This window comes from Pyrgilauda ruficollis, unplaced genomic scaffold (genome assembly GCF_017590135.1).
Source record: "Pyrgilauda ruficollis isolate IOZ18807 unplaced genomic scaffold, ASM1759013v1 scaffold10, whole genome shotgun sequence".
NCBI classification, from domain to species: domain Eukaryota; kingdom Metazoa; phylum Chordata; class Aves; order Passeriformes; family Passeridae; genus Pyrgilauda; species Pyrgilauda ruficollis.
The window spans coordinates 591,129-660,726 of record NW_024508101.1 but is presented as its reverse complement, the minus strand read 5'-3'; the positions used below and the strand labels follow the sequence as shown (position 1 = coordinate 660,726).

Below are 69,598 nucleotides of genomic sequence, written 5' to 3'. Positions count from 1 at the left end.
CTCCGGTGTCTGTCTGTCCATCCAGAGCCAGCTCGGATGTCTGTCTGCCAATCCAGAGCCAGGTCCGGTGTCTGTCTGTCCATCCAGAGGGAGCCCCGGTGTCTGTCTGTCCATCCAGAGGGAGCTCGGGTGTCTGTCTGTCCACCCAGAGGGAGCCCCAGTGTCTGTCTGTCCACCCAGAGCCAGCTCCGGTGTCTGTCTGTCCACCCAGAGGGAGCTCGGGTGTCTGTCTGTCCATCCAGAGCCAGCTCGGGTGTCTGTCTGTCCATCCAGAGGGAGCTCGGGTGTCTGTCTGTCCATCCAGAGCCAGCTCCGGTGTCTGTCTGTCTGTCCCCTGAGCTGCAGCGTCTCCATGATCTGTGGATTAATTAAATTTTCTTTCCGGTGAGCTCAAGGCTTCTCCGGAGGTGGGGCTGCACAGCAGTTGGTTGATGTCCTCAGTTCCCTTGGCTGATACCTTCAGTTTCTTCTGCCACACAAAATAAAAGGGAAATTCTCATCTCAAGTGCGGGTTAAGAGACAAGGCTTTCGTGCAGACCCTTCCTGGAGCTGCCTGGAACTCTGTGCTTCGGCGCTGAAGATCTGTGGCACGTCTGCACGTTCCAAAGGAGCAATAAAGAGATTTACACTCAGGCAATTCAGTTAAAAATTCTGAGTATCTGTGTGCTACAAGTGTTTGTGTACTATAAGAGGAGGTAAGTGGTAAGTATGAATAAAACGAACAAAAACCAAAACCCTAATTGTACAAAGATTTTAAGCTATTTCAATGTTTAAAATCCTGCATTTTGTGCCTGTGCAAGGAGCAAGGCTGTGTTGTGAGCAGGGAGGTGAAACACCTCCAGCTTCAGGCTGTAAATCAACCCCTAATTGTGGTTAAGACTATGGAGGGAGTTTATGTAGAGATTAGTTTAGGTTTAATTCTCTGGGAGTTCTCTCATTGATCTAAAAAGGACTCAGGTCATTGCTCCAGGGTTTCCTCCATGAAACATCCGTGATCACAGCTGGATAAAGAATAAAGAATTAATTTAGATAATGCCTAAGAGGAGGCATTGAAATGCGAGCAGCAAATAAGAACCAACAGAGTCTGTCCTCAAGGTCCCCATTATTAGCATTTAACATGTAGTGAGAATAAATAAATACAAAATGTGACATAAACAAGTCCTGCCTGTGAGGGGCTGCAGTCTGACAGGGAGAGCAATAACGAATGCAAAGCCAAAATCCTCACTCAGGTGTGCTGGGACCCCGGCCCAGGGGCATTCCAGAGCCTGGGGGAGGCAGAGAGCACCCACAGGGACCCCAAATCCCAAATGCCAAATCCCAAATGCCAAATCCCAAATCCCAAATCCCAAATGCCAAATCCCAAATGCCATATCCCAAATCCCAAATGGCAAATCCCAAGTCCCAAATGCCAAATCCCAAATCCCAAATGCCATATCCCATATCCCAAATGGCAAATCCCAAATCCCAAATGCCAAAACCCCAAATCCCAAATCCCAAATCCCAAATGCCAAATCCCAAATCCCAAATGGCAAATCCCAAATGCCAAATGGCAAATCCCAAATCCCAAAACCCCAAATGCCAAATCCCAAATCCCAAATCCCAAATCCCAAATCCCAAATCCCAAATCCCAAATCCCAAATCCCAAATGCCAAATCCCAAATCCCAAATGGCAAATCCCAAATGCCATATCCCAAATCCCAAGTCCCAAATCCCAAATGCCAAACCCCAAATCCCAAATGCCAAACCCCAAATCCCAAACCCCAAATCCCAAATCCTGCCCGTGGTGCGAGGGCAGAGCCCAGCCAAGCAGGAACAGGCTCTGCCCTCCCTCCTGAGCCCCTGGTGGGTCTCACAGCGCTCAGAACTGCTCAGGGAGAGAGCGGCTCCTGTCCAGGTAAATTATTAATGGATAAATTCAACAGAGTTTTAATAAAAGATCAGATGAACTCTGCCCAGGTGCTCCAAACACAGATGCCACCTCCCCACGAGCCTGTCTGGCTCTCCATCCCCTCCGTGGTGTCCGTGGTTACAAATCTGAGCAATCCATCCCCTTCACTGCTGCCTCCCTCCCGCTGCTGGACATCAGGGTCTGGGGAAGGGACAGCTCTGGGGACAGCACTGCGTGGCTCTGTCCCTGCTCCTGCTCCTGGAGCCTTCTCTGGGAAGTGGAATGCTGCAGGCTGCAGCCTCAGAGCGGGATCCACGTGCCCGGAGTGAAGTGACACAAAGATGTCACCAATCGTTCTGTTCATCTGCAGGGAAAGGCCAAAAACCCCACAGATCCCAGAATGGCTGATGCCACATTCTGTTACCTTTCCATGTGGCAAAAAATAACAGAAGTAAATGTGTTTGCTGTTCAAAGGAACATAGGTAAAGGTTCAGTGTCAGATCCTCCCTCCATCCCATCCTTCCTTCCTTCCTTCCTCCCTTCCTTCCTTCCTTCCTTCCTTCCTTCCTTCCTTCCTCCCTTCCTCCCTTCCTTCCTTCCCTTAAATGTTTCAAGCTCTAAATTTGTTCAGCAACTCGGAGAATATTTGTAAATATTCACCTGTATTTTAATATTTAAATATTCTCCTATATTTTAATATTTCTCTGTATATTTTAATATTTGCAGCTGTAAAGTGGAGGGAGGACAGCCTCCTTCTCCTTCCCCAAAATTAACTTCTAATTCCAGAGACATGGGGTTTTTTAAATAACTCCATGTTCTTGATCAGGGATTATTGATTCTGATTTTGAACCAAAAACATGTGAAGAGGGTTCAATACAGAAGCAGAGCTGCTCATTAACTCTGTGTTTAACACAGAGAGGGCAGCGTCTCTGACAGAACAGCCTAAAACATCAATGCAGGCAAGATTTAATGAGAAATCACAGATAAAGCATTTAACTGTGAGTCTGCTAAGAGATAATGTGTGGCCCAGAATGTTCTGGGGACAGAGGGAGGAGGGATCCCTGGCTGCATCTGAGCTGGATTTGTCCAAAGGGACCCTGCAGGCTGAGCAGGGAGCAGGAGCCTCGTGTGGACACAGCAAGGGCACCACAGACTCACAAACCCACACAAAGGGCCAGAAATGCAGCCCCAAAATCTCCAGTTGTTTTCACATTTGCTCAGGTGTGTTTTATGCCCAGTGCTCATGAATATTTAGCAATTTACTTGGACATTCTTTTGTAAATCAATTTTAACCTAGTGGGGAATATGTTCATAAACCCTATTTCAGATTGCAGATGTGAGTGCTCATGCTGGAAGCCTCATTAGAAGCATTACCAGTAATACGCCATTAATGTGTCCAACAAAAAGAAATTAATTCTGAAGATGAACTACAAATGAACTTCAGATCAAGAATTGTCTGCCAAAATTACTTTGTGATGAACTGAATAGTGAATACTGGCAATTTGTGACAAGAAAATGAGGCAGGATGTATTCAGTAGATTTCTCGAGGTATTGCTGGGCTGGGGCTGGAGCTGAGCTCTGCACAGGAACGAGCTCCCTGCTTTCATACCCTCACCTGGCATTTCCAGTGATCATAGAACCAGAGAATGGTTAAATCCCACCCAGTGCCACCCTGCCATGGCAGGGACACCTCCCACTGTCCCAGGCTGCTCCAAACCCTGTCCAGCCTGGCCTTGGGCACTGCCAGGGATCCAGGGCAGCCCCAGCTGCTCTGGGCACCTGTGCCAGGGCTGCCCACCCTGCCAGGGAACAATGCCTAATGCCCAATATCCCATGATGGTTTCTTTTTCAAGATGGTAAGAAATGGACGGAGCTGGATGGAGAAGAAGGCAAGATGAGGTTAAACAGAGCCAGCAGCGGGGAGGTTTCTGTGGCAGGAGGGATGGCTGGCTCAGGAGGGATGGATGCCATCCTCGGGCTGGGCTGCCAGCACAGAGATGGGGTTGCCCTGTGGGAGGTGCAGGAGCACAGGAAAGCTTAAAACAGGTGTGGAACACCTGCAGGGAGCTGGGAAGGGGCTCAGCCTGGAGAAAAGGGGCTCGGGGAGACCTTGTGGCTCTGCACAGCTCCAGCCGGAGGGTCGGGCTCTGCTCCAGGGAACAGGGACAGGAGCAGAGGAACAGCTCAGGCTGGGCCAGGGCAGCTCAGGGTGGGCACAGCAGGAATTTCCCCATGGAAAGGGGGATCAGGCCTTGGCACTGCCCAGGGAGCTTTGGAGTGCCCATCCCTGCAGGTGTCCCCTGGAGGTGGCACTCAGGGCTCCGGGCTGGGGACAAGGTGGGCACGGGGCACAGCTGGCACTGCCTGGGCTGGGAGGGCTGTGCCAGCCTCAGGGACCCTGGGATGCTGTGCCTGGGGAGGAAATGTCCCTTCCCGGGCGGGACCGGGCTGCCCCTGCATTTCCCGAGCGGCTCCGTAGGTGGCGAGTGCCGCCTGCCCTAAACCGGCCCGGCCCGCGCGGCTCGGAGCCCCTGGAACCGGGCTGGGACCGGGCTAGGAACGGGGCTGGGACCGGGAGGGGAACGGGCTGGGAACGGGCTGGGACCGGGCTAGGAACGGGGCTGGGACCGGGAGGGGAACGGGCTGGGAACGATAGGGGACCCGGCTGGGACCGGGCTGGGAACGGGCTGGGACCGGGCTGGGACCGGGCTGGGACCGGGCTGGGAATGGGACAGGGAACGGGCTGGGAACGGGACAGGGAACGGGCTGGGACCGGGCTGGGACCGGGCTGGGAACGGGCTGGGAACGGGACAGGGAACGGGCTGGGACCGGGCTGAGAACGGGCTGGGATCGGGAGGGGAACGGATTGGGAACGGGGCTGGGACCGGGCTGGGAACGTGTTAGGAGTGCTGGAGGTGCTGTAGGGCTGGGCACAGGCTGGGCACGGGGCTGGTTCATTGTAGGGCTGGGCACAGGCTGGGCACGGGGCTGGTTCCCCTGTAGGGCTGGGCACAGGCTGGGCACGGGGCTGGTTCCCCTGTAGGGCTGGGCACGGTGCCGGGGGTGCCCCCTCTGCCAGACCCCACAGCCCCCCCGGGCCCTCAGGGCAGCACTGCCGGGGACCCAGAGCTCTCCAGACCTGGAGCACCGCCAGGGATTTCAGGAAGATGCAATTTCCATATTCTGAACATCTGCCCCACCTCTGTTTTGTCCGGATTTGCAGACCCCTAGAAATGCTGAAATATGAAAAGAAAGCCAGTGAGAGGCTCCCAACAGCCCAGAAACCAAATCATGGAAGGCAGGACCAGAGTTTGGTCCAACCTGCACTTTGCTGACCATTTCAGCAGAATTCTCCAGGGAGGAGTGAGCCCCACACCATGGCTGGACTCGCAGATTTACAGCGGATGGCTCCCAGTGATGGAGCAGTGCTGGGGCACAGGGAGACGTGTGGCACTTCTGGGAATTTCTCTGCATCAACAGGAATGAACTGTCTGGGATTTGATGAACAGCATCTCCTTGTACTGTCTCCTTTCACGTGGCATCACACAGACATATCTGTGACCTTCACAGATGGCACATCAATAAAGGAAAAGGTTCCGTTTGAAAAATGAACGTGGCAGATCCAGAGCTGGAGTAAATCCGTGCGGCTGCAGCAGAGTCAGCAGAGAGAGGCTGATTTACAGACACTGCTCCACCATTACAAATAGTTTAAGTGAATTGTTACTGCTGTGCCAGGTCAGGGATCTGGTGATTAGACAAGAAAAGGCGTGTGATTCATTGCAATACGGGAGCTTTCCCAGCATGGGGAAGTGCAGTGCCTGGAAACGGGCAGGAGAGCTAAAGAACATTTTTATGTGCTTTAAAAGTGGAACGTGGAGATGTGCACTTAATCCTGTCCAATTAAAGGCACTCAAAGATCGCCAAGTAACAAACTAATACCTGCCCTGCTCCCCACCCTCTGAAGTGCTGTAATGCCCAGGAATTCACCTTTCTGCACTCAAACTGAGGGCCAGCTGCCCTCCTGCAGAGCTCAGCAGCACACCGCAGCCTGGGGCTGGGCTTGGGCACATCGGGGACATTGTCACCAGCAATTAGGCACCAGGGAAGCAGGACATGGTCGAGAGGGGTTTTTTCAATCTTTCTGCTTTTCCTGAAAGACAATCTCAGCCTGGGTTTTCCTGACTGCAAATACAGCCTGGGGCTTATGAACGAACAAGGCTGAGCTCACGTGTGAGCTTCTCCTGTGGTTCTGGGTGCAGCCTGTGCTGGGCTCTCTCCCTGAACCACAGAATCATTTGGGTGGGGAAAGCCCTCTAGGATCATTGGGCCCAACCAGCCAATCTTTCTTTCATGGAATCCTGGGATGGTTTGGGTTGGAAAGGACCTTAAGGACCACCCAGTTCCAATCCCTGCCGTGGGCAGGGACACCTTCCACTAGACCAGGCTGTTCTCTGAGGGATTCGACTTTGGGAGCTGCTGCTCTTCTCCTCAGCCCATAAAATACTTAAAAGATAATAACTCAATAAGCAGTTTAAGATTATGGACCATCTTTGTGTTTCTTATCTCTGAGTTTACTTAGCACTAAGATAACCATAATAAATCCATTCATTATGCCTGGGATGTTTATTGGCTCTAATTGCTGCCAGGAGGAAAGGGGGATGAGCAGTGCCAGGGCGAGCTCAGCACATTTCACACCCCTGAGAACTCGGGGTGCATTTCCTGAGCACAGCAAGGACTCCTGGCATGGATTTGGGATAGAACAGATACTGGTGGCTGGAAAATAACGGGAAATATTTATGGCCTGAGACTTCCTTTCTCACTGAGCTGTGCCGAGGGCCGTGGTGTCCAGCCTGACCCTGCAGACCTTCCCCACCCCTCACAGGCAGTGTGTCTTTACCTCCCCACCGTGGGGACGTGCACAAGGATGGAAATGGCCACGGCACAATCTCCCCCCAAATGATGACCCTGAAGGGCAGCATGAGTTCAGTTGTGCTCTATTAATAATCCCAAGGCATGCATGAGTTCCGTTTTATTCCATTAAATCCCCAGCAGAAGTGATGAAATATCGGATGTAGCAGTGCAGTTCTCTGAGGCAGAGAGGGAGCTTTATAAAATGCATTTTCTGTTGCTGTTCAGTGTGTGACTCTCAGGGGACTGAAAGCAGCAGCCAGTGAAGCTGTGCAGCATCACCAGAGCCCACACTGAGCACGGGGCTGGGTTTCCTTCCCGCAGCCCCTGCTCCCTTCCAGAGGGGCTGGGAATGCTGCTGCTGCTGCTGCTGGGTGAAAGGAACTGCCCCCAGGCGACCCAGCTCTGCTCTCCTGCCTGCTGCCAGCCCTGGAGCCTTCTTCTTTGCTCTTTTGTTTTTAATGGAGTTCTTTTCCTTACCTCCACCAAGAGTTCTGAACCTTACACAGCTCCACATCCGAGTTTTAATTAAGATCAGCAGAGGACTTTGAACCCCTCAGATAAAAGCAGGCTAAAAATGCAACAAATTCCATTTCCGAGAGGCGTCGGGCGAGATAAGGAAAGTTCCAATCCCCATATTTGCATTTTAAGGAAATTTGAAGAATCTGGGACCTAAGTATATTCTCGGCTATTTTTAGACCTGGGCATTTCAGTTTTGTTATTCAGGTCAAAACAACCCTCTACGCCCTTCACCTCAGAGGCATTTGGTCTCTGCTTTTGGGCTCCAGCTTTCCCATCTGTTCTATAATTGTAGCAGTTATTTGGGTGGGGGTAGGTGTGAATCCACGTGTATAGATGTTTTTAGGTCTAGTGTGACTTTAAAAATAAAGTTTCTGACGCTACAAACACTTCCACATACCCTGAACCAGACGTAATTAATACCATGGAGATTACTGAAGGAAAATAAAACGCATTCCTGGGGACGATGGGACCATTCCCTTACATCACCCAAGCTAGATTAACTGGAGATGCTTGCCATGTAAATGCTTAGCTGAGAAATTCCCAAGAAAGTAAACTCAGAACAAAAGTTGCTCTTTTTCCCAGTGTCCATTTTGTTTTCAGCGCAGGATTGTTTATGGGTTTTTCAGAGTCATTCTGGAACTCTCTGAGGCAGGGGGTGAAGTCAGCGGGACGGAATAAACTCGGGCCCTGCGATTCCGGTGTCAAAACTATTTTGGGGTGAAACTCTGTAAATCTGGGGAGGCCAAAGGGCCACACGTGCCAAGGGCCTCGAGGGGCTGCCAGAGCTGCGAGCGCTCGGTGTCTGCCACCAGGAGCATTAACACTGCTGTGATTTATCTGCTGCACACCGAGCTGCTCTCTGGGCTGCAGAATGCATCTGGACCAGCCTAATGAGCACATTCTTCACCATTAGAGAGGCTGTGGAGGGCTTCAAATATTTTAGACATGATTCACAGAGCCAAAAGGTCTTGTTTACTGATATGCTATTTATACCTAGCTCAATTAAACCACTTTGGAAAGAAAAAAATTCGAGGATGCCAACACTGGCAGTGCTGTTGGAAGTGAGCATCTCCTCGTTAAAAAGGTTAGAAAAACACCATTAATAATTGTGATAGGCTCTGTTTACGCCCCAGTGTCTGCCCAGTGCACCCAGTGTCCTGCACGGTGTGGTTCTGGCAGCAGGAGAGCCCAGGCGGGGTCTGGCCATGTCCTGGTCCAGGTGCCACATCCCTGGGGATGAGCTTTGCCACCAGCCCCGCCTCGCCCTGCCCTGGCAGCAGCTGGGGGACAGCAGAACGAGGGAAATTGCCAGGAGGTGCCGTGGTCAGAGAGAAGAAGATGCCTGCTCCAAGGAGAAAGCCAAGGGACAGCAGCAGGATCTCAGCTCCTTGGAGATGCAGGGCTTTTGAACCGAAGGGAGGGAAGAATCTGGGCATGGACATCCATGAATGTGGATAAAGTTCAGAGTGCTGCGGGGTGCTGCTCCCTGGAGGGCTGAGCAGCTCCCTGGCTCCTCCTGGGACGTGGGGCAGCCAGGGCTCCCTGTCCGAGGCACAAACCCCAGCCCAGCCCGGCCCAGAGCAGGGAGCCTGGGGACAAGGAGGAGAGTTCCTGGGGCAGGAGCTCCGGGAGCGCCGCCGTGGCTCAGTGAGGCGTAAATCAGTGCTGGGAAGGAAGCACAACCGCTTTTATGTAACACTCCAGAGCCGTGTTCTCACTAAATAACAAAGGGTTCTTTCCCTTAATACGTTATTAACAAATTCCAAACCATCGTGTCTTTAAAAAATTGTCCTCCAGTCGGGTGGAAAGTGAACTGATGTGGGCTTAGGAAGAGGTTGGGAGTGCAACAAATTATAAATGCTTTCTACTTTATCAGCATTACAGAGTACTATTAATTTTAAAAATAGCTTCTAAAAACATACATGGCATACCATAATGGAGATGGCTGGGTTTCAATACATCATCCTGATGACTCTTTCCACAGCAGTGAGTTATGCAGACACTGCTTTGCAAATATGGTATGTACGGGCTGTGGGGAACGTTGAAAAAGCAGCTTTGTCTTTGGATTCAGGATGGGGCTGGGCTGGGATTCCCAACAGGAGCACTCGTGGATGGGCTCTGTGTGATGGGACACTGCTTCCCTGCAGGAAATCCATCCTCCCAAGGAGCTGGGGTTGGCCCTCACAGCCATTCTGAATGGTTAAAAATAAAGATGCTAATGGCAAGTGCTCTGTGAGGGAGCAGCTCCTCTGAAGGGCCCTCACAGCCATTCTGAATGGTTAAAAATAAAGATGCTAATGGCAAGTGCTCTGTGAGGGAGCAGCTCCTCTGCAGGGCTTTGTGTGTCCAAGGTTTGGGGCTAATTGGCACCAGCATCCTCTGAAGGGCTCCCTGGCTCTCTGAGTGGTGAGGGAGGCAGTTTCCATGGCAGGGGCTGTTTTTATTGGCTGCTTGGAGGAAGGAGACACATAAAACCCAAACTGGGGCCAGAAATGCGCTAGAAAAATCCCTGGGTGGCTCTGACTTCCACTGGAGCTTGTTTGCTTGCCTTTTCTCCATCCCTCAGGCTGCACAGCTCTTTGGTGCTCCTGATGCAGCAATTACAAGCACGGGGCAGGTCAGTGAGCCCCTGTCAGCCCCAGGATGGGGCAGCTCTGCTCTGCCTCTGGAAGGGCAGCCCAGAGCCCCAGATCACCCCGGGACTGATCCCCAGCAGCTCCAGCTCAGCTCTGTGCCCCTCTGCAGCCCCTCAGCCCCGCTCCCAGCAGGGATTCCTCAGCTGATTGCCATTCCAGCTGGATTCCCCAGAGCCCCCAGAGCTGCTGTGGGCAGCGCTGACCCAGGCTTTGTGCCACTGCTCGGGAATTTCCCTGGGAATTGCCCCTTCCACCTGCCCTGCAGCACCAGCTCCTGCCCAGCAGTCCCTCCAGCTGGGACATCCCCAAATCCTCCTCCCCACTGTTTACAGAGCTGTGTTGTTCCTTCCCTGCAGGTGAGAATATTCCTTACAGAGCACAGAGCGTGGGCTGCCTCCGTGGCTTCCCTGGCCCCATGTTCTCCTATTTATTACTTAGGGCTATCCTTAATTTAATCACCATTTACTGGTTCCCTAATTTAACCCAAAAGACCAGAATTCATTCAAAGGTGGAAGATTCATTCTCTAAAAGAATTAGAATAATGGTCAAGCTGTAGTGGTAAGGTTGGCAAAGTCACTTATTTTACTGCTTTCTCTCCTCTGAAAAATAAGTGTTCCTTCCTAGAAAAGGCAGACTCCACTTGCCTGTGTCCTGTTGAACACCCCTCCTTTGGGCACTCCCTCATCTGCTCCCAGCCAGCTCTGCTGGGCTGGTGAGCTCTTGCTGCCTGCTGGGGAAGGTGGCAAATGAACCCATGTGAGCTGTGCCACGTCCAGGGACAGGGCCTTTGTCCTGTTCTCACACACAAACCCACCACAGCCCTTACATAACACTGTTTCCTCTCTTGTTGGTGTGATTGTAGAGATAAACAATTCTGCTGGAGCAGTGCTGTGTGAAATCTTTACAATGACAGGTACAAGGAAATTCCTTTGCCCAGATTTACCTCCACATGCTGCTCTGGAGCTCAGGGCTGTAAATCTGCTCCATCTGAGGCCAAGAGCCACATTCCAAACCCATGTTGTGAGTGTGTGAGGGTGTCAGGCTGTGATGGATGGGCACACACACCGTGGGCACACACAGCCAGTGCCAGCCTGTCTTCTTTCTTTCTTTCTTTCTTTCTGCCCTGCCCTGCCCTGCCCTGTGTCCTGTCCTGTCCTCTCCTCTCCTTTTCTGTCCTGTCCTGCCCTGTCCTGCCCTGCCCTGTGTCCTCTCCTGCCCTGTGTCCTGCCCTGTCCTGCCCTGTGTCCTGCCCTGTCCTGTGTCCTGTCCTGTGTCCTGCCCTGTCCTGTGTCCTGCCCTGCCCTGTGTCCTGTCCTGCCCTGTGTCCTGCCCTGTGTCCTGTCCTGCCCTGTGTCCTGTCCTGCCCTGTGTCCTGCCCTGCCCTGTGTCCTGTCCTGCTGGCGGGCCCAGAGGGGCTGCAGGACCCCAGGGAGCAGTCCTGCTCCCCAGAACCTGGCACTGCCGTGCTGCCCCAGCGGGCAGTGCCCTTCCTGCAGAGCCCGGGGTGAGCTCTGGGAGGGAATCCCCCAAAAGTGCCTGGGACAGCCTGGCTGCAGGGAAACAAGAGTGCCCAAGGGCCACCAAGGGTTAAAACAAGGGCATCAGAGCCAGACCCTGGCCTGTGAGCATCCCCAAATTGACTGAATGACCAAAAGATGAGGGCCCTTGTTGGGAAGTGCCATTTCTCCCTTCCTCCCTCCCTCCCCAGTTTTTCCCAGCACTCCCTAAGTTCAGGATCCAGCAGTCCCTTCTCCAGCTCCTAGCCCAGGAGCTGTTATGTGGGCAGTGACTGAAGTGTGTCTCTCACTGGTATGGATTTCCAGGAGATGTTCCAGAGACCCACTCAGAGAACAGAAATAACTTCATCCTTTCAAACCATGACACTTGTGCTGCCTTATTCCCAGCTCCAGGTTTCCCTCAGGGATCACCCAGGACCCCAGCCCATATCAGTCTTTCCATGCCCCCCTGCCAGCAGCCCTGGCCATCTCTGCCAGCCCCCTTGCCATTTCCCAGCTCAGCAGTCCCACCCCTCCTTTTTGTGGCTTTCCAGCCCCTTCCTGGTGCTTTGGGGACACAGGAGAGAGGGCACTTGGGCACTGGGGTGCAGGCTGGGCAGTCTGGAGCAGGACTGCTGGGAAAGCACCTGCTCTGCTCTGCTCCACACTGCTCTGCTCTGCTCAGCTCTGTGCTGCTCTGTTCTACACTGCTCTGCTCTGTTCTACACTGCTCTGCTCTGCTCTGCTCTGCTCTGCTGTGTTCTACACTGCTCTGTTCTACACTGTTCTGTTCTGTTCTGTTCTGCTCTGCTCTGCTCTGCCCTGCCCTGTCCTGTCCTGTCCTGTGTCCTGTCCTCTCCTGTCCTGTCCTCTCCTGTCCGCTCCTGTCCTCTCCTGTCCTCTCCTTTTCTGTCTTGTCCTCTCCTTTTCTGCCCTGTGTCCTGCCCTGCCCTGTCCTGTGCCCTGTCCTGTCCTGTCCTGTCCTGCCCTGTGCCCTGCCCTGCCCTGCCCTGTGTCCTGTCCTGTCCTCTCCTCTCCTTTTCTGTCCTGTCCTGCCCTGTCCTGCCCTGCCCTGTGTCCTCTCCTGCCCTGTGTCCTGCCCTGTCCTGCCCTGTGTCCTGCCCTGTCCTGTGTCCTGCCCTGCCCTGTGTCCTGTCCTGCCCTGTGTCCTGCCCTGTGTCCTGTCCTGCTGGCGGGCCCAGAGGGGCTGCAGGACCCCAGGGAGCAGTCCTGCTCCCCAGAACCTGGCACTGCCGTGCTGCCCCAGCGGGCAGTGCCCTTCCTGCAGAGCCCGGGGTGAGCTCTGGGAGGGAATCCCCCAAAAGTGCCTGGGACAGCCTGGCTGCAGGGAAACAAGAGTGCCCAAGGGCCACCAAGGGTTAAAACAAGGGCATCAGAGCCAGACCCTGGCCTGTGAGCATCCCCAAATTGACTGAATGACCAAAAGATGAGGGCCCTTGTTGGGAAGTGCCATTTTCGGGTGTCAGGCCCTCTGGACAGAGGGGCCACAGCCCCTCCATCCCAGAGCAGACCCAGGGCAGAGCTCCTGGGCAGGGAGAATCCCCCGGCAGGGCAGAGTTACAGCCCTTAAACCAGAGCAGTGGCAGCATCTGAGCAGGAGCCTGGGCAGACGAGAGCGGGAGCTGCCAGGGAGCGAGGGCGAGGAGATGAGCAGGATTAACAGGAGCGGGTGCAGGGGTGGGGACACACAGGGACACGGGCAGGTGATGCCAGCCGGGGGCCACGTCCCAGGCAGGCACTGCTAACTCCCACCCACTGAATGTCAGCCACAAACCCAGAACTCCCAGAGGTGAGCGGGGAAGAAAGGGAATCCACGGCTCACGGCGGGAAGAGTGCTGGCCACGCTGCTCCAGCTGCTGACCAGCTGTGGAAGCCCCCCAGCCCCCGAGGATGCAGGCAGGGCAGGCTTTGTGCTCACACTGGGGCACAGGAGCTCATCTCAGGGTGAAATCCTGCAGAGCCCTTGCCACCGTTTGAGCAGGTGATGGAAGTGTCCCTGGTGCTGCCACTGTCACTGCTGGCACAGCCCCTGGCACCTGCATCCCCACGTGCTCTTTCAGCTTGCCAGAACATTTGATAAACTGTAGCTAAACTATAGGGAAATAAATGCTTTCTCTTAAATCCATAGTTGTTTTTTGAACTTGCAAGCAGCCAGTTAAGCTGGATGGATTTAGAGAGGCCCTACAGTGTTTTTCTGTTGAAATACCAGATGATAAACACAATTTTTCTTGTGTCCCTGCAGAAACAAGACAGCCTGGGGTAACATGAAATGTTCCTTTACTTCCTTCTGACAATGGCCCATTTCTTCTTTTGGAGAATGATTAATATTTATTACTACAGTAGATGGCAATTTAAATATATGGTGCAGCCCTGCAGTGTATCATTAATTTAAGGAAACAGGACACCTCCTATCAAGCCACAAAGGGTCCTTCTGCAGTGAATAATGGGGGTGATCTGGCAGCCTTTTCAAGGAGCTCCTGAACCCTGGATTGCTCCAATGGCCCTGGCAGCACACGGGCAAGCCCCAGGTGAGGCACCTTTGTTCCACACTGCAGGCAGCTGCAAAATGGGCAGAAAGTGGGAAAAGAGCCCCAACATGAACATCCATGTTCTCCTCATAAAGGCTAAGGGGAGAAGTCCTCCATCCTGGTCCATCCTGGCCCATCCTGGTCTATCCTGGTCTATCCTGGTCTATCCTGGTCTATCCTGGTCCATCCTGGTATATCCTGGTCTATCCTGGGCCATCCTGTCCATCCTGGCCCATTCTGGCCCATCCTGGTCCATCCTGGTCCATCCTGGTCTATCCTGGTCCATCCTGGTCCATCCTGGTATATCCTGGTCTATCCTGGGCCATCCTGTCCATCCTGGCCCATTCTGGCCCATCCTGGTCCATCCTGGTCCATCCTGGTCCATCCTGTCCATCCTGGTCTATCCTGGTCTATCCTGGGCCATCCTATCCATCCTGACCCATTCTGGCCCATCCTGGTCCATTCTGGGCCATCCTGTCCATCCTGGTCCATCCTGGCCCATCCTGGTCCATCCTGGTCCATCCTGGTCTATCCTGGCCCATCCTGGCCCATCCCAGGGCCGTGGTGGGGGCAGCAGGACTGCCTGTTTGTAAAAGGCCACTCGTCATTTCTTCCAAAAGAGGGTCTGCAGCTGGGAGACAGGCCTTGGTGGCCAAGTTTCAATGAAGAAGAGACTTTGCAGAGGAGGAATCTTTGTTTTCAACTCTTTTTCTCTTTGAGATTCCTGAGCTGTTTTCAGATGTGCCTTTTGGAAAGTTAAAAGAGGGCTCTTAGTGTCAAAATGAAAAACAGTCCAATCCATAAAACTACACGCCAGATCCTGAAGAGGAGCATCAGATAAGGTTAGTCCTCCTTTGCTAATGGTTCTATTTTTTAACTGCAATGATCTGCAAAATTACTTTTGTTACTTTTGCATTCTTGCATTTCTGAGATTTCTCCCTGGTAGTAAAACTCCTAATGTCACAACATTTCAGTCTTCAAAGACAACGGCAAGGCCCTGGCACAGACACGCAGAGTGTCACGGACACGCAGAGGTGTCACAGACACGCAGAGTGTCACGGACACGCAGAGTGTCACGGACACCTGGCCATGGCTGTGCTGACCTGGGCTTGCAGTGCCCGGCGGGGCACGAGGGTGCTGGCTCTGCAGCCCCAGATGGACCAGGATGGACCAGGAAGGATGGACCAGAATAGACCAGGATGGGCTGAAGGACTGGCAGCCCCAGAACAAACCAGAACAAACCCTGCTGCTCCAGCAGAGCTGGGCCCGTGCTCCTGTCTGCAGCAGCTCGTCCTGGTCTGCCCTGCCAGCCTCCTCATCCTCCTACCTACCCTCCTCATCCCTCTGCCCCCAGCATTCCAGCACCTCAATCCTACTCCACCTTCATCACCACCATCACCCTCCTCATCCCCAGCACCTCCAGCCGTGCACTGGCCCGTGCCCCCCAGCAGCACCTGCTGCCTTTGGCAGCCCAGGGGCTGGAGCAGCCCCTCGCCCTGAAACGCCCTTCTGGCCCCTCTCTCCTTTTCTCTGCACACCCACGGCTTTCCCGAGAGGTTTGGCGTCCTCCAGATTCATCCTCCTCCCCTCCCAGGTTTGCCCTCCTGGCGGTGAGGCCGGCAGGACAGAGGATGTGATGGAGATGGCACGTGACACATGGCAGCCCTGTCACCCCTGACAGCGGGCAAGGGCAGTGCCAGGCACAGAGCTCTGCCCATCCCAGAGCAGGATGGCCCACAGCAGCCTGGGCATGGATGGTCCCACAGCATTCTGGGGATGGTTCCACAGCAGCCTGGGCATGGTCCCACAGCCCCCAGCAGCCTGGGGATGGTTCCACAGCCCCACAGCAGCCTGGGCATGAATAGTTCCACAGCAGCCTGGGGATGGTCCCACAGCAGACTGGGCATGGTCCCACAGCCCCCAGCAGCCTGGGGATGGTTCCACAGCGTTCTGGGGATGGTCCCACGGCCCCCAGCAGCCTGGGCATGGATGGTTCCACAGCCCCACAGCAGCCTGGGCATGGTTCCACAGCAGCCTGGGCATGAATAGTTCCACAGCAGCCTGGGGATGGTTCCACAGCATTCTGGGGATGGTCCCACAGCCCCAGCAGCCCCCAGCTGGATTTGGGCAGCGCAGGCTGGCCACCCCAGGCTCCCACGTGCCTCAGCACAGGGGCTGGCCGTGCCAGGCAGCAGCTGCCCCTGAGCAGCACAGCGCAGGCTGAAGCAAAGGAAGCCCTTGACTGGAAATAAAAGATTACCAAAAAGGTAATCCATTTTCTGCATGAGCGTTGTATGTCATTTCTCACTTTACAGACAGGCTCACAGAGTCCCCAGCCTCTGACTGATCCGTGATTTCAAGCGCTTTACTCACGGCAAAAAATCTTTTGATGATGAAACCAACTGAATAAACTTTGGAAGAAAGACCCTGCACGAATATAGCCAAATTAGGAAAGCCCTCCCGTAACAGCTGTGTTCAAAACCACACGTATTGCTGGTTTATTTTTTAATCTACATTACTGAATCTATTTTTGACTACAAACGGGATGACTCATTTGATCACGACCAGTGAAAAAACAGCGTGTGTGTGTCGCCACAAAATATTTCTTAGAGTTGATGCAGTATTTTCTTTCCTTCCTACTTCAATCCTGTATCTCTGTAAATCAGCCACAGGCAAAAGCAGCCCATACAAAAATTTAGGTTATCTTATTCAATATTTAATAGAAAAGGAGCTGCCTGGATTTAACTGGCCTTTGTCTGCCTTTTTGATTAGTTTCTTCCATTCATTTTCCTGTCATTTCCCTTTGATTGCTCCGCTCCAACTGGGGATCCAGGAGATGACAATTTCTTCCAAAATATTTCAACCGAATCTGTAGCTTTACTACTACGTTCACGGAAGGGGGGAAACACTTAACTGAAAGCAGCTGCAGAGCCGTATTTTCTACTTCATTTATCCCTTTATGTTTGTACAAAAGAGAAAAATTGAAAATTAGCCAAGAATGTAATACCACAGATTCCCTGCTAGAAAACACGGCAGAGTTTGCAGTAATCCCTTTAACCAGAGCTCCAGCCCCTCTTCTCCAGCTCTCAGATGCTCAGAGGGGCCAGCCCTGTCCCTGGGGTGCTGCTGGGCTGGTCCCTGCTGGCACCTCAGGCTGTGCCACTCACCGACCCACAGCAGCAGAAATATCCATCAGTGCTGCCCATTTCTGATGTCTGTGAGCCAGATTTCCACGTGGGTCAATCGAGGAGCCGTGCAGGCAGCCCTTTGAAAGGGACACTCCTGGAAGCACCAGGGCTCCGTGGGCTCTTCAGCTCCAGACTCCTGGGGAGCAGCAAGCCTGCCTCCAGCTGCCAGCCCTCATCCCCTTTTATTCTTCACAGCAAAGCAGGGCAGCCTCGATTCCAGGCAGAGGTTTGGCCCTTCCTGCACGTGGGATTCCTGAGGAAATCACAAAATCCTTAAGAATCTCTTTCAGTGCCCCCCACTCTGTCTGTCCTCCGGGCTCCCCAGCCTGCTGCCCCAGAGCCTCGCCGGTGCCAGCCAGGGGAGCCCAGTGCCAGCCTGGCCAGGAGACACCTGGGGCTCCAGGAGCTGAGAACCGCGGCCCTGGGGCTGCCGGGTGACCCCTCAGCTCCTTCCCTCCCTGTCCCGGGGTCTCCACGACCCCCCGAGCCCGAGGGCCCGGCAGAGAGCTCAGGGGAGCAGGGCAGCCTGCCGCACCCCGGTATCACCCAGCAGCACCGGGCATCACCGCTGCTGTGCCAGCAGAAACCGGCCAGGCTGCTGCCCCCAGAGCCCGGCACAGCCCGGGCACCTGAGCGGTGTGGCACGTGGTGGCACAGCGGTGACACGTCTGCCGGGACAGCTTTGTGCTGATGGAAGTGAACCAGCGGGAAGCTAAATCCCGGTTCTGGTAAGTGAGCATCCTCGCCCGTCGGGGGCGGCTCCCGCAGGGCTCGGCTGTGTTTAGTCACAGGATGATTCTGTCTCTTCCTAGCACTGAGCTAAGTATAGCCCAGCCTGCCCACAGCAGTGATCCCCTGCTGGCGGCCAGCCCGGCCCGGCCCGGCTGCTCTGGAGCCGCCCGCAGCGCACCTTTCCTGCCCTGCACCTTTCCTGGAGTGCACCTTTCCTGGAGTGCACCTTGGCTGTGGCTCCATCCCAGAGAGCCCCAGCAGGTTCTGCACGGGGGGCTGACCTGCCCTGGTGCCCTTCTCACTCTGCTCTGTGCCACTGTCAGTGCCCATGATTTCTTTGTGCTAGCATCCATTACAGCTGCTCCAGGTGTATTTTTATTGCACAAGGAAGCATCCAGAAGGGTTTAACTCTTGTTGTGGTGCTGGGTTTGTGCTGCTGGAAAGCCTCGGCTGCACAGGGAGTGCCCAGTCCTGCTCAGCACCCGGAGCTTTGCAACTGCTGCTTGAAACAAAAACAACCACAAATGCCCACCCAAAGCTGTCACTGTCACCTCTAACACCTCCCTGCTAGGTGGATCCCCCCACACACGGAACACGCTCCCTCCACGCCTGTCCGAGCGTGAGCTGGGTTCCCTGTGAGGCTGGCAGAGCGAGGGGAGCCGTGCCGGGGTCCCTGGGGTGCTGGCAGCCCGGCAGTGCCGCTGCTCCTGTCAGCTGTGCCTGGGCCCCTGCAGTCCCGGGGGAGTGCTTTCCTCTGTCCACGTGCGTGTGTGCCCTGGGAAAGGGAGATCGTGTCACCCCATTGCCATGCCAAACCTTTCCCGCGGCTGCCAAGCCCTTCATGAGGGCTGAAAAACAATATCCCTGTGCTGTTTGTTCTCTGTGCTCACTCCCAAAACGCCTCTGGAAGGTCAGGTTCAAACGCCCTCCCTGCAGGGACTTTATCCCTCCAGAATTCCTCTTCTGCCATCGCTGTTCTACCCAGAATTTTGTGCGGATGTTCAAATACCTCTTGTAGCAGTGTTCAGACATTCACCCAGGGCACATTCCTGCTGTGCAGAGGGGCTGCCAGCCCCAGGGCCTTTGGCCTTTCTGCTGCTCCCAGCCAGTGCCGCCTCCCGTGCTCCTTCCCCTTCCCTCCTGAAGGGGACAAACCCTGCTCCCAGGGCTGGATGTGGGGGGACAGAGGGATCCTGGGGGGACAGAGGGATCCCGGGGGGACAGAGGGAACCTGGAGGGACAGACGGATCCCAGAGGGACAGAGGGATCCCGGATGGACAGAGGGATCCTGGAGGGACAGACAGATCCCGGAGGGACAGAGGGAACCCAGAGGGACAGATGGATCCCAGAGGGACAGACCGATCCTGGCGGGACAGAGGGATCCTGGATGGACAGAGGGAACCTGGAGGGACAGACAGATCCTGGAGGCACTATGAGATCCCAGAGGTACTGCTGGATCCCAGAGGCACAGCCAGATTCTGGAGGGACAGCCAGATCCCAGAGGCACTGTGGGATCCTGGGGGCACTGTGGGATCCCGGGGGCACTGTGGGATCCTGGAGGCACTGTGGGATCCCGGGGGCACTGTGGGATCCCGGGGGCACTGTGGGATCCCGGAGGCACTGTGGGATCCCGGGGGCACTGTGGGATCCCGGGGGCACTGTGGGATCCCAGAGGCACTGTGGAATCCTGGGGGCACTGTGGGATCCTGGGTCGGTACTGCTGGATCCCAGAGGCACAGCCAGATTCTGGAGGGACAGCCAGATCCCAGAGGCACTGTGGGATCCTGGGGGCACTGTGGGATCCTGGAGGGACAGAGGGAACCTGGAGGGACAGACAGATCCCAGAGGGACAGAGGGATCCTGGAGGGACAGAGGGATCCTGGGGGGACAGAGGGAACCTGGAGGGATGGAGGGAACCCAGAGGGACAGACGGATCCCAGAGGGACAGAGGGATCCCGGATGGACAGAGGGATCCTGGAGGGACAGACAGATCCCGGAGGGACAGAGGGAACCCAGAGGGACAGATGGATCCCAGAGGGACAGACCGATCCTGGCGGGACAGAGGGATCCTGGATGGACAGAGGGAACCTGGAGGGACAGACAGATCCTGGAGGCACTATGAGATCCCAGAGGTACTGCTGGATCCCAGAGGCACAGCCAGATTCTGGAGGGACAGCCAGATCCCAGAGGCACTGTGGGATCCCGGGGGCACTGTGGGATCCTGGAGGCACTGCCTGCTCCATCCCGTGCCCCGTGCCCGAGGGGAGCCGTGGGATGGTGGCACTGCTGTCCCCAGGGGATCCCGAGGCTGAGTGGCGAGCTCACTGACCCAGCTGGCCCTGCAAGGACCCAGGCCCCGCAGCAGAGCTGGAGCAGCAGCAAGCCCTGCTCTTCTGCTGGCAGCAGAGCGTGCCTGGGCACGGGCTCAGCACCCCAGGGCTGCTCCCCTCTCCTGCCAGTGCGCTGCTGCCTTTTGCTGCTGGGCACTCATTTCCCTTCCACAGGGCTGCTGGGAGCTCTGCTCCTAGAGGCACTGTGGAATCCTGGGGGCACTGTGGGATCCTGGGGGCACTGTGGAATCCCAGATGCACTGCCCGCTCCATCCCGTGCCCTGTGCCCAAGGGGAGCCCCCAGCAGTGCCCGAGGGGAGCCGTGGGATGGTGGCACTGCTGTCCCCAGGGGATCCCGAGGCTGAGTGGCGAGCTCACTGACCCAGCTGGCCCTGCAAGGACCCAGGCCCCGCAGCAGAGCTGCAGCAGCAGCAAGCCCTGCTCTTCTGCTGGCAGCAGAGCGTGCCTGGGCACGGGCTCAGCACCCCAGGGCTGCTCCCCTCTCCTGCCAGTGCGCTGCTGCCTTTTGCTGCTGGGCACTCATTTCCCTTCCACAGGGCTGCTGGGAGCTCTGCTCCTTCATTTGGAAAAGCATCTCCAGCTCCAAATGACCCTGGGATGTCGGTCTCCCTGTCCCCCTTCTCTGCAGGAATGCTCTGAGAAGTTTCAGAAAAAATGTACCAGCAAGGGAGAAATTAAACCGACAAGGGAGAAATTAAACCAGCAAGGGAGAAATTAAACCAACGAGAGTTCAGGATTTTTGTTTCAGATTGCAGCTCTGAGGAGCCAGCTCGGCTCCGAGCTGGGCTTGTGCTCCTGGGTCACAGACCACAGCAGGCAGCTGGATCCTGGTTTCTGTTGTTTCAGGGTTTTCCTGGAGTCAGGCACACTGAAGAAGGAGAACGGCTGGGGTCAGTGGAGCTGGGGAGCCAGGGGAGGAGCTGGGAGCACGTGGAGCCCTGGCTCCCTCACCTGCACAAAGGGGCTTTGTGCTGGACCTCCTGGCCTCAGCAGGGGCAGGCAGGAATGTTTGTTGGAGCAGGCAGGAATGTTTGTTGGAGCAGGCAGGAATGTTTGCTGAAGCAGTAAAGACCTCACCAGCCCATGTTTAAAAAAAAAAAAACAAAATACAAAAGGCAATAGATTGTCATTCAGTTCTCAACATCCATTGAAATAAAAAGAGAAACATGGCTTTGGACAGTTTCTTCTGCTAAAAACATTCCGTGGCTGTCTGCTGTGATAAACTGCCCCTGCACATTCCTGTCTGATTTGGAAATCCATTTCCCTGAGCTCCGTGTCGGCCATGCCTGGGGTGGGAGGAGGTGGAACAGAGGGACAGAGGGACTGCAGGACAGAGGGACAGAGGGACTGCAGGGCAGAGGGACAGAGGGACAGAGGGACTGTGGGACAGAGGGACTGCGGGAGAGAGGGACAGAGGGACTGTGGGACAGAGGGACAGAGGGACAGAGGGACAGAGGGACAGAGGGACTGAGGGACTGCGGGACAGAGGGACTGAGGGACTGAGGGACAGAGGGACTGCGGGACAGAGGGACTGAGCAGCGCCATCCCTGCTCACACCCCTGTCTGGCACTGCTGCTTTGGGGCAGGAACGTTTACCAATTCCATCCTTTTTTGCCCTCTTTTTCACACCCCAGGGACTGTGCTGTCGAGCACAGAATCCCAGAATGGTTTGATTATTGAAAAGGATGACCTTTACTCAGTGCCATCCTCCCTGGCGTGGGCAGGGACACCTTCCACTATCCCAGCTTATTCCAAGCCCTGTCCAGCCTGGCCTTGGGCACTGCCAGGGATCCAGGGGCAGCCCCAGCTGCTCTGGGCACCTGTGCCAGGGCTGCCCACCCTGCCAGGGAACAATTCCTCTGCAGTGTCCCATCTCCCTGTGGCCACGTTTAGGCCATTTTCCCTGTCCCTGTCCCTGTCCCTGTCCCCGTCCCCGTCCCTCTCGTCCCGGTCCCGCTTTCCCCGCCGCGGGCACGCCCCCCCCGCGCGCTCCCCCGCGCGCCATTGGCCAGGAAAGTTTCGAGGCGGTGTCGGATTGGCTGAGAGCGGCGCGCGGCCGCCGCGCGCGCCAATGAAAGGCGGCGCTCGGGCAGCGCGAGCGGTGGCGGCGGCGGCGCGAGCGGAGCGGAGGTGAGTGAGGGGAGACAGCGTGAGGGACGGCCCCGGGAACCATCCCGATCCCCGCGCCGGGACGGCCCCGGGACAGCGGGAACGATCTCCGTGCCGGGAGAGCGAGAATGATCCCGATCCGTGTCCCGGGACAGCCCGGGCACAGCGGAGGATCCCGATCCCTGTTCCGGGACAGTCCGGGCACAGCGGAGGATCCCGATCTGTGTCCCGGAACAGCCCGGGGGACACCGGCAATGATCCCGATCCCTGTCCCGGGACAGCCCGGGCACGGCGGAGCGATCCCGATCCGTGTCCCGGGACAGCCCGGGCACGGCGGAGCGATCCCCGTGCCCGGCGGTGCCCCGGACAGAGCGGGTGTGCCCGGGCAGCGCACGGCTCCGGGGGCCGGGGCTCTTTTCCCGGTGTCCCTCATCTCCAGGGGTGAGGCCGGGCAGAGTGCGGGCTCAGACCCCGTGGCTCCCGGTCTGCCCTCCTCCCTGCCCTTCCAGGGACACCTGAGCCGTGCCCGCCGCCCCCAGAGCCGCTCTGTGCCCGCTTGGTGCTTATTTCAGGGCAAAAATCAGCCCAGCGAAGCTTCTGCTGGCAAAGCCGCTGTTTGCTGCCTCAATGAACTCGAGTGCGGCACTGCTGTGCTGAGCTGCTCTCGGAAGGAGGGAGGGAGTCGCTTGTCCCCTTCCAGACCCTCTGGAGAGTGTTTGCTCCAAGAAATGCCGGCCCTTCCCGCAGTGTCCTGCTGCCATGGCACTGGGCTCTAGGAAGGCATTCTGGCTGCCCGATCAAAGCGTGTGGAATGGCAGCAGCTGGGAATGGCACGGGAATGGCACCCGTGACCTTCCTCTGTGCACCTTTGTCCCCGCGTGGTTCGGGGATGAGTTCAGCAGCCCGTGTCGGCCTGGTGTGATCCCATCTCCCGGGGGCACTCAGACCCTGCCCTGCCGGGGTTGCTTCCCCCTGCCACGGAGCTCCTTGGCAGTGCTGGCCCCGGGGATGGGCAGGGCAGCCTGGCTGCTGCCGACGTGTAGCACCTTCTGTCCCGCTGGGTTTGAGCTGAGCCACTGCTGGATGCCAGGGAAAGCTCTACCCGGTTTTACTGGGAACTGGCTGTTCTGCGAGGGTATCTGGGCACAGGCTGGTGTTGGCAGCAGGAGCTGCTGTCTGGGTGACCCACAGATGCTGGGCTGTGCTCCTCAGCGTGCCCCTGCCCTGCTCTCCTCAGACACACGGTGCTTTGAGGGGGGACTGAGGCACTCAGGATTCTTCCTTCCCTGTGTGCTGACCCCGTTGGCTGCCCACCCTGGGGACAATCAGTGATGGCTGACAGGAGCAGGACCCCTGGTGTGGCACCACAGGGTGGCCCTGTCCCGGCAGGAGTGGTCAGGGTTTGGTGGGACCTCCTGGTGTGCCATCCCCAGAGACTCAGAGCAATGTCCTCTCCCAGCAGGTCCTGCTGCTGGCACCTCAGGAGTGTCCTTGGGGTCCTGGCTGCAGTGGGGAGGGCACCTTGGGGGGGCAGCTGGAGCCCTCAGGAAGCTCTTGCCAGGCACTGTGTGGGGATGGATCCACAGGAGTGAAAACAGAGCCTTTTTCTGGAGGCTGTGTGCTGGTGCGGGGCTGTGGTCAGGCTGGCCCTGGCGCAGCAGCTCAGTCCCTCCTTGTCTGGGGAAGGGGGCTCTGAGCCGGGTCAGAAGGGGGCTCTGAGCTCTGCCAGCAGCCCCAGGCTGGGGGTGCCTCGGGGGGAGCGCAGGAGCAGGGCTGGATTTGGACAGCAGGGAGGGCTGAGAGAATCCCTGCTGTGGGATGAGCCCTGGAGAAGCTGTTTCTGCACTGGAGCCATCTCCCAGGAGCTCCTCCAGCATCACCTGCAGGGGACGCAGCAGGGAGGGCTCACAGTGCACCCCAAAAAGGCTTGTGAATGCAGAAAGCATCAGAGACTTCCCAAAATGTGTGGCTGGACGCTCAGCTCCCATTGTGGGAAGGGACAAGGACAGGATGTCACCTTTAGTGTCACTTAAATCAGAGGCAGTAGCACAGACTGCAGTGAGGGTGCAGTTCTGCTGGGACCCTCCCAGGGCTGCCGTGGGCAGGGGCATGCCCAGGCTCTGCACAGCTCTGCTGCCCAGCTGCCTGTCTCCTGTCACCTGAACACTGCAGGATGAAAAAAGACATGCCAGCTAGTTTGTACTTCAAAAGGGACACGAAATGACATAATGAAAACAAGGACAAAGAATAACACAGACGCTGTATCAGTGTCTGAATAATCGACATCCCAACATAAATGGGTGTCTCTGCAGTAGACGGCTGTTTAATTTCCTGAATCCTAAGACGGGCACTTTTTCTGGGCATGGTGTGGAATACTGTCAAATTTTAATTTAGCTTGGCAGTGTCACACAGCCAGTCTGAGCAAGTCGGGGAAGGCGAGTCTGGAACTCATTAGAGCTTGTTGCGAGGCCCCGAAAATTTGATTTTCAATCACTGTTGGGTTTAATTATTGTTGATGTCTTGCCTAGAGTATTCTGGGATTCTTTCTGAGGAAATTAAAGCAGCATGAGTGGGACAGCATTCTGTTTGGCACAGGGCTTGTTTAGATTAAATTCTGAGTGGAGAGTTAAAGCTCAGAGCAGGGAGAAGGCGATGGCTGGCACGGCGCGAGCGCTGGAGCGGGCCCAGCTGGCCAGGCAGGCTCTGGGCTTGTGTACTGTTCTCACCAAACCCTGTCCCTTCTTGTCAGAGCAAAATAACCCACGAAGCTAAAAGCACTCCTCAAAGCCAAGGTAAAGTTTACTCAGTTAATACAAATTTGGGTTCTTTAACTTTTTCTTCCTTCGGTTCTTCAGCATGGGACTTGCAAACATCCAAAGCATCCTGCAGGACAGCAGGGAAGTGCTGCTGTTGCAGGGGTAAATGGGCTCCAGGGAATGGTCTGGGGGTGCCTCAGGGAGAGGCAGGAGCTCCCTCTTCATCAGCAAATACTGGATGCTTGAAGAGCCCTCTGCAGGGAGTGCTGGTTGGGACTGGCAGCTTGCATTGGTAAAATCCAAAACCTGGGAGCTTTTCAAAGCTTTTCATCCCAGTTGGAAACTCAGCTTTGTCACTCATGGTTTCATATCCTGGGCGCCTTGGTCAGGGTGTGCAGGGTGCCTGGGCTGAGCCCCAAGCTGTTCCCACAGCCTGGCTCTGTGGGAAGGATGCTCAGCTCACAGATAGGGGTTCTGCCCAGAGACTTCTGTGGGACACATCTGAGAAGCCTCTGTCGTGTCCCAGAGCTCTGTGAGCAGTCTGGGTGGGTGAGGATGAGGATGCTGAGTGAGGGGCCATGGAGGCTGTGCCCAAGTCCCCTGAAGGTGCTGCTGTGTTGTGTAAACCCTGTCAGGGCTGCAGAAACCAGCTTCATCTCAGCTCCAAGGAGCTGCAGCGCGGCACTTTGAACAGTTCCACCCCGGGAGCGGTTTGGCCTTGCCGAGTTCTCATGCCCATCATTTCTGGTCTGCAGAAGCTCAGTTTCATTACAGAGCTGGCACCATCTCTGCAGAGCACCCCTGGAGCACGAGCAGCTTGGTCCCAGGGCTGGGGACGGGTCACACATGGCTGGTGGCCGGGGGGGTGGCTGTGACTGCCCTGAAGGCTGCTTTGTCCTCAGGGGACTGAGCCCTGCTCACAGAGCAGTGTCCTGTGCTGGAGCCCAGGGGAGGAAGCAGATGTGGGTCTTAATGGAGAAACCTGCTCTGGGCAACTATTTATAGACATGGGATCATAAAGCAGCACAGGGGTTAAAGACCTTATTTTGGGACTTGGACTCAGAGCCAAACGGAGTCCAATGAAATGCAATTTACAAACTACAAAATCCCTCTGGCCCTGCAGAGAGGCAGTGTCTGGAGTATTTGTTTAGGCTGGGGTTTTTCTCCTTTTTTTAAAGGAGGAAATACTGTGTTTCAGCCATCCAGGAAAGGCAGTACTCAGATGTCCCATCTTGGAGCTACTGTTCCATTTAGAGATGGGGCTCAGAGAAAGGGGAATATTTCCAGGCAGCTAGTTGCAGTTTTTGGAGAGCTGGAGTTCCCTAATGCTGGTACCAGCCTGATTACCATCTCACCTACTCCCAGCACTCACTCCATGGCTTGGTTACACAGATGGGCACAGGAAGGTAAATTCTCTCCACAGCATCCTGATGGTTGCCTGTGTCTTGCCAGTATTTGGGGTGGCACAGTCCCTCAGCTTCTGCCTTGGCTTCAGGGCATCACCAGCCACAAGATTCACTTGGACTTGTTCGTGTGCTCCTTCTGAAGACCTGCACATGTGTTGCTCAAGACCACCTCACTTTATTTTCCATCATGTGCTGAGATTGTGAAGCTCAGGGCTGCTGCAGAGAGGCTGCAGTGCAGGAAGGGTGAGGGACAGGGATGGGGGCCCAGGCATGGCCCTGCCCTCATCCACCTTCAGCCTTCTCCTGTTTCCTCCACTAAAGATCCTTCTCCTACTGCTGAGAAGATATTTAGTCCTAAATCAGTTGTTACATGGAGATTTGATGGAAGCAGCTCCCTGACGTGGGAGATGGGAAGGACCCGGCTGGTTCTGGGCAGGTAACTGGAGATCACCCTGAGACCCTTACCTGAGTGCTCTGGAACTCAGCACATCTGCTGTCTCATTAACTTTGGGGGGTTCTTCCCATTCCAGACACTTCCTCACATCTTGGTTTGGGTTTACAATTAAGTCCAAGTATCTGAAGCACTGTCTGGCTTTGTGAAAAAATCTGATTTTCCAGCATTTGCCCTTCTCTTATCATTAATTCACACATTGTTAGTGAAGAAAGGAATGCTGCCAGCTATGTGCTCTTGGAAGACGGAGCTATTTGCAGAGGCCCTGGTTGTTGGAGCTCTGTCATCCTGTGGGCTGGGATCTGGCAGCTCCATTGAAATAGTTTCCTCCAGTATCAGTGCATTTACCTGCTCTTTATGTTGTTAAAATAAAAGGCAGCAAACTTCTTACTCTGCAAAGTTTAATACAATAAGTGCTTCCAGTACTCCAGATGATATCAACCCATTCATTGATGCCTGAAATAAATCCAATAGAGAGAGTTTGGGATGAAAGACAGCCTTTTGTAAGGGAATTTTTTCCTGTGAGTGTGGTAATTGGGATAACGCTTGCTTGCAATCTGGCAGGGAAACAAATTGCTTGCAGGTCATGATTACAATGGATGTGTTCTATGAAAATGAGAAGAAAATAAATCAAAACATCCCTTTGCTGTTCTCAGAACAGTAGTGAATGTGTTTATTGGTTAATGCGCTTCTGAGGGCAGCTGCTTGCCTTGCTCAGACTTATGCCCCTTGCAGTTGCTGTCAAGGAGTCTCTCCTGAAATCCAGAACAGCCCCAAGTGTCACCTGAGCTGCCTCCCAGGAGGTTCAGGGATGTTTTGGGCTGCTCTGTGCCAGGACTGGGAGTCGGTTCCTGAGCTGGACCTCAGCACTCGTTAGGTGCAGTCAAGGAGGATGCTGAACTTTAAGGTCCCTTGCAACCCAAACCCTTCTGTTTGCTGGTCATCAGCACAAAAGGAAGAATTTAGCCAAATGGCCAACATGTGAACTGCAGCATGCAGCATTCCCCTTGGATGTAAACCCTTGCACCCTCCAGTTACTGGAAATCCATCAGAAGTTTGAGCTAGCCCCAAGTCCTTAAGGAAGTTTGAGCTAGCCCCAGGTCCTTAAGGAAGTCTGAGCTAGCCCACTGTTATTATGCAAGCTTAGCTCTATTATAGTCAAATATTGACAACAAATGATCTATCCATCCCTATCCCACAGCAATTGTGCTGAGCAGACTGGTCCCACCCATGTGAATATTGTGTGGCTTTTCCCCATTCCTTTGTTCACGGGTCTAGTTCAGAGTTAGCTGTAAATCTTCAAAACTCATTGCAGCTGGAGGAAGCCCCCAAAGGGTTCTGGAGTTCCTCAGCCTCCCTGGAGCTCTGTCCTGCCACGGCCGGGATTGAGGGTAGGGTGGCTGATGCTGCAGGGAAGGGTTTGGATGGAGCCTGTTGTGGCCACTGGGGAGAGGTGAAACAAGGACCTCAGCTCTGAAGGGCTGTTGTGAACTTGGAGTAACTTTTTGGAAACCAGCTTTTCCTCTTCCCTCCCTAAAAAGGAGGGGAAAACATACTTGAGGTAGTTACGTGTCTCCAGCACCGTTTTCAGTCTCCAAATAGGGTGTTGTGCAATAAATGCTTTTGGGATCCAGAAGCCTCTGTGGAAGCAGGAGAGCCCCCTTTACCAGTTCCTCCTGGGCCTGTGGCTGTGGCACTGTGTCCCCAGAGCCCTTTTGGGGGCTGGAGAGCAGGCAGCAATGCCAGGAGGGATGACTGCCACGGGACACCCTTCACCCTGCCCGTGGATCTGCCCCTGACACTCGTGCTCTGCTGGCACCGAGCACAGCACTCAGAGAGAGCTGAGTCCTGCCTGTCCCCTGCTGCCCGGGGGGACGGGTGTGCTGGGGGTGTGCTGGGTCCTCCATGGTCCTGGGTTAACCACCATGCTGGCCAAGCTTACTGAAACTCTGAACGTGATTTCAGGCCCCAGTTCTACAGGATCTGCTGCCCCTGAGGACAGTCCCTGGCAGCAAACCCAGCTGCCAAACTGGTTTCAGTAGAGCCTTTGGCAAAGGGTCCTTGGCCAAGGTGTGCTGGGCTGGCCAGAAGGTGACAGGACAAAGACCCCTGTGGAGTCTCAGCTGAGCAGCAAACAGAGCAGGCTGTGGAGCTGGAGCCTGACCTGCTCAGAGCTCCTGGCCAGGACTCCATCTCACCAGACCTGCCAGGGAAGCTCAGTGCTCCTTCCCAGAGAAGCTCTGAACCGAGCTGGAGCCGTGTTTGGGTTCTTTCCTTGTCACCTGTCACTCCAGGCTCTCCATTTTCCAGCTGCTCAGCGAGCGATGGCCCTGCCTTTGGCCGGTGTAACAGCAGCCCATGGCATTACTGGTGTGCTCCTGACACTGCTCAGCAACGTTTTTGTGGGTAGAACAGCCTCGATTTCCTATCATTTCACTACCCAAGAATTTCCTCTGCCCTGACTTGCTTTCTGTCTTCTAGCAGCAAGAATGCTGTGAGGCACAGAGAGCCAAAACAGAAATCTTGCAAGGAGCGTCTATCTGGTCCTGGTGAGCAGGATTTGCTTTTCTCCAACCAGTTTGTTGACGCAGGCCTGGTTTTGGGGTTTTGGCACTTTTTTAAAGCATTACAAATGTCTCCAAACCCTTTATCTTAAGGTGATGCCAAAGTTCTCCTGCACTTCTCGGATGGGCTTGGGCATAGGTGGAGGCTGGGATAGTCAGAGCATTTGTTTCACATTATCTCACCGGGTTTGGGGTTTTTGCAGTGTCTTGCATAATTTTTGCAAAGAAATCTCCTTTTATGCCGATGTGAGGAGCTGTAGCAGAGCGTGAGGAGAAGCTCTGTGCCTGGGCAGGACGTGCAGTGACCGGGCACTGGCTCCTCTTCCTGCACAGGGATGGGAGTGACAGTGGCTCAACTCTGCTTCTGGAGGAGTGAGGAGTAACACTGTCCTCCAGACAGAGCCTGCCAGGCCTTTCAGAGCCTCGAGGAGGTGCTGGCCCGAGGGTCTGAGCGTGCTGGGCACCCTCTGGGGCTGAGCTCCTGCCCTGGCACTGCCCTGGGCTCCCAGTGCCAGCTGGTGTGGGGAGCTTCCTGTGCTCCTCGTGCTGCTGACCACACTTCTCCCTGTGCCTTTCCCCTTGAGTGAATGAGCCTTTTCCAAACGAGTTTATTTAATCCAGATGTTTGTGTTTTAGATAAACCACCACTTGCAGTCCCTTGCTGACACTCAGCTCCCGTTTGACTCACTAAGATCTGAGCCAGCTAAACCCCAGCAGTTCGTGGTACCTGGCACATGGCTCCAGAACTGGCAGGGCTGTGAGTGGCCTGGTGGAATCCTCAGTGTCTTTATCTGTCCTGGACAGCTGGCACATGGCTAAAGAATCAAAAACATCCTCTGTTTGTGCATTAGAGGCAGAGGGGACTATCTGGGCGTGTTAAGGCAAATTTTGAGATGTATTTTGATGAACTCTGGGGGTGAGAGGTCTTTTCATTGGCTTCAAAATATTGGACAAACTGCAGGTGAAAATTGAGATGAAAATTCCAGGTGAAAGGTGAGGCAGAAATAAAACAGCAGTCCTGGGGCAAAGGGAGCTGAAACAGACCACTTCCTACAGCCTGGGCTGGGTTTCTCCAGGATGAGCAGCCTTGTGTGGAGACTTACTAGTTCTGGGCAAGAAAAAATGGCATGTAAAGGCCTGTCATCTACCTTAAAACTGGCAGACAAACATCTGGTCATTTCTAGAACATCTGTTTATAAAAACTTTGTATTTATTAGCAACATTGTATTTTCCAAGCAAGTGAAATATCTTTCCTGAGTGCCATCAAATAACCTTTTCCTCCTGAAAGCTGCAGCATGAGTTTGAACATGAGAGGAGAGCTCAGGGTGCCCCAGGCCCTGCAGGCTTTGGGAGCCTGCTGCTGGAGGTGGGACAGGTGGATGTGGGAGGCAGCAGGAGGAAGCAGGGCTGCAGCATCATCCCTGGTTTGCCTCTGAGCAGAGATGCAGAGCCTGACCTGGCACAGCCTGGGTCAGCCCAAGGGCCCCATGGGTCCCTGCTGGGCAGCAGCATCTGCTCCTTCTGCCTCAGCTCCTTCACCGCTCTTGGTCCCTCCCTTTGAAAATAGGTTTTGGCAAGGACAGCCTCTTGCAAGGTGCCAAAGGGTGCTTTAAATAGGGCATGATCTTGCACTGCAGGACTGTGGCAGTGCAGGGACTGGAGCCGTGGGCACGTACCAGCACTGGGCACCTGCACAGCCTCACCCTGCTCTGCCAGGCTGAGCCCTGAGCCTCTCCTGGGCCAGGCAGCTGGAGGAGGATCCTGTGGGTCCCTCCCAAGGCAATGTTCTGTGAGTCAGACCGGCTCTCAGTGTGTGTGCACAGCTGAAGAGTCAGTTCCTAGAACAAGCTCCCGCCTCGAGGGAGATTAAAGACCTTTTACAAACCCCGATCAATGGCCCCAGAAGGGCTGGGAGTTGTGAGACCTGTGCGTGCCACAAGCCCCGGTGGGAAGTGCAGTCTGTGATGGCCAGCGTGGTCAGGAACTGCCCAGCCCTGAACCTGGCCGTGCCTGCTGAGGGCTGGAGGTGTCGGGGTGTGCTGGAGGGGAGGCCGTGTGCTCTGATCTCTGGCTGCAGGGGCTCGGAGCTGCTGAGCTGGGGTGACGCTCCCGCGGCGCTGCCATTGCTCCTGCTGGGCTTGGCGCTGTCCTTGTTTCCCCTCAGCTCATTTTTCCAGGGAACAAGCATGTCTTTCAGGCAGGAGCCTGACAGCTCCTGTGTAAACATCCAGCCTGAGATAAATTCAGCGTCTGCTGGTGTCACCTTGCCCCGGTGCCTCATGGAGCACTTTGTTTTTGTCTCCCGCCGTACCCTGCTGCGTTCCTCACGCTCAAAGAGCCACGTTTGACAAATTCATGGGGCAGGCAGGAAATAGGTTTGTTTTCCAATGTTATGGGCTCCTGTGTGGGTTTTTGCTTGCCTTTGTCCTGTTGGGAGGTTGTTAGGATGTCTCTGCAGCAGCGAACACCCAAGGATGAGTGACTTTCATCTGTTTTCAGTGAGCAGCAAAAAGTGCAGCAGAACCACAGCCCCCATGTCACTCCACCACCCCCTCTCCTCCCCAGAGCATTTCCCCACTGGATTTCCTGTTCACTTTGGAAACCACCCGAAAAGTCCAGAGCCAGAGGCATAGAAACCTACCACATTCCCAAAATACACTTGGAGAAAGACCAAGGAGGTCCAAGGTGCAGTAAAGCAAGTTCAGCATCAGGTTATAGCAGTGTGCCTCCATGTGTCCTGCCTGACCTTCTGACTTGCACAGGTCCATGTGCAGTACATGAACTCTGTAAACTGGATAAAATGAGACCTGAGGTCTCTGTGGAGGAGGTGAAGGTGGCTGCCCAGTGTGTGGGCATGTTCCCTGGGTTTGATGTGCCAGCCCCTCCATCCTCCCTCACTTTGAAGGGAAAACCTTCACCCCAAGCATCCTTAGATAAACGCAGCAGGGTTGTGTGGACATGCTCAATGGAGTTGGGAGATTTGAGGTTTCAGGGGACACAAGGGATGGCTGAAGGAATCACTGTCTGAAGGGCAGTGTGCACTCTCAGTGCTGTCCCAGGGAGCCCCTGAGGACGAAGCCTTTCCATGTCAGTGTCCTGCTCTCTTGCAGATGTCGGGGAGCCAGCCGCAGGGGGGAAGAGGCGTGCCGTGTTTGCGCTGCAGAGGGCTGTGCGCGGGCTTCGAGCCACACTCCTGGAGGTAACTAACGCTGGGCCTGCCCTGCATCCTGAAATGTGCCTGGGGACACAACATCTCCTTACTGATGCTTCACTTCCAGTTTTTCCTCTGAAAAGCACAGATTTGGGTAAATAGCCCCTGATACCAGCAGCTGGTGGGAGCACACCAGGACAGTGCCCAGCTCAGGGCAGGGGCTGCTCCCTGCCCCAGCAGGACAAAAAGGGGCTGTCAAATGGAATGCAGACATCCAGATGTTACTAATTAAAAGAGAATTCGTGCCCTCTGAGCTGCCTCACAAACACTGGGCTCCTCTGTGCTCCTGGGGAGCTCCCCAGGGTGCTGGGCCCATGGTGGTGGGGCAGGGAGGCTGTGGTCCAGCTGTGCTGCTGCAGCTGGAATGCCTTGGATGCCTTCAGCTCCACTTGTCATACCTCAGCTGTGTGAAATCCAAACTTTAAAGCACTCATTTGGTGGAAGCACAACCATTTTTTTATTGACTCCATTAAAGGCTGGTTGGACTCATTCTTACTCCAAGATCCTGCTGAAATCCTCGGGGTTGTGTCAGAGTTACTTTGCCCTTTCTGCTATTAGTGTTTGATGGCAGTGCTGGCCACCAGAGTGTCCTTAGACACTTGTCTGTGTGATTTATACCTATTATCATTCAAATTACAGTCAATTAAACATCAGTTCCTTCCAGCAGTCCCTTTTTTAATGGCATGTAAAGATTCATAATAGGCAAGGTCTGTTGGAATCTGGTGAGGAGACTAATCTCCAAGCTCATGATGCTTGAAGGGGTTTCCAGAGTTCAGCAGCTCCCCGTGGGTGGGAGGCAGCAGATTTTGCAGTGCCAGGACTCAGGGAATGGCTCCCACTGCCAGAGGGCAGGGATGGATGGGATACTGGGCAGGAATTGTTCCCTGGAGGGTGGGCAGGCCCTGGCACAGGTGCCCAGAGCAGCTGTGGCTGCCCCTGGATCCCTGGCAGTGCCCAAGGCCAGGCTGGACACTGGGGCTGGAGCAGCCTGGGGCAGTGGGAGGTGTCCCTGCCATGGCAGGGGGGGCACTGGGTGGGATTTGAGGTCCTCTCAACCCAACCCATTCCATCCTGAGCCTTTTTCCCGTGCCATAAGGCCAGGCTGTGTGTGCCCCTCGCGAGAGGCTGGCACCCCACGGCCCAGCTCACACCCTGGGTGCTCTCTTGGGCACAGGAAGATCTGCAAGTCGTGCAAGTGCAGCCAGGAGGAGCACGGCCTGAGCTCGGAGCTGGACGATGACTGCAAGATCGGGCGCCTGCTCGCGGGCTCCAAGTACGCCACGCTCACGGCGCGGCTCAAGGGCGGCGACGGCGCCCGCATCTACAAGAGGAACCGCATGATCGTCACCAACCCCAACATCTCGGGCAAGGACCCCACCTTCGACACCATCACCTACGAGTGGGCTCCCCCCGGGCTCACCCAGAAGCTGGTAAGGGGATCCAGGGCGGGCTGGGAACAGAGCTCTGCTCTGGAGTCAGGTTATCGGGGAGAAATGGGAAAGCGTGGTTTGCCTCAGGGAGCAGAAGGGTGCAGAGCACTCCGTGTTTTGGAAAACTGTAAATAAGCAGAGTAGGTAGGAGAGGGGGATGGAATGCCTTTGGGTTTTATAGGTTTGTTTACATTTCTAGGAGAAGTCTTAATGGATTTTACAGCTAGAAAGCTCTTTGTCTTTTGGTAAAGCCCATCTGCAGTAAAAGCATGGCTGAGGAGAGATCCCACCCCTGCTGCCCTGCAGCCCTGTGCAGCCCATGCCTGCTCCAAAGCCCCAGGCTGGATGTAGGAATGACTCCTCCAGGCCTTCTGGGGGTGTCTGGGCTGGGCAAGTAGAGGAGCAGGAAGGGGTTTGGCTTCTGGGGAGCACATGGTGCTGGTGGGCAGCTGGGTGTTTGTGCCTCAGGGCTGGCTCCTCCTCTCCTGCTCTCAGAGAGCATCCTGTGCTGCTGGAGGAGTCCTTGCTTGGAGAGTGGGCTCAGAGGCCCCATTGCCGGGGTCCCTCACAGTCCCTTTGGTGATGAACAGCAGCCCATCCCTGTTCCAGCAGCCTTGAGGAGCTTCCTGCCCCCAGGAGCAGGAGTGGGAGGGCTCCTCGTGCCGGGGTGGGAGCCTGGCGAGAGCTGAGCTCGGGGTCTGAGAGCTCCTGCCTGCAGCTCCTGTCTGCGTGGGCAGCAGCTCTGCCACTGCTGCTGCTGGCAGAACCACTCTCATCTCGAGCTCTGGAGCTGGGAATTCCTTCCTTACAGTTTAAGCATAATCTGCTCCAAATAAAAACAGCGTTATAAAGAGAGCTCAGGGTAAAAAGGCAAGATAGGGAGCATGGTCCCCTTCTGAGGGCTGGATCCAAAACCAGCCCAGCTCCACCTCCCTCCCATGCCTGGTTTCCATCTGGACAGTTGTGTGGGAAGGGGTGGAAGTGGTTTTTGGCATGTGGGAGTGTGAGCCAGCCGAGCTCTTCTTGCGGGAAAGCATTTAGCTGGCTTTTCACTGTGCTGTGGTGTAAAACCCTTCTGTATGCCACTGTCAGGAGTGGGCAGTGAAGAGCCTCTGCTCCTCAAATGAAACAAATAGCTGCAAGCTATTGATGCCAATCAACAAAAATGCTGGTGAAAATGCAACCAGAGACCTTTTTAAAGAAGAATTTGTGATACAGGTGTGAAAGTGCAGCCACAGCCCCCAGAACCAGAGTGTTAATTTGGTTTAAAAGCCAGCTGTCCTGAGTGCCTTGGACAGGCTGGGTGGGGCTGAGCTGTGTGCTGGGGATGCTTCATCGAGCCCTTCCCTTCCCTTCCCTTCCTTCCCCCCAGCCCAGTCCCACCCTCCTGATGGGGGAGGTTCAAAAACTTTATGAAAGTTTTTGATCTCTTTATAGTGCTGGACAGGCTGGAATATGTCTTGGTTCAAGTAAACAACAAGCAGGAGCTTTGGAGACAACCTTGATAAATCCTGGCTTGCAGATCAGCCTGACAAACTTTGAGGAGAAGTGTTGGATGTCAGCCACTGTCAGGATGGTTTCAAAGGGACTTGGGCCAAAAAGCTGTTAGTGCACAACTGCCTCGCTCCAGGGGTTTCCTCCTGAAGGCAGGCTGGAAACTTGGGATGGCTTTTAACCTTGTTTTGCTGAAGTGGACGGTCAATAATAGGAGGAAGTTCAGAGCACGTTCTTGTTAAGCTGTGCCTGCAGAAGTCATGAAGCAGATACTTAGGTCCTTGGAGACAGTGAAAAGAACAGATCATAAAATAGCCCCAAGATCCAGTAGTGAGCAGTGAAAACTAAAATGCTCTTCCTCCAAATTACCTGCACTCAGGCAACACAGTGAAGTGTTGGCCATAACAATAAGTGATAGCAGCAGATGTAGCAACTTTTTCTTATTCTTCATGGCAGTTTTTGGTGTCAGGTTGGATTTTTTTTTGTCCCCCTAATCTTTGGACACATTTTTATTGACATCTGCAATTATTACTTCAAGCATTCCCTTGGTCAGGGAGTGAAATCTCACTGCCTGTCTGGGCAGATACTGAAACCTGCCCCTGAGCAGGCTTTAAGTAAGCCTTAAAAAAAGCCTTGAGGCTTTGATTTCCTCACTCTCAGCACAGACATTTTGTTGGGAATGGAGATCCTGGAGGTGGAGCAGGGTAGGAGGCTCCAGGTGCCCGTGCTGGCCCCTTGCTCTGGTGCAAATGTTCATTGGTCTTGGCAGGTCAGTGGATGGAGGTTTCTCCCCCTGAGATCCCACCCTGCTGCTGCTCTGCTGGAGCTCGTGCTGTCCTGCTGGTCCTGCTCTCACAGCATCACTTCAGTTGTTTCCTGTCCACTTGTGGGGCAGTGCCTGTGTGAGCCTGGGAGGAGCAGTCAGGGAATCCTTGTCTCTCCTGTCATTCCTCTTAGGATTCCTCTCGTCTGTGAAAGCCATTTGTGCACCAGGTCACTGCCCAGCATCCCACAGCTCTCCAACCAAGCACCACAGGCCAGCAGCCTTCCCAGAAACTGGACATCAGCCCTGCCTTTGCACAGGGGCACAATGGAACAAGTGTTGCTGTCTGATATCCCAGTGTGCACTGATTTTAACTTGCACCCCAAGAGCGGGGAAGAAGCCCTGCTTCCATAAAATCATTATCTGCTGCTGTTCCCCATTTCCTGTCAGGAATTCCTCCTGGCAGCACTGCTCTCTGCCTCAGAGGAGCCAAGGTGCAAGGGACTTGGAAGTTTTTCCTGACATGCTGAAGAGTTCAGTGCTGTGCAAACATTTCTGTGTTGAAAAGCCCAGCCTGAACCAGCCTGTGTGCCACAAACAGTTAAATCTCTTTGCTAAGTTTTTTCAGATTGAGTTCTCAAGTGCTGACCCAGTAAGAAGCAAATCTAATGCAGCTGGATGCTGGTCTAACAGGGAATGGCAGGGAGCCAACTGGCTGCCCTGTCACTCCTCACACTACAATAGGAAAATGCCGGAGTGGGAAACTCCCTTCCCTTCCTCAGGCCAGGAGAAGTTAACTGTGCAGCCCCCGTGGCCCACAAGCACTCACCCAGCCTGAGCCTTACTCTGCTGCTGGGGTCATGGCCAGTTAAGTCAGAGCCTTCATTTGGGCAGTTTCTGGGCATTTCCTTTCTGTGTCACATCAGTGACCAAACACCTTGTGACACTGGTCAGTGTCACAGACTCAACTGCTACCTGAATTTTTCCTGTGTTATGATGATTTCATTAGTTGATAAAGGATGGTCTCTCGCTGTGAGCTGTGTGCACACAGCTCCGTGGGCTCTGGGTGCTCAGTGTGGCCTGGCACTCACTCCCTGCAGCTCTCCCTGCCCCAGCACAAGGCAATAGAGAGCTGCTCATGGGTTTTGATGTTTATGGGTTTTTAGTCCTTTCAGCAGCTCTGTTATCAAATTTCATGGAAAAGTGTCACGGGAGTGCCAGCGAGGGAGGCTGTGCTGGGATTTTTGTGCAAAGCAGGTCTGTCTGTGCTGCTTTGCTTTCCTGGGCAAAATGGGGTTTGTTTTTAAACAAACAAACAAAAAGTAATCTAACACACCATAAAAACACCCAGTCTGGCTTCTGAGGATGAAAGGATTTATAACAGCCTGGCTACCACTGGCATCTAAGCCAGTTCAGCTTTTACTTCTGCGCTGTGGGTGCAAACTCTTCGGAGGGAGAAGGGAGGGGACGGGCGCGATTCTGCTGCTGCTCCGCGCACAAGGGGAGCACGGCCCCCGTGCCTCCCTGCCGCAGCAGCTCGCGTGTCCCTGCAGGCCATGCAGTACATGGAGCTGGTCCCCAAGGAGCTGCAGCCGGTGGCGGGCACGGACGGCGCCTTGCAGCGGCGGCGGCGGCTGGCGCGGCAGCTCCCGCTGCACGACCAGGACCCGGCGCAGTGCCGCGGCCTCGCCGAGGGCGAGCAGCAGCTCATGCACGAGTTCGTCAAGAGGTACAAGGCCGAGGCCCTGGGCGTTGGGGAGGTGGCGCTGCCGGGCCAGGGCGGCGGCGGGAAGGAGGAGGAGAAGCCCCAGGAGAAGAGCATCGACCCCGGCAGAGCCCCCGAGTCACCCAACGGGGCCCTGGAGAGCACGGCCGGGCACTACGTGAGTGAGGGATGGGATGATGGGATGGGATGGGTGCAGTGGGATGGGATAATGGGGTGGGATGGGATAATGGGGTGGGATGGGATGATGGGGTGGGATGGGGTGATGGGATGGGATGGGGTGATGGGGTGGGATAATGGGATGGCATGGCATGGCATGCAGTGGGATGGGATAGGAGCGATGGGATGGCATGCAGTGGGATGGGAGCACTGGGGCTGCTCCAGGCTCAGGGAACCACTGGGAATAGATTTGGTCTCAACTCAAGGGGCAAAAAATCACAGCAGGCAGGGCGATCTGTGCCTCGTCCCCATCCTGCTCCCAGGGCATTCTCCATGGCTGCTGCAGGTCACATCACGATGCTTTGGAGCAGCACTGTGGGAGCCTGGAGGGCCCCTCTGCTCCAGTCAGCCCTGCAGAGCACAAGGGCCCATCTGGCAGGGCTGATGAGGGGTGTTCTCCTCTTCTTCATCTCCCTTTCTCTGCAGCAAGGGCCTTGCTCAGCCACCAAGGTCAGGGAAATCTCACTGTGGGAACTGGTTTGAGCTCTGAGTTCTTGGCAGCTCTGAAAGGTTGGGCATGACATGTCCCTGGATGATATAGGCAGTGTTTCAGTTGAAAGCTGAACTTGGTGATCTTGGAGGTCTTTTCCAGCCTTCACCATTCTGTGATGCAAGTCAATATTTCCAAGTAGGCTTCTTACCCAGAGAGACCACAGATGTCAGGAGGTGAAGGCTCTGTCCAGTTAGCACAGAGCTGTGGACATGGAGATAGTGTTCCCAGGGCTGTAATTGCTCTGGGAAATGGAAACTGCTGCCCTGGGTCCCTGGGCATACAAGTACACTTCCACAGAGAAATGGCTGAGATTCCTCAACACCCTTTTAGATTTATATTCCCCCAGTGCTGTCTGTAGTGGCTGCTGAACAGATGCTTATCATAAAATATGGTGAGTGGAAATACCTTGTCCTGGTCCTTGTGAGGGTGACTTGCAGCAGAGGATTTAAAGCTGAAAAAGCAAATGGTGTCCAAGTGTTTTTAAGAGCAGATTCTTTCCTGCCATTCCTGCACTGAGGTTGTACATGAAAGAGCAGTTTTCATTTTCAGTCCATATTGGGTAATGTCTCCCCTCTGCCATGGTCTGTTAACGTACTTCTGACTTTGAATCCAGTGGCACAGTAAGGATTTTCACTATTGCAACAAAACACTGCATTTTAAGATAAAAAATAGCCAAAAAAGGAAGACTTCCTTTAAACATATCAATAAGTCATCCTGGCAAAGAGGGTTTACTTAAACTGCGAGTTTGTCCTTTCAAATAAATAAATACATAACTGTGATGTTATTCTCCTTAGTTTGAAGCATCATTTCTCTCAAGGCACCAGCTGAAAAATGGAACAGCTTTCACAGCAGTGGCAGGTCCACTGGGACAGCCACGCTGTGCAGCCCAGGCCATGGCAGACCCCGGCAGGACTGGGGCCACAGACCTCATCTGCCTCCACATCCCTGCTGCAAGTCTGTCCCACGAGGAGTGTTCTCCACAGAGCACAGGATCCTGACCCCTCCACAACTGGGAACTCCTCTGGTCTTACAAGGTTTGATTCCTGCCCTGGAATCAAATCAGATCCTGAGGCAATTGATCCAAATTAATCGTTGTTCCCAAAAGCTTGAGGCCAGCAATGCAGGGAGTGCTCAGAGTGCTGGTGGTGTCTGGGAGCTCCTTCCCTGGGAGCTGGCACTGCAGAGCAGGAGCTGGGGATGAGCAGGATGGGAAAGCTTAAGAGAACAGGATACTTTTTTGGCCAACACCTCTGATAATTCAGCTAATGAAGTATTCACTCCTCTTCCTGCATGATGGAGATGTAAAGGGAGCACCAAGCTGTAATCCCACCTCAAATTTGAAGTCTCACCTTTTTGTAGTGTGTAAATAGCAGGATGTAGAGGTTATACAATGCTTGGGAAAAGCCCTGTGAATAGATTTTCCCTGTGAATAATTTCCATAGAAAGAAAGAGCAAAATAAGTTGTTTTTTCAACAGTTCTTGCTGGCAAGAAACTTGAGCTCTGGGTTGGAAACTGCTGTGTTTGTTCTTGCTTTAGATCCTGCAAGATAAGCAGGGCTGGGCTGCTGGGGCTGTGTCTTCTGGGGCTGGCAGAGCAGAGGCAGCTGCAGGGTCTGGCTATGGGGCACACCCCAGCTCTGGTGCCTCAGGGAGGTGCTGGGGGCGTAGGGAAAAGCCTGGGTTTGGTGTGCTGGGTGCCCTGTGTCCCTGCTGCCCTCGGGGGCTCTGCCAGCTGCTCCGTGCTGTGTCCCTTCAGCCAGACCAGACACGCCACAGTCGTGCTCCGTGCCGAGCTTCCCCACCACTGACGTGGGGCTGGAAACGTGTGTGAAGCCCTCCATGGTGGAAGGAGCAGCGTCAGCACACACACCCCCCTGCAGCTGCACAGAGCAGCCACCCAGGAAACATTCTGTGTGCTGCAGCCTCTGCTGCTCAGCCTGGCTTCCCTGGGAGCACGGGCAGTGCCCATCAGCCTGGCACAACACACCAGGGGCACGGGGCAGGCGCTGAGAACCCCCTGAGGCAGGCAGGAGGCGAGGGGAAAACGCCTGGGGTGCAGAAGATCAGTGAGCCAGCAGGGAGAGCCACCTGTGGGAGCAGAGGTCCCACGGCCTCTGTGTGACAGGAGGGAGCAGGGCAAGGAGCAGTGTGCCAGCACTCCCGTGTGAGCCGGGGCAAGGGGCTGGCAGTGCTGGGAATTGTCCCTTTTCTATCCCTGCCCCATCCCCAATGGCCTCCTGAAGCCCAGGCACTGTTAGTTTATTGTTCCTGAGAAATCCTGGGTCTGTGTCTTCTCTCCTCTTGAGCAGCTTGGGCCAGTGGAAGGTGTCTGTGCCCATGGCAGGGGGTCAGAACTGGGTGATCCTCAAGGTGCCTTCCAACCCAAACCACTCTATGGTTCTATTGTTATACCTGTTCAAAGCTGTTGACTTAAATTGGGGTGTTTGTAAGTTGTCATCTGATCCCAGTCCCTGACCCTGTGCCACCCGGAGGGCGACACTGCTGTGCCAGTGCTCTGATGGGGCACAGCAGTGTAACCACAGCCCTGTGACACACAGGCTGATCCCTGCAGCATCCTGCCAGCCTCTGAGTGGAGCTTGAAGGCTGCCTCTGCACTAATCACAGGATTGCTCTGCAGGCACAGATAAAGAGCAGACCTAGCTGGTCTGGTGTGTAATGTGCACGGACGCCATTAATCTTGAGATTAATCATGTCTAATTCTGGCTCTGTGGCCTGTTAGAAAGAGAAAACACTTGCTGAGATCTGTGGAGTGACAGCTGAGTTGGGCACAGACAGAAAATAACGACAAAAGACCAAAGTTCCTGATCTATTTCAAATTGACATCTTTGATGTGCAGCACTATAGGAATTCTTAGCTTCTTCTTTGAGAACCTTTGGATTTTGGGGAAGGTGTTAGTTTGGGAGGGGTCCCAAAGGCCCCTCAGGAATGAGCTCCCCAGCAGTGTTGCCCGTGCCGTGCCGCTGACGCTGCCCCTCTCGCGCAGCGCTGCGAGGCGTGCCAGCAGCCGGTGCCCGGGGACTGCCCCGTGGTGTACGCCGAGCGCGCCGGCTACTGCCGCCAGTGGCACCCGGCCTGCTTCGTGTGCTGCCGCTGCCGCGAGCCCCTCGTCGACCTCATCTACTTCTGGAAGAGCGGGGCTGCCTGGTGCGGGCGCCACTACTGCGAGAGCCTGCGGCCCCGCTGCGCCGGCTGCGACGAGGTAGGGACCGGGGATCCCCTGTGCCACGCTGGGCAGTGACCCTGGGATCCTCTGTGCCACACTGGGCAGTGACCCTGGGATCCCCTGTGCCAGGCTGGGCAGTGACCCTGGGATCCCCTGTGCCACACTGGGCAGTGACCAGAGTCCCTGTGACCCCCTGTGCCAGGGTGGGGACCAGCTGCAGCCCCTCTGATCCCCCCTGTGCTGGGTGGGAGCCACCAGTGGCCCTCTGCTCCTGCCAGTGCCAGGCTCAGTCAGGGCTTCTGAGCAGCCCGGGCTAGAGGAAGGTGTCCTTGCCCCGGGCAGGGGGTGGGACAAGGTGAGCTTTACAGGTCCTTTCCAACCCACACCATCCTGGGATAATTCTATGTGCCCATTCCTCACCCCCACGGCTGATGGGCTTGGTGGGAGGTGTGGGGTGGATCTCCCTGTTCCTGCCACGCTCCAGCTTGGTGGGGTGGTGGAAATAAGCAGTTGTCTGTCTGTCTGTCTGTCTGTCTGCCCCATAGATCATCTTCTCGGAGGACTACCAGCAGGTGGAAGGGCTGGCCTGGCACAACAAGCACTTTGCCTGCCTGGAGTGTGAGACGCTGCTGACGGGCAAACCCTTCGCCCTGGCCAACGCCAGCCTGCTGTGCACCACCTGCAGCCAGAGCAGGGCCTGAGCAGGGGCTCCCCCAGCTCCCACCAGGACTGGGGGCATTTGGAAATACAGGAGAAGGGGAAGGTTACAAAATTTAAGAGTCTGACTATTCACTTGCAAGCAACTCCATGTGCCCCTGCATCCCGCACAGCGTGAGGAAAGTGATTCCTTGGGGTCCTCTTGGATCTGCCAGGGAGCCCTTGTGCCCACGGGTGGGAGAGGCACGTGTACCTGGCCAGGAGCAGCTGGAAAGGAAAGGAGGGGCTGGGCTCTGCTGGTTCTTGTCAAGTCTGTCCAACCCTCTTATGACTAAGATCTTGCAATAGTCTTTTGGAAATAACACATCTCAACAGTAACTTCTGGCATACTAAACCTACAGTTGTGGTCAAAAACAAGGGGTGTTTGTGGTTTTTAAATCCTTACTGGAATTAGGCGAACAGGCTGCTGCCACTGTGCCAAGGCAGTGGGTTTGAGGAATTTGATCAACTTGCTGAAAGCAAATGGTACAAAATTGCAGCCACACGCAGCTGGGGCTTTGTCCTGTGCAAGAAGCAAAACCAAGGAGTGGGCACACAGGGCGAGGGGTTCACCCTGCTCAGAGGGGCAGGGCAGGCTCTGCCTGGTCAGTGGCTGACTCAGCCCCTGGAGCTGCCACCCGCAACTGGAATGTAAAGAATTTTGTGGAAAACAGCTTTATCAGCTTTTTTGGGGGCAGAGTGTGTGTGTGTGTGTGTGTGTGTGTGTGTGTTTCCCTGAGAAGCTGCAATGTCACTTGTTCCCTGCAATACTTCAGTGACCCTTCCAAGTGCCAGGGAGCTGTCCCTTGCCCTGGGCTCTGCCCTGCTCCCTGTCCCACAGCTCTGCCGTGGCCTCGCAGGCCTGGTGCTATCCCAGGGTCTGGCACCCAGTCCCTGTGGGTGTTATTTGTTCCCTACACCAAGTGATGCTTCTGCTACTCCCTGGAAACCTCGGCAGCCCAGGCTGGCAGGTGTCCGTGCCCAGTCTGCCCTGTTATCCTGAGTCTCCTCGTGGTTTGCCAGAGACCTGGAATGTTTTCTCGCCGAGGTGAGTGTCCAGGGAGCTCCCAGCTGCTGGGGCTCCTTCTGCTCAGCAGCCTCTGGTTTCTGCTCAAGGCCTGCCCGGTTTGGTGGGTGTTGGAATAAGTCACCTGTGTTGGGATAACTCGGAGGTGGGCGCTGGGGGGGCTGGACCTGCTCAGGGCTGAGCAGGTGAGCTGTGGGCCTGCACAGCTGGGGTGGCACAGAGCCACTCCTGGTGCCCGCTGTGCCACCAGCAGCCCTGCCACAGCCCCTGTGGGGGACACTGGGGACACTGGGGTCCTGCAGGAGCCGGGGAGGGAGCAGAGCCGGGGCTGAGGGGCACAGGGGGGTGAGCTCTCTGCCAGCCCCCCTGGTGCCACTTCTGCTGCGTTTGGGGATCCACATGGGCACAGGAGCACTTCAGCAGAACCCTGGTTTTGTGGTAAACCTCCCCTGCCCCCTGGCTGGGGAGCTCTGGGGGAAAAGGGGATGCCCTCCACCCCAGGCAGGGCTGAGAGCAGCCGAGCCCCAGCGCGGGGCAGTGGAGAAGAGGTGGTGCTTGGGCAATGTCAGAGCAGAGCACGGGACAGCAGGGCTCTGGGGGCTGTGAGGGCAGGGCTGCCCCCTCCCCGGCACCCTCTCCGACAGGAGAGGGGCCAAGTTCACTTTATGCACAAGGAAAGACTCCAGGGAGACCTTGTAGATGCCGTGCAGGCCTAAAGGGGCTCCAAGAGAGCTGCACAGGGACTGTGGACCAGGGGTGCAGGCAGCCCAGGGCAGCATGTTCTCAGCTGTGATTTTGTGATCTGTAAATTGTGATTTGTGCGAGTCCCTGCTCCAGCACACACTTACTGCGACTGCTGGCATCTGCTCAAGCCTTGCAGGTATTTCTGCAGCTCGTAAAATAATGTCTGCTAAAGAAATTTACTGCAATTAAACAGCTTAACAAAATCCTGTGCTCTCCAGTGTCGGGAGCAAAAGCGTGAAATTAATGCATCAAACAGCTCGAAACATATGGGAGACTTTAGTGTTGATACTGGAACTGAAATTCAGAGTAGGCATGAGCTGATCCTCCCCCAGCAAGGACAGCACTTTAACTTGTGGGGCTGCAAAGGACAGAGCCCTTCATGTCCTGGAATGGCCAGGGCAGCGAGCACAGGGAATCTGTGCCTCCTGTGTGAGCATCCAGCTCCAATTTCAACTCGAGCATTCTGTGTAGTTCTCAATACGACTGACAGTACATTTAAATGTTCCTAAAGCTTTAAATAAAGTACTTTTGGATACAAAAATCCTTCACCTGCTCCCCCACTGCCAACCCAGCCAGGAGCAGGGGTGGGAGAGAGGGAGGGCAAAGCCTCCCTGCAGGGAAATAACCACTGCCTGGGCAGAAGCCACATTTCAGCAAATGTTTTGCAAGCTGAAGTTTTTCAGAGCTTAACTGCTCTGAATCTGCAAATATTTGCAGTCCTGTCTCATTTGTGGTCCCCCTTTTTTTAAGAAATGTTCTAGGCAGAGAAAGGGCCCATGTGTCTGTGATGTGGAGATGGAAGCAGGGAGGAGCACTCAGGGCAGTGGCTGCACGTGGGTCACACTCCTGCCCACATCCCCCTGGCCCCAGGGCCATCCCCACATCCCCCTGACCCATCCCCACATCCCCCTGGCACCAGGGCCATCCCCACATCCCCCTGACCCATCCCCACATCCCCCTGGCCCCAGGGCCATCCCCACATCCCCCTGACCCATCCCCACATCCCCCTGGCCCATCCTCACATCCCCCTGACCCCAGGGCCATCCCCCTGACCCCAGGGCCATCCCCACCTGGCCGAGAAGGGCTGGCCCAGCCGGGGAGGTTTCTGTGCCCTGCACCTGAGCTCAGGGAGCTTCACCTGCTGGGGGGAACCACGGAGCAGTGAGCAGTGCCTGCAGCGAGCTCACACCCCGAGAGGGAGGGCAGAGCCCTCCAGTCACTGTGAATATTTGTAACACTCAGGCCAAAACAAGCTATTAAACCTGAAATTCAGTTTCTCAGCTGCTGTGAATAAGAGAAGCTCCCAGTCCCAGTGACAGGAGGACAGTGACTCAGTGTTAAAGAGCTGCCACCCAAAGCCACCAGAGGAGCAGGGCTGGCATCTCAGCAGGCTCAGTCCCAGCCCTGCCCCACAGGGCTCTCTCCAGGCACAAGGGAGGGAGGTCTGGAGGTGTTTAACAGCTTTCTCTGGCCGATGGAAAACACCTGGACACTGAGCTTTATTTCTTTCTTTCTTGGCACTGGGGCCGTGTGGAAGGAGCCTGTCCTCGGGGGTCAGTGGCTAGGAGGAGGGATTTGGGGGTCACAGATGGGGAGGGCAGCCTGGAGCCAGCTCTGCACCCCCTGTGCTTCTGGATCCGTGCACAACATCCTCGAGTGAGGGGAACCTGCAGTGGGCTCTCACTGCCTGCAGAGCCTGGCTTTGGCTGGGAGAGCACAGCCCAGGGTGGGGGCCTGCCCTGCTGCTGCTCGGGCTCTGGTTTGCATCATTCCTGGCCAGAAAACAATCAGCCTTCTCCTTTACAGTTTGTTTCCAAAAGCAGCTCTTTGCCTGGATACTTCTCCAATGAATTGATGCAGACCTGATTTACTGGCAGGGATGGGATTCTTGTTACTCACCTTGGTGGTAACAAACAGCCATAAAGAAGTTGTTGATCCTGGGTTTAACTCAGTAGGAACCTGGTCCTGGGGTGGAGAACAATTGCCTTGAACAGAAACTTTTAAGGGGCTTTATTAGGCAGTCAATTGTTTAAAAATGTGATTTCAGATACCTGTAACTAATAAACCTCAAAATTCAGTGGCTGCAGGCGAGAAAAACATAAACCAAGGGCAGAGTGAGTTGGCTGTATAAACACTACAATAAAACTTGCTTAAAAGCCCCAGAGAGGAGAATGTAGAGGTGAAAAAGCAAGCATTCATGAAGGGCAGGTGTGTTTCAGTGGAAACTTCCTGAGACCTGCAGCAGCTGCTGCTTCAGGGCAGAGCTAAAGAAAGCCCCCGTGGCTGTGTGTCCTTCTGTAAAAAGTGAGGTTATGTTTCTATAAATCTAATTTGAGCTTGAGTTTACTTTTCAACTCCCTTTCTTCAGCCAAATCACCAAAATTCACCCTCTCCACAGTGACGGTTTTGTAGATCGTTGCTTGATTTCAAAAAATTTTACAAAAAATGCTAACATCACCTGGAGCAAACCAGGAGCAATGGGAACTGTATTTCATGTGGCTCCAGAGACGGACTGGTGCAGGGCCAGCCCCTGGGCACTGCCCTGTGCCACCTGTGGCCGTGCTGTGACATCCCCGTGGCCCTGGGCTGTGCTGCCTGCCCTTCCCTGGGAGCCCAGGCTGCCCTCAGGAGGTGTGGGGAGATGCTGTGTCTGGCAGCGCCTGCTCCGGACGCTGACATGTCAAGGAAACACCTCCACATCCTCTGGGCAGAGTTCACATTTGGACAGTGTTGACACACGAGCAGCTCTGCTCAGCTCAGCTGAGCCCTGGCCGTGCCCAGCCCTGCCCAGCCTGCAGGCTCTGCCTGGCTGCCCTGCTCAGGGGATTTAAACAAAACACGCTTGAATATCTGCACGGGGAGTGCCTGGGCTCTGCCTGCAGCGCACAGCCATTAGGGCTCAGGAGAAAAACAATTAGGCTGGTCAGGCAAAATATTAGGAGAGTGGCTCTGCAAATACTGGTGTTTTCTCTCTCAAAATAAAGAAGGAGCCTGAGGTTGAGAGCTGTGCTCTGAATATTCATGGGGCTCTGCTGGCCCTCAGGTAGCCCTGGCTGGCAGGGGGTAAGGAAGGCTCCAGCTGTTCCATCCAGCTGTTCCATCCAGCTGTTCCATCCAGCTGTTCCCCTCTGCAGTTCAGGCTGTCATTGCTGGTGTCAGCACACCAAGGAAAAGGCTGGCAAAGCTGGGGTCATGGTTTGCCAGTGCTGGCAGTGTCAGTGGGCTGGACCCCTTGTGTGCCCGAAGAGAGGAGCCTGCCTGCGGGTCTGGGCATGAGGGGGGCTTTTCTCAGAGCACCGGTGGCCCAGCCACGTCCCCTTTGGCAGCACACCCTGAGTCACAGGGCAGGGGCCACGCTGTCCCCCAGTTTGGGTCTTGTCCCCCAGTTTGGGTCCTGTCACCCCAGTTTGGGTCTTGTCCCCCAGTTTGGGTCCTGTCCCCCCAGTTTGGATCCTGTCCCCCAGTTTGGGTCCCGTCCCCTCCCTCGCTGTCGGCTCCCACTGGGAGCTGTGCTTTGGCACCTCAAGGCCTGGAAACAGCCCCAGAAAAAGGACCCCGAGCCCAGGGCTGTGTCTGTCCTGCAGACAGCCCCTGCAGCTGCAGGGAGTGCTGGGCAATTACAGGCACAGGAGCAAAGGGTTCAGTTTTGGTTTGTGGAATATGTGCAGGGGCTGCAGGAAGCACAGAGAGCTCTTTGGCTCTTTTCCCCTCAAAAAGGGGGTGTAACCCCACACCAAGATGAGCTTTAAGGTCCTTTCCAACCAGAACCGTGCTGTGATTCTAGGATCCCTCCTCTCCCCTGCCACAGCAGCACCAGCAAAGCTGCCTGCCACAGCCCTGTGCTCCTCCTGCTGCAGGAAGCTCCATCCCAAAGCCCAGGAACTTTGGGAAAACCCCCCAACATCAGGCACAGTCACTTTATCATGATTAGTTCATTAAAGGCCACTTGGAGATTTGGAGATTTCCAGAATACGTTTAGTCCCTGTAAAGTCACCAGAAAAGAAAAATTGCCACAAGTTTTCCTTGGATTTGAAAAATGACCTTTGTTGCCCGAGTGAATTGGGAGCTGCAGACCCAGAAGGAAGGAGCTGGGCAGCCCCAAGTCCCTCTCACTCACAGGGCACTCTGCAAGCGCTGTCAGTCCCAGGGAATTTATTTAGGCAGCCTCAAGGGAAGGCCTTGGCAAAGCTTTAATGGCCTTGGTTCATAAAAGAGACCTTTACTCACGGGCCTGTGCCTCGTTCAGCTGGCTGGGTCCCTGAGCAGAGCCAATATCCACCTCTGAGCCCTTCCACGGGCTGCAGAGGAATCCACGGAGCCCTGGTGAAACATCTGGCTGAGCAATAACAGCTGCACGTGCTGCACCCTCAGCCGGGGCACTCCCTGTCCTCAGGATTCCGTGCTTGCTCCGCTGGGAATGAGCTGCGAGGGGAGGCACGCAGACAAGGCCTGTGAGAACGAAAGGCTGACAGAAATCCACATTTCCTGGCATTCAGCTGAGCTGGCTGTGGAACCCCAGCTAGTTCTGAAGTATCGAATTCAAAGTGATGTGTGTGAGCCCCAGTCACAGCTCTCCAGAAGAGATCCCAATTCTGGGGAAAAAAAATTCCAAATGGTTAAAAAACCCACACCTGAAACACTACAATTAACTGCAGCTCTCACACAGTCTCAGATTTGTGTCAGAGACTCCCTAGATTTTCCTGCTTAATCCTAAAATGAAATTCAACTTATTTCACGTGTTCTTAGTGCCCAAACAATTCTTGCAGCTGTGGCAGCAGCTCTCTGCACAGGGAGCAGCAGGCACAACTTTCCGGGGCACGGTGCTGGGGAAGGCTGTGAGAAGACCAGAGAAAAGAATGAGAAGCAATTCTTACCTTCACCGGCTGCAGCGGGTGCTGTGCACACCTGCAACGCGTTCTGGAGATTTCTTTAGCCAGGGGTGGTTTCTTGGTTGAAACTGGAGATGGAGTTTGCATTGAAGCACCAGCTGGGTCTGCCTGTGTCAGACTGTCTGTGAGGGCGAGGGTTATCCATGAGCACAGGATAATACAGGATTGATCAGCCTTCTGGAGTGATGGAGTCAGTGCTGATCACTGCCCCTCGGAGACCCCCTGCAGCCACATGTGCCCTTGCAGTCACTTGTGGGGCCTTTTCTCCTCCTCTTCCCACGTGGAAAGGCCATTTCCTTGTTTTCCACAGCACAGGACGAGCGTGGCCAGCTGATGTCTTCACCAGCTGAGTGGTTCCATGTCAAAAATAGATGCAAGAATTCAAGGGAGCTCCAACCTCCATGGAGTTACCAAAGGGATGAGCAAAATTCCTGCTGCTGCTTCATGAGCCCTGCCTCAGAGATTTTCATTATGGTTTTCCACATCAATAGTATAGAAAATTAGAAATAAAAATAACGTATAAAATTCTGAATTAGTTCTCATTATGAATCAGTTCTCAGAGCAGTTTACCCTGGAAAATGTAGGCCCTGTCCTGGTCCAGCCAATGGACATCCAAAACTCAACATTCCTCAGCCAGTCTGTCCCCAGAAACACCAGCAGCACAAGCTGGCAGCACCACTTCTGATAAAAGAATGGCTCAGATTCAGTCTTAAATGTAGCAAAATAAATTGGGTTATCTGTGAAGAACTATTAAAATGCCTGTTTTGTTTTGTTTGCATTTCTGCAATCAGGAATATCCCTAACCCAGAAAAATCCCTTCCATCTGATTTTTCAAAATAAATTTTTATTTCTAATTGGCTCTTGGCACAGAAGTTTTTTACAGCAGGGTTTCAGCCGGAAGGAGATGAGTTGGGCTGGGAATTTCTGACAAGGCAAGGTGAAAGTTCCAGAGCAGGGAAGTCAGGGGGGTTTATTTGTGTCCCAGGGCCATGGGCTGGTTTTCCACCTCCTCCTGGGACGGGAGCACGGGCAGGGGGAAGAGCCCCGCTGGTGGCAGGGAGAGCTCAGAGCCTGCTCCAGGGTGAACGGCTGGGACACACACGGGTGTCACTGTCACACGTCCTCAGGAGCAGTGTCCCCTCTGCACAGAGCTGCCTGCGAGCTGGGACACCCGTGGGGACAGGCACGAGTGACAGCCATGAGTGACAGACACGAGTGACACAAGTGACAGCCACGAGTGACAGGCACGAGTGACAGACATGAGTGACAGACACCAGTGACAACACGAGTGACAGGCTCCGTGGGTGACCCCCGGTGCCTGGGCAGGAGGCAGGGTGCTGTCCCCTGCCCCGTGCCAGCCAGAGCAGCTGGCATCTCATGGGGGAGGCTCAGAGCTCCTTCCTTCAGTGCCACCTCCAGCCCACGGCCCTGCTGTCCCCATCGTCCCCACAGCAGCTCCTCACGGGGTCCCACGGGGTGGTGGCCCTGGAACCAACTGCCTGCTGGGTGATGTCACCAGAACCACGGGGGAAAGGCCAAATAAGGCAGCAATTTGGGGAAAATATGTCCTAAAATGGGAGCTGGACTGATGAGCAGCAAGCACTGAACACAGGGATGATATTACCATGTTGAGAGCCCAGAGCCCACGAGCCCCAGGGCTGGGGCAGTCCCTGCAGGACTGGGAGGATGAGAGAGAACCAGCCCAAGGCAGAGCTCCTTCGTCCCCAAAGGCCACAGGGCAGCGTGGGAGGGACCCCAGTGCAGCACAGAGGGACACGTCAGTCCATGAGAACGACTTTCCTGGAAAGAGATGGTTTTTGGGGAGTTGCTTCAGCATGGCTTTGGCTTTTCAACACACTGCAACGAACCTCTTCTGGGCCTAGAAGAAATGTGATTTTAAAGGGCCTGAAGCCAAAGGGAGGGAGCTGGGCCGTGCTGCAGGGCTGGGGCAGGGGCTGCAGGGCTGGGGCAGGAGCTGCAGGGCTGGGGCAGGAGCTGCAGGAGGGGGAAGCTGCAGGGCTGGGGCAGGGGCTGCAGGGCCCAGTGCATGGCCCCGTCCCTGCTGGCATGCAGGAGCTGTCTGGGGCATCCTGGCGTGCCCAGCACCCGGGGAAGGATGGAGCTGCAGAGGGATCCCACAGGGGAGCCCAGCCAAACCCCCTGGGGACGTGCCCCCCTCCCTGTGTGATGCTGCACTCCCCTGGCACCGAGCAGGAGCTGAGCTGGCAGCATGGGCACTGCCACATTGTCGTGTTTATTGGATAAAATAGAATTTATCGTCAGAAGATTGAATTTGATTTATAAACCCAAACAAGACCCAGGTCCAGGGAGGCGGTGAGGGAAGATTTGGGCTCGCCCAGCAGAATTTGCTCCTTTGCTCAGACTCTGGAGGACTGGAAGGACAGGCAGCTCAGTCACAGCCACAGCTGTGTCACAGAGCCTGCTCACAGCTGCCTCGGTGGCATCTGCACCCCTGGCAGCTGCACAGGCACGGGGTGGGTGTGCTCAGGACCGGGCTCTGGGCATTCCTGGGCACAAGGAGAGGTTCAGGAAGGAGCCAGGGCCCCGAGCATCCCTTGTCACGGAGCTGGAGCGGCCACACTCAGCTGCTGTCCCCAGGACTCTGTGACAGCCCAGCCCAGCCCAGCCAGGCTCCCCTGCCCTCACAGACACACAGGCTGAGGATGGCAGCACCCCGGGCTGCTCTCCCCATCGCCATGCAGCACGAATAATAAATACAGAGTGCAGCTATTCCCAGCAGCACGGGCAGTGCTCTGCACCAGCACAGGCGGGCAGGGCCCCCCCCTGCCCAGCAGAGCCCCAGGAACGGGAGAGCTTCCTGTGAAAGAGCTCCTGCTCATTCAGCAGCCATCAGCAACTCCGGGCAAGCCAAGAATGTATTTGTTTTTCATCTAAATATAGTTGGAGTTCTATTAAAACCTGCCAGGAATGGCCGGACTCCCGCCCCACGGGTCCCTGAATCCCCTTCTCCCCATCACCCCTCATCCCTGAATTCCCTTCTCCCCATCACCCCTCATCCCTGAATTCCCCTCTCCCCATCACCCCTCATCGCTGAATCCCCTTCTCCCCATCTTTCCTCATCCCTGAATCCCCTTCTCCCCATCACCCCTCATCCCTTGTTTCCCTTCTCCCCATCATCCCTCATCCCTGAATTCCCCTCTCCCCATCTCTCCTCATCCCTTACCTCCCTCTCCCCATCTCCGCTCATCCCTTACCTCCCTCTCTCTCATCCCTGAATTCCCTTCTCCCCATCACCCCTCATCCCTGAATTCCCCTCTCCCCATCTCCCCTCATCCCTTACCTCCCTCTCCCCTCCATCCCTCCCTGCCTGAGCCCCGGAGCCCCTTTCAGCTCCCTGTGTGCTCTCCCTTGCCCTGTCCCAGTGCCACCTCTGTGGCACACAGTGGCTCAGGTGTCCCTGAGGGTTAATGCCCGGCTGCAGGGGCTCAGGGGCTGCCACTTCCACCCTTGAGACAAGGAAAGGGTTTGAAGGTTTGACTGCCAGGCTGGAGCAAGCCCCAGGGGGCTGCAGGCCCGTCTGTAAGCACACACACACACACAAGTCCGTGCATTTCTGTGTGAATGTGTGGAAGGAGTGGCTTTGCAGGGGCACCTTTTGCTGTTTAGGATAAACTGCCCCCACCTCTTTCATTCTCTGGACTCTCAAAGCCTGGAAGCCAAGGGTTTGCCAAAAAACAAGGGGAGAACTACTTGCTCTAAAAAGGAGAGAACCAGCCCAGCTCTCTCCAAAAGATGCTGACTGTTAATGAGATCTTCAGCCAGTGCCGAGGGGAGGGGGGAAAGCCCAGGGGTGAGGCAGCTGGGATTGGGATTGGGGGACTGGGACTGGGACTGGGGCTAGGACTGGGACTGGGATTGGGACTGGGACTGGGACTGGGATTGGGGCTGGGACTGGCAGGAGCCAGGCGTGCAGGGCAGCAGGGAGCAGCACGGGCTCCCTCAGGGCTGCAGGATGCCCCTCGGTGCTCAGGCTGCCCTCAGCACCACGAGGGCACGGTGCAGCCTGAAATTAAGTGGAAGCCAGAAACGGGCCAAAGAATTGGTTTTGACAGAGCGCACGGAAATTCAAACCATCACACTTAGAGCTTATTTTGGTCTTCTGGTTTACTGGCATTTTTCCTGTGAAACCTTCTCTTTCCTGTGTGTGAAGACGGTATGTTCTAGCTGAGCTCTTGCCTCTGCAATCACATTTATAACAGCAGCAGCAACAGGGATTGCAACACTCCAGCGAGGATCAGATGGAATAGAATCCTAATGTTTGTTCAAAATTAACTACTATGGTAAAAATAGTGCTAATAAATAATGTCTGCCTGGGCTCTGAAAATGCAAAAGGGACAATAATAACCCCAGTCACCTTAATCTTTCAATACATTTCTGAAAAATTATTTTGCTGTATTTCACTTGGTAATTGAGATTTCTTTGATAATTAGAATGTCTTTTTCATTTGCCAAAGATCTAAAGTCTAAATAAAAAGTGTAGTCAGTGACTGTTCCCAACATCTGCCTGTGTTTACCCAAGCTCCCAGATCACCCCCAGGAGGCAGCCCCGGGGCAGGGGGGCAGCAGGACTCCCCTCACCTGCTGCAGGATGCAGGGGGAGGAGGGAGTTGCTCTGTGACCCCGGGGGGATCTCAGGTTCCAAAAGACAGCGATGGGGAACATCTGCAAGAGACAAACCCAGGCACTGAGAGACCCTGCTCGTGTGGCACAAACACTCACTGCACCTGCCCCAGCACGCTGCAGCGAGACCTGGCAGGCTCAGGATAAAGCAGAGCTCCAAGCCCCACAGAAGGTGTCCATCCCTCTGCACAGCCTGTGGCAGTGCCCAGAACAGGCTCCGTGCTGCAGGGAGAGGCTGCTGCTGCCATGGGGCAGGACAGCTCAACCCCAGCAGGCAACCAAGAGCCAGCTGCTGAGAGAAAGCGCACTCCATCCCAACCCAAACCCCAAACGCGCCTCTCTGGGGAAAGCTGACCCCACCCCGGGCAGAACCAGCACCCACGGGGAGAGGCTGCTGCTCCCAGCTGCCAGCTTGGACTAAAAACTGGCTCTGCTGACTCTGTGCCCCACAGGAGCCTCTGGCACCTTCCCCCAGCAGCTGCTTCTCCTGCTGCTAAATGGAAAGGTTCTTCAAGAGCTCTGAAACTGCCTCCAGGCTCTTTCCCAGTGCCTGAGCTCCCAATGCCATGTTCAAATGCTCCCTAATTTCCAAGGACAATAGCTAATCCTGCCTAATTTATGTGCACTCCCACATTAGCTTCTTAACGACCTTGCACAAACAGTCCCGAAATGAGCTCTCCGCGGGGACCAGCACGGCTCCGGAGCCTCCTGCTGACCCCTGCAGAGGGAGAGCTGCTGTGCTCCCTTTCCAGAGGCACAGGGAGCCACTCTGCTCCATCGCCTGCAGGACCTGGCTGTGGCTGGTGGCCCCGGGGAGCTGCAGGTCTCCTCTGGCAGAGCTGTGCTGCTCTGGGGCAGTGCAGCCCGGGGGCCCTGCACCCCCAGTGCCCCCACCAGAGTGCTGGGCACGGCTGGACCATTTCCAGTCCCTCGGGAGGGATGGCGATGTGTTTTGGCAAACGAAGGCCTTCACACACAGTTATTGAAGGCGCTTTGTGGCAATGGGAAGTGCTTGGGAAGCGCCCGGCAGGACAGTAATGGCTTTTTGCTGAACCTCACAGGATTCTTCTACCCTGATACCCCTTCCATGGCTGTGATCTCCGGCCCTGCAGCTCCCCAGTGCAAATGCCTGAGCAAAACCACCCCCAGCAGCCAGCAGCTGACACTGAAACCCTGGAAAAAGGCTCCTGGGCACTGCCCCACCTCAGCCCTGGCACTGGGGCTGGAGCAGGGCAGAGGCTCAGCTGCTCCAGCCCACCCCTGAACTCCTGCCCGACCATAACCCATCCCCTGCCTCTGACCCCGCTCAGCTCCCACCACCAGGCTGCCCCCACTGAGGAGTAAAGCTGCCCCTCCAAGCCCCTGCTGGGGGCAGGTTACTGACCCGAGGCAGTGAATCCCCTCCCGGCTTCCCCAGAGAGCCCAGCGGAGCTGAGCCTTCCAGTAAAACCGGGATACAAAGCACTGACCTGGACTCCTGCCCAAGCAGGGGACCCCAGCCGGAGCTGCCTGTCCCTGTGGCGGTCACACAAGCCCGGCCAGCGCAGCGCTGCCCCTTGGGGAGCACAAACACGGCATTTGGAATGGCTCCGGGAGCACTGCGCCTCTCGGAGCTCTCCGGATCCGCGGCGATCCCCTCGGTCTGTGCGTGCCGCTCCAGGAGTCAGCGACGGCACATCCACCATCATCTGCCATCCCCGGCCCGCCGAGAGGGATGCAACGCATTTACAGGGAAAAACAAAGGAGCAGTGCCAGCCTGGAATCTGATTCTGCATGCGGGGTTAGTCAGGAATGCAGGATCCGATGGAGGACAGTCTCCCCCCGCTGCGGGAAGGCAGCGCCGCTCCAAAGGCGGCATCCGTGCCCTGGCGGAGGCAGGAGCATCCCCACGGCAGCGGAGCAGCAGCAGTTAACCTCTGATTCATTGAGGCTCTTCAGGCCATCATTAGCCCCGGCGGATTCATGCTTTAGAGTGACTGCCTCGGTTACGCGATACCATCTCTGTTATTCCAAACTTAATGGAGCCGCATAAACAAAGCAGTTTTAGAACAGTCTCTTCTCCTTTTTTTCCTGCCTTAAAGATCATTGTTTGGATAAAACGGAGGGAGGTAATAATTCTCCCGGCTGCGCTGGCCGTGAAACCTCCGAGCGCAGCGGAGCCGGCCCGGGGAGCGGCTCGGGGGCTGCAGCTGCATCCCGAGGGGTCCGGGCAGCCGGCATCAGCATCCCTGCTCGGGCAGCCCTGCCTGGCCCTGCCCGGCCCTGCCCAGCCCGGCATCAGCATCCCTGCTCGGGCAGCCCTGCCTGGCCCTGCCCGGCATCAGCATCCCTGCCCGGCCCTTCCCGGCCCTGTCCCACCCCGTCCTGCCCGAGGGGCTCTGGAGCACTCGCTGCCCTCCTGCCCCATCTCTCCCGCCGTGCCCAGGAAAGCTCCGCTCCTGTCGCGTCTCTGCGGGACCCGGAGCAGGACAGAGCCCGGACTGAGGTGAGGGTTGGGGGGAGCAGGCGGCACCTGCAGCTGCCCAGAGCTCGCACCCAGGGCAGGAGCCCGAGCGGGAGGAACAGGAGCACAGCGGCTGCCCCCGGCACCTCCCGCGCCGGACCGGGACAAGATGTGACACTCGGACAGCAGATGTGACACTCGGACAGCAGATGTGGCACTCGGACAGCAGGAGCTGCCGGGGATCCGGGATATCTCGCGTTATTCACACGCACACTTCCTGCATCTAAATTCAGTGACAAAATCCTGCTCCTAACGGGACACAATCCAAAGCCATAAAACTGTGCTGCACAACCATTAAAGGAGTCATAAATAAAATTATTTCACAAAGGCAAATGTCTCTGTAGGGCTGGCAAAATAAAGCAGTTTTTCCCCTTTATTAATTATTTCACTTAAAAGGTAAAATAAATTGACCAGCTACCGAGCTTGTCAAAAGCTAAATGGGAACTGCCACACAAACAAATGTTCTGCTAATGTCGGAAAAGGAATTTCCTTTGAAAAAGGAAATATTATCCAGCACTGCTCTTGGATAAGGCTGTGAGAAGAGTTGCCCTCAAATTACAGAGGAAGAAAGCAACAGGAAGAAGAGATCTCTGACTATTTTACCTGGCACATAAGGAGGACAAGGCCAGAAAATGAGAACTGCAGTGAGGTGCCCATCAGCACCCCAAGGAGCTGGGGGTCCCCATCAGCCTGGGGGCTGGTGCCTGGCTCACCCCTTTGCTCGGGGCAGCTCCCCAGTGCCCGAGGGCTCGGTGACTTCCCGAGCACGGCCAGGTGTCACAGCCAGTCGCTTCCCAAAGCATCTGTCTGCAGGAGAGCAGCCCGGGGCACGAGGAGCTGCGAGCTGGGCACACACCTGCAGCGGCAGGAGGGAGGGTTCATGGTGCTGGCACACGTGCTGTGGGGCTGACAGGTGTGTCATGGAGCTGACAGCGGTGCCGTGGCACTGACAGGTGCCCCGTGGCACTGACAAATGTGCCATGGCCCTGACAGGAGTCCCGTGGCACTGACAGCTGTGCCAGGGGACTAGAATACATGCCATGGCACTGATATGTGCCCCATGGCACTGACAGCTGCCCCGTGGCACTGACAGGTGCCCCGTGGCACTGACAGGGGTCCCGTGGCACTGACAGGGGTCCCGTGGCACTGGCCTCCTCACCTGGCAGCTCCCGGCCCGGCAGCTGCTGCCACTGCAGAGGGTGAAGCTGCAGGAGAGTCACCTGCCCGAGCAGCCGGTGCCCTGCACTCACCTGTGCCCAGACCGTCCCTCAGGGTCACCCGGCCATGCCAGGGGCACCGAAGGCTCAGGGCACATCCTGGCTCCGGGCCAGCGCCCTTCCAGCCGAGCCGCGGTGCCCGGGGAGCCCCGGGCAGGAGCCGCGGTGCCCGCAGAGGGCAGAGGGGGCCGGGGGCACCACCCCGACACGGGGCTGGCTCTGCTGGCCCTGCCCGGTCCCTGCCGTGGAGCAACACTGACCCCCGGTGAGGCTGGCAGAGCCCTGCAGGGCCGGGAGCGGCCGCCACACGCCCGGGCGGGCTGGAGGTGGCCGGGGACATCAGCCGGGTCCTGCACCCGGAGCAGGGCTGTGCATGCACCCGGAGCAGGGCTGTGCATGCACAGATCCACCCGGAGCAGGGCTGTGCATGCACAGAGCAGAGCCCGGAGCAGGGCTGTGCATGCACAGATGCACACGAAGCAGGAGCAGGGCTGTGCATGCACAGATGCACACGAAGCAGGAGCAGGGCTGTGCATGCACAGATCCACCCGGAGCAGGGCTGTGCATGCACAGATGCACACGAAGCAGGGCTGTGCATGCACAGAGCAGAGCCCCAGCCCGCGCTGTGCTGAGCACCAAAAGGCTCCAGGAGCTTTCCAGAGCCCCAGACTGTGTCTGGAAGCAGGTGAGGAGCTGCAGATGCAGAGCTCAGCACTGCACACTCACCTGTGAGCCAGGGGACCCTGGAGATGAGGGGCAGGGCCCTGGCTCAGCCTTTTCCTTAAAGTTTCCAGCTGATTTTCATTCTGCTTGTGGGACATGGGCTGTTTGTTTCCTCAGGTATCACTCTAAAAATAACCACGGGGAACAATCAGTCCTCCCGATGTCCAAACTCCTTGATGTTATTCAGCCTATGAAAGTGACCTTCATACTGCAGCAGATTAAAAAAATTCCATCCAGGCAAGAAAAGAGCACGGAGAGGAGCCAGAAAATGCCAGCCTGGCCACAGCACCGGGTCTGACGGCACAGGGAGAGACTCGGGGTGTCATCCACCGACTGATTTATTGCACTTTTCTCTGAGAGCATGGGCAGCAAAATTAATCGCTCCATTATTTCTTCCTATGAAAATAAAACCCCACACGCTCCACTGGAAATGTCACATCCCTGGTGCAGGAGAGGCTGTTCCTGAGCTGTAGGAGCACGGGTTCCCAAGGGGTGGTGAGCGAGAAGCTCTGCAGGAGCTTCTAGTGAAAAGCAAATCAGTGAGATGGGTTCAGCATCCCAATCGTGCCCAGAGCAAACAGGAGCATCCTCCTCAAGGGGTGGGGAGAGTGCCTCAGGCCGTTTGAGAGTTGGTTCCCAGACTGGGAATCCGGTTGGAGTTGGAGGGCTGAGGTCCCCCACGCCCCGGGGTCACTGGCACAGGTCACAGAGCTGGCACAGGTCACAGAGCTGGCACAGCCCTGTGCTCCCCTTCCACACACACCGACTGCACCAGCCCGTGCACTGACATTGCCAAGAGAGAGTTTGGTTCTGGGAACGGTTCTTTTTAACAAATTACTTGAAAACACCGTTCTTTAATAGCTCCGTCAATAATACAACAGCACAAAAATAGTAGAGACTCATCAGCGTGGCATCTGCATGGCAGTGCCAGGGGCTCGCTGCTCCTGTTTTGCTGGAGACACTTTTGGAAGGTGCTTCTCCTCTGTTTTTGTGCTCTGAGATGTGTGAGCAGTTAAAATTGCCGAGAATGACACTGAAGAGCTCGAAGGTGAGTGCTCAGGAGCCTTCACACCCTTAAGTGCATGTGGATAACGTGACACAAAGGAACACAAAGCTGTACAAAAGGACCTGTTGGGAACCGATAGCAGCGCTCCCGATTTTTTCCCTTTCACTGCAAAAGCCACAAAAACCCCCCAACCAACCGCAAAGGGAAATCGGGACTCTGTGGAATAGGATAATCTGTGTAAATTTGACAGCACTGGCCCTGGGACTGGGGATTAGCACGGGTGGTCAGACTGCTGTGACGGTCTGAACCAAGCCAGGGCTGCTCCTGCTCGGAACCAGCCCTGCCCACCGTCACCAGCAAGGGCAGCTTCTCGTGGTCCTTCACCCGGGGGTCCCAGGCACGGCTGCCGGGGCTGGTGAGCTCAGACAGCTCTCCTGGGACAGGGTGAACCTGCCCATTACGGTCCTGAAACCTGAAATCCATTCAGCTGTGGGATAAAGACAAAGGATTTGTGATACAACTGCTCAGATAAGGGTGTCCAGGGTCACGTTGTTCCAAACGTGCTGGCCAGAGGAGCATCCCAGGGACAGCAGAGCGGGCAGGAGCCACACACACCCAGCAGGACAAGCTGCTGTCACCTCTCCCTGGCCCCTCTGTCCCTGGGACGAGCCCTTCGTTTGCCAGATGTCACCCACCTGGTGGCACTGAGCCCCAGCCCTGCAAAGAGCTGACAAACACCTTCTCACCCAAACACAGCACTCAAACCAGCCCGGCTGAGCTCTCTGCGTGCTCAGAAACCCAGCGCTGGGCTGACTGCACACGGACAGCTCTCTAAAACAATATTTACAGACACGGGAGAAGCACTTTCAGCATGGAACTGGCTGGTACCAGCCCTTATCAGCAGCTCAGCAGCCCCTCACATGACAGACCTCCGGCACGTCCCGGCACTCTGCCGCAGCCAGCAGCACTGAAACGTGCCCAGTGACAGGCTGTTCTATCTTTCCATCTCAGTGCCCACAGCCCAGGGGCACGGCCAGGCCACCGGGCTGCCCAGAGCCCCGGGAGAGCCCAGCTGCACTCCTGCCTTCCCCGAGGAGCCTCCCCACGCAGTCACAGGCTGGCAAGAGTCTCTCTCTAATGTCTCTAAATTTCCCCTCTGTCACTTTGAGCCCATTACTCCTTCTCCTAGCACTACACCTCCTGATGACTTATCCCAGAAGTACAAATACTTGGGTTTTGTTCCTTTGGGTGGGTACAAATAATTTTTAATGGCACTTGCCCATATAAAATGCACAGTCCAGACTATTTCAAGCAGTAAAAGCAGCTCTTTGCCAAAACCAAGTGCTAATCCTTTATCTGGAGCCATCAAAATACAGTTATTAGTGGAAGCAGAGCAGCAGAGCTTCAAGCCAGGGCCAGAGTTATCTTTTCTTATCATTGAGCCATGAAGGAAAGAAGCAATAAACATAAAAGTGCACCAATAGCTGCTTGTTCTAATGAGTAAAAATAACTCTGGCAGAACAGGCACACAGAGCAGAAACTTTCCCCAGAAATACAGAACTGCAAGTAACAGTCCAGTGAGGTTAAAACAAACGTGTGCCCTGGCACCTGCAGCTGGAATATCGGGATATTGCCGAGAGCCAGGTGTGGGAGAAGGGCTCAGCAGGAGAAACCCCAGGAGACACTCCTGGGGTGACAAACTGGTGAGGCAGCAGCACCACGAGGGGCACTGGCAGGGCAGGAGGGAGGTGGGGGGTCCCTGGCAGTGCCCCCGCAGCCCTGGGGAGCCCAGGGGATGCTCTGCCCTGGACTCCTGGTCCCACACACAGCCAGATGCACGTCTCCAAAGCCCCTCCTGCTGAACAGAGACAAGCCTTGCCTGCTGCGGTCTCTCCTGGTGACCCTGGCGTTCTCCCCGCTGGTCAGGGCCAGAGCTGCCTCAGCTCTGGCTGAGCCCTGCCAGCCCCGGGGCCGTGTTGGCCCCACCGTTCAGACCCAGAGATGTCTTTACCTGCTGCTGCAGGCAGAGGGGACAAAGGCAGACATTTCCCAGCAGTAAATATCCTCCAGGACGCGGGGGCTCTGAAAGAACCATCCTCAGCAGAGCCAGGCGTGTGCTCACCTCTGCCTCAGCACCAACAGGAGGGACGATGGGCTGGAGTGACTGCAGCTCAGGGATTGTTGCATTCTCCCCTTTTGCTGCCGGCACACACCCCCCAGCCTCTCCCTAAGGGGCAGGTGCAGCCCTTGCCCTGAGGCCACTGCCAGCCTTCACCTTTCCACCTTTCCCTCGTCCTGCTGCGCCCAGGCTCCTCTCCTGTCCTGGGACAGCCACCCTGCCGGGCCAGAGGAACCCGCAGCAACCTCGGGCTGCCTCCTCTGGGGGCAAATCCCACCCTCCCCGAGGGAAACGGGAGCCAGGCAAGGAGGAGGCGGCTCAGGAGGAGGAGGAGGGTGCTCTTCCTCGGCAGCCCTCGCTAGATGGTGCTGCGAGACAGCAGAACGGCACCGCAGCATCTGCCCCGCTGCCGGCCTCAGCAGCACCAGAACCCCCGTCCAGCTCCTGCAGTCTTCCACACTATTGATCCGCATCGAAATTGTAGTTAAATAACTCCAGTTTGAGAAAATATTCAATGCTGGCATATTGACTGCAATGTCCATTTTTAACTCAAGGCTCCCAGGAACAGATCTGTTCTCCAGCCACCTCTATGAAACATTCCCTTCACCTGCTTTAACGGTTCTGTGCAAAAGCTTTTTTAAAATAAAGACAACTTCACAGTGTTCTACACAGGGTAAAGTTTACACTCCCAGCCCTTACTCTGCACATGTACAAAGATATTTTCTCCACTCCTGCTCCAGCCACCACTGCATTTAAGTGTCTAAAATAAAGCCAGAAGTGCTCACATCTGTCTTCCCTCCTCCTCTGTGCTCCACACCAAGTGGAAGATGCCCAAGCATTTGTTGAGGAGGGATGTGACACTGCAGGCAGCACCAGCCCCTGGGGATGGTATTGAGTCCACTGGGGACACGTTAAAGGAAGAGGAGCCGTGTCCATGTGGCAGCCACAGGGAAGGGGAAATTGCTCCACACCCTGGGGCTGGTGGTGCCACAGCCCAGCTCCAAAGGTGCCAGCCACCATCCCTTCTCCCCCCTCTGGTCAGGATCTGAGGGCTCAGAGCTCTGGGAATCACACCAGCAATGCAGAGTGACAGAAAGTGGCATTTGGCCCCAAGCCCCTCCAGTATTTTCTCTCACTATAGAAGGAGCTTTGGCCTGTTGATGAACACAGACTCTGTGTGGTTCCACAGCGACTGGGAAAGCTGAGGGCTGTGTTTCCAAGCACCCTGGTCTGCTTTTGACAGCTCAAATTCCTTCTGTCCCATCTCCAGCCCCAGGGCCAGCCCTGCTCATCCCGGAGCAGCCACACACCAGGAGCGCCTGGAAGGAAGAGCCCAGCAGCAGCCCCAGCTCCCTGGGCTTCTGCACACCCCAAAACTTTCTTGCCAAGGGAATCTTGTGGCAGCCCAGGCTTCAGGGCAAACCCGAGGTGGCCCCAGCTGGGCAGGGATGGCCATCCCTGGAAGTGCTGCAGGCTGGTGGGGTTTGAGGCAAGGGTCTCTGCTGGAAGGTGTCCCTGCCCACGGCACGGGGTGGAACTGGGTGGCCCTGGAGGTCTCCTCCAACCCAAAGCATTCTGTGCCTTCCATCCCATCCTCCTGCTAAGCACAGCCCAGCCCCTGAGGCCCAGGTGAGCCCTTCCCCTCCTCACCTCCTGGATTTCCCAGGGCAGGTCCTTTGCTGTCAGTTCTGCAGACAAACCCAGCAGAGCAAGCCAGGAGCTCCTGCAGCAGCTGCAGCCCCCCTCCAGCAGGCACGGGGCTCCAAGCACCTGAGGTCTCTCTTATTTCATTTTACAGCCATTTAATTGGCAGCAAAGCATGGCAAGAGAGTCTCCAAAGCAATGGCAGTGAAAGGCTGAAGCCAGAGCAGCAGAGCTGGCTGGGAGCTGCCCTGGCTGCAGGGTGGCACAAAGAGCCATGCCACGGCTCAGAGACGTGCCATGGCAGGGTGGAGACACAGCGAGGGAAAAGCCAGGGAGCAAAGGACCCTCAGCAGGCAGCTGGCCCTGGGGCACAGCCCCCCCAGCTGCCCAGGGCCTCAGCAAAGCTGCAGCTCCTAACAGATGTGCAAACAAAGCCATCCCTTCTCCCTGCATCCCTCCTCAGAGCACTCACACAGCATCACTGGGGAAAATCGAGTGGAAAATGTCACTCTGGGGTTTCTGATTGCCCAGGTTCAGTGGGGGAAGGGCATTTGCAGCCACGATCGTGTCAAACGAGGCACGAGCGCACGAAATATTCACGTGTATTTATATTTCTCTGGGGAAAGAATGTTGGAAAACATTGCCCTTTGCTTATATCCACCATGTCCTGAGGACAAATAATTCTGGCTTTTCCCAGGAAAGGGCTCCAAATCAGCAATCACAGCAGGGCTTCAGGCTGCTCCTCATCACCAGGGACAGGGCTGCTTGTACTCACCATTCCCTGCTGCTGGCACTTCCTGGGGAGGGGGAGTCAGTGAGGAGGTGACCCTGCACACCCTGCAGCCCTCAGCTCTGCCCTGCACGGCTGAGCCACGGAGCCCAGCCCCTGGAGCTGCCTCTGCCAGTGCAGGGACACACCAGCATGTCCCTGGGGCAGCTGAGCTGGCCACAGCCCCCAGGCCCTGCACAGCCCAAGGACAGGTGAGCTGCCACAGCCCCCAGGGTCTGCCCAGGACAGGTGAGCCCTGCACAGCCCCCAGGACAGGTGAGCTGGCACAGCCCCCAGGCCCTGCACAGCCCCCAGGACAGGTGAGCTGGCACAGCCCCCAGGCCCTGCACAGCCCCCAGGACAGGTGAGCTGGGCACAGTCCCCAGGACAGGTGAGCCCTGCACAGCCCCCAGGACAGCTGAGCCCTGCACAGCCCCCAGGCTCTGCACAGCCCCCAGGACAGGTGAGCCCTGCACAGCCCCCAGGCCCTGCCCTGCTCCCTGGCTGTGCTCCAGGGCCCCCAGCACTCTTTGCTCCCCTTCAGGGATGGGAGTCTCCCCTCCCCATGTCTAAGAGGTAGGGCTTAGATGATGGAGGATGTCAAAGTGACGAAGCTTGCTTGCCAAGTGCTTTTTCTTATAAAAACAAGGGAAAGAATAACATTTGAGGTTCTTGCAGTGTCTATTTTTCTGGACTCTGGCACTGCTTGCCCTGAAGGCTGAGCAGGTTCCTCATGAAATGCCATCGAGTCTCGGGCCATGACTTTAGAGAGCACCAGAAATAGTGTGTGGAAACAGAAAAGCAGCATTGTTTTTCTTCCACATAAGGAATCCAGTTCCAGAGGGGGATTTACACACACAAACATAATCCCTTTTGGTTCTGACAGAGCTGGGATCTTGTTGACCCTCTTCTGTTTTTCCCCTCCATCTATTATACCATTAATAATTAATTTTTTTATTCCTTTTTTGGCCATCCTTTTCCTGGAGTTCAGGGTGGCTCAGCCAGTTTCTCTGGCAGCCCCACAGCCTCTCCCTCCTCTCTGGGTGCAGACGGGGCCCTGGGGGCTCTGCAGCCCCCGAGCAAGGGACACATCTCCGTGTCCCTGCAGCCCAGCCACATCCAGGTGTCACCTCTTGTCTGGGACAGCCCCAGGGAGCCGCAGCTGTGCTCTCACTCAGCTCCTGCTCACCCCCCTGAGCAGCGTGCTGGGGGCTCTGCCACCCCCTCTGCCTTCCCTGCCACCCCCTGGCACCTCAGAGGGGCTCAGCCCTGTCAGGGCTCGGTGGCAATTTCCAGCCCCCCGTCCCCTGGCACAGTGCCCACCCCAGCAGCTCCCCCAGCCCTGGGGCCAGGCTGCACAGCCCCACCAGGTCCTGGAAAGGTCCAGGTCTGCTCTGGAGAGCCCAGACCCCTCAGAACCCTCCTGCCCTGGATTCCTGCCCCTGGGATGAGCTCAGCAGGTGCCCTGCAGCCACACAGACTTGGCAGCAGCAGAGCTCTTTCAGAAAGCTTTCATTTGTGCACCAGGACTGTCCAGCCACATCTGAGGCGCCGTGGCTGGAGCGAGAGCCCACTGTGACAGCCACGGCTGATTTACACAGCACAGCCAGGGAAGTGATGAATATTCATTCCCTTGTTCTGCCATAAATAGTCCCAGCCAGCAGCACCCATAAAACCACAAATAGTTCAGCATTAACTTTGGGAAGCCCCAGCCCAGGCCTGGAGCAGGCTGACAGACCCCAGCCCCGTAGGTCACTCACAAGCTCTGCCTCCTGTGTGCTCAAAGGAGACCAAAACCTGTTGGCTTTTCCAGCCCTCAGCAGCCTGCCTGCAGCTGAAACACCTTTTCTGCCAGAACACAGCTTGCCATAGAGAGCATCCCACCCAGCCCAGAGAGCCCAGGAGCTCTGAGCCAAATTCCCCCTCAGGCACAGACACAGGCAGGGGGAGCAGTGCCAGGCTGGGCACAGGCACTGCCCTGCCCCACAGAGGCACCACGCAAGGACAGCCCCCAGGAGGTTTATTTTAAATTGAATTTCCCTTCTCCATCTAATAAGCCAGTAGGCACCTTCCACTACTCAGATCTTCTTGGACACTGCTGAAATCACTTGGTTCCTACAACAGTACAAATGGGTTTGTGTGCCCTGTTTGCATTAAAACATCACAAATTAGGCACTGGGTACTGGCCATGCTCCAATGGACATGAGAGCATCCGCATTCCTACAGAGTTACAGTGCTTCCTCCACAGACTGGATTTATATCCACATCCAAACTAAATAAATCACCAACCACAGCCCCTAAACCAGCTCACTTATCACACCAAGTGTGAATAATGAAATGTCATAATATTTGCCCAAGACACGTGGTTTGTTTGCTTTCAATAAATAAAGTTCTCTCACTGTTGCTGTTTTTACTGAGGGGCATGCAGGGAGCTCTCTCACTGTTGCTGTTTTTACCCTCCCGTGCCTGCAGCCCTGGCTTCCAGCAGCTGCCAGCATGCTAAGCTGGGGTATTAGGTGCTCACAAACTTGTCAGCTCCTGCCCCTGGTTCAAGTGCCCCCCTTGGCACAGCTAATGCCCCCAGGGACCCCCAGCCCCCCCAGCAGTGGCACAGACACAGCCTGGCTCTGCCTGAGCTCCTCAGCTGCTCTTTGGAAAGCTAGGGTGGTCAGCAGCCACGCTGCAGCTGAGCCCAGCCCAGCATTCAGCTTTTAGACAGGCAGAGCCAGAGAGCAGAGAACCACACAGGTCAGGGAGAGCAGCTGAGAGCTCCACACGCAAAGCTGCCAGCGCTAGAAATAGGATCTCTGCTCTCTGCTGGGTTATTAGGAGACTCGTCCTGCTCCAGGGCTGGAAAGGATCTTATTTGCAGGCATTTGGGGCCTCCTGGCTGTACCACAGCCAGGGAATGTCAAACCCCTCTGAGCCACGGGCAGGGCACACGGGGCAGGGCACACAGGCTCCCTCCCTTCTGGCCCTAAACCTGGGCCACAAAGCCCCTGTTGGTGCTCATTCCCCTCTCAGTGAGACCCTTTAACCACCTGGGTTCCCACCACCCTCCCTGCAGCTGGGTAAGAGCCCTTCCCTGAGCCATGGCTGGATCCTGGCAGTGCCCCCTGGCACCTGGCTGGGAGGGAAAGCATCATTCCACTGCTGCCACTCTGGACTCGGGAGACAACAAACGCCACCAGGGTAAATGACAGCCAAAGGCAGGCTGGGACCCTGCTCTAAGCAGCAGCACCACTGGTTAACTCTGCTTATCTCAGAATACCCCGCTGGTTATGTCACAGGTGATAAACCAAGGCAAGAGAGGCTATTTTAAAATGAAAAAAAAAAAAAGTAGAGGTAATGCTTCCTCTTGGTGTTGGCCACTGTAGGAGGGGGAATGGCCTCTGGACCAGTCAGGGCAGAAAGGGGAGGAGAACCAGCTGGACCCAGAAGGCAGCACCCTCTGCTCAGCATCCCCAGGGAGGCTGCAGCCCCTGGCAGGGCAGGGCAGGCAGGCACAGCCCCGGGCTCAGCTGGGCTCGGCTCAGGCAGGCACAGCCCCGGGCTCGGCTGGGCTCGGCTCAGCCAGGCACAGCCCCGGGCTCAGCTGGGCTCAGCTCAGCCAGGCACAGCCCCTGGCACCTGGCTGGGAGGGAAAGCATCATTCCACTGCTGCCACTCTGGACTCGGGAGACAACAAACGCCACCAGGGTAAATGACAGCCAAAGGCAGGCTGGGACCCTGCTCTAAGCAGCAGCACCACTGGTTAACTCTGCTTATCTCAGAATACCCCGCTGGTTATGTCACAGGTGATAAACCAAGGCAAGAGAGGCTATTTTAAAATGAAAATCCATAGGAATTCAGAGTGCCAGTGAGAGAGAAGAGCTGAGATTAGGAGGTGACACAAACACAAGTGGCAAGAGGCCTCTCCAGAGCTGTCCTGCGCCTTCAGCAGAGGAGCAGCAACATCCCATGAGGTGCCAGAGCTGGTTTTAGCCAGCGCAGCCCTGGCACTGCTAGGGCAGAGCTGTGAAGCACCCGGCCTGGCTGGGGCTGGTGAGACCCCACTGCTGGAGACACCCCCAGCCCTGCTCAGCCCCAGCACCTCCAGAGGGGTGGCAGCTGCTCCATCCCCAGCACAAATCCATCCCCACACCCAGCAGGACAGGCATTTGTGCAGCCTTGGAGCCCAGCTGAGCCCAGAGCCAGAAGCTCCTGTGTGAGAGGGAATGGCTCTGCCCATGCCAGGAGAAGCAGCTGCCCTGGTTCCTGTGGCACCCAGGGCCATCAAACAGCCCTTGGGTGCCTCCGTGGGCTCCATCTCCTCTCAGCTCACCTGAGGGGTGCTGATGCACCCCTGGCATCCCTGTGACCCACAAGAAAGGTGCCCAGAGCAAAAAGAAGCTCACAGGTCAGATGAAGACAGAAGGAAGAGCTGCTGATCATGGACCATGGGATGAAATGCAGCCTCGAGGGTGTCACAGCTGACCTCCGCTGGGGGCTGCATGAGAAATAAAGAACTTACAAAAAGAACAAATAAAGAAGGATTTCCACAAGGACAGCCCTGACCCTGCTCCATGGGCTCATGCCTGCAGAGAGGCTCAGGCAGGCACGGCCCCGACCCTGCTCCATGGGCTCATGCCTGCGGAGGGGCAGCACCAGCAGCCCACAGGATCCCCCCAGCTCTTACCTGCCTGCAGAGAGGCAGCACCAGCAGCCCCCAGGATCCCACCAGGATCCCCCCAGGATCCCCTGCAGCTCTTACAACGAGCCCAGGATGCAGAGATTGGTGGCTGTGTGTCACAGGGGCATGAATCTGATATTCACAGACTTTCTCTCTGTTTTAAAGGGCAAACTCCTTGTATAGAAACAAACTAGGACAACAGCTTGAATGATGAATTACCCTTCTTCTGTACTTCCTCTGTGAAATTTAATTTTAATTGATATTAAACATGACGGAGCTTCTGCTCAAACTCGTCTTTGCCAGCCACGATTTCCGCTGCCTGTGAGAGCTAATGCCAGCACATCCCTGCCCTCAGCAGCCTCTGTGTCATCAGTGCTGGAGGGACCACCTGAACACAGGAGCCCCGTGCCCCTCGCAGGGCCAGGACCCTGCCCAAGGCAAGGCTTTCACCCAGGGGCTCTGGCACAACCCAGCAAGGCTGGGTCCCTCAGTGATGCTAGCAGGGGGAGAGCCACACTCCCAATTTCTCCTGCTTTACTATTCCTTCACTGCAGTTCTGGTCTGTTCATTTTCACAGGAACTTTGATCTCAGTGAGCTTTATTTCTGCTTCATTCTTCACTGCTCAAGAGAAATAAATCTATTTGGCTTGCTGGCTCCTAGCAGCAGGTTATTTTTCTGACTTCCAGGTCCATGCCCAGCCCTACAGCCTGCCCAGGTCCTGGCAATCTGCTCCCCAGAGCACGCAGGGGGCTGCTGAGGGTGGGGGCAGTGGTGGCTGCCTGTTCCTGCAGAAAACGTGTCACCAGCTTTCCTAGCAAATGTTCTCACAACGAAAGCTTTGGATCTCAGTGACC

At 55.8% G+C, this 69,598-nt stretch overlaps 1 protein-coding gene across 1 annotated transcript; it reads left to right on the top strand.

Annotated features, from left to right (window-relative positions):
- Positions 1-22,355: 22,355 nt before the first annotated feature.
- On the top strand, positions 22,356-45,083 carry LMCD1 (LIM and cysteine rich domains 1). The gene is made up of 6 exons (XM_041463615.1): positions 22,356-22,400; positions 32,667-32,755; positions 33,942-34,197; positions 38,008-38,337; positions 41,894-42,109; positions 42,619-45,083. The coding sequence occupies exons 2-6, from the start codon at positions 32,667-32,669 to the stop codon at positions 42,772-42,774; spliced, it is 1,047 nt and encodes a 348-aa protein (XP_041319549.1). The 5' UTR covers positions 22,356-22,400; the 3' UTR covers positions 42,775-45,083.
- The last annotated feature ends 24,515 nt before the right edge of the window (positions 45,084-69,598 follow it).

Excerpts from the sequence above, each read along its gene's own strand:
- LMCD1 (XM_041463615.1), top strand. The coding sequence starts at position 32,667 with ATGTCGGGGAGCCAGCCGCAGGGGGGAAGAGGCGTGCCGTGTTTGCGC. Across the intron at positions 32,756-33,941 it reads TTCGAGCCACACTCCTGGAG|GAAGATCTGCAAGTCGTGCA; the intron begins GTAACTAACGCT and ends TCTTGGGCACAG. Across the intron at positions 34,198-38,007 it reads CCGGGCTCACCCAGAAGCTG|GCCATGCAGTACATGGAGCT; the intron begins GTAAGGGGATCC and ends GTGTCCCTGCAG.